The following is a 72,089-nucleotide window of genomic DNA, read 5'->3' as shown; positions in this document are numbered from 1 at the left end:
TCAATAGCTTTATTCATATTCCTGTATCCTCTGTCGTAAAAGGGGAATAACCACTGATTTAGCGATTGGAATTTACCCCAAATATTTTCACTTGGGTGATCAGGTAACAAGAAATCATTTTGACCATTGCTACTTGAATGGTTATTTTAACTGGTAGGCAGATACGCTGCATCTCAGGAACAGAGCAATTCTCTGTAAGGTGAGCTGACAAATATAAATGCTTAAGAAATTCAAATACCTCCAGCTTCCCTCCTTCTTTCTTTTGTCCTCCCATTTTCCCCTTATTCGTCAGTCAGAGCCCTAAAGAGTAGGGTCATTGATTCAAACATTCTGAATATTTTATATACTGTTTCTCCCCCTGAAACAATTATTCTTACAACTAAAATTACTTTGCTGTTGTTGAAAACAATTTAGTATTAATAATCAAGAGTCTTAAAATATCTATAGCCTTCGGCCAAGTAATTACATTCTTAGGTGTCTATCCTAAGGAATAATCTAAAATATAGATAGAAGAGATGTTATTTTTTAAAGTTTTCCTTGTAACATAATTTATTAAATCAGATAAAGAAATATATTGGAATGTAAAGTATTGAGTAAATAAATTATGGTATTTCCACCTAATGCTGTATTATGCAGTGATTAAAATTAAGTACAGTAAGTCCCCCACATATGAATGAGTTCCGTTCTGAGAGCACATTCGTAAGTCCAATTTGTTCCTAAGTCCAACAAAGTTCGCCTAGATGCCCAATTAACACAATCGGCTATATAGTACTCTACTGTAATAGGTTTATAATACTTTTCACACAAAAATATACATAAAAAATAAACACAAAAAATAAAGACAACTTTTTTTTCCACACAAAAAAATACATAAAAAACAAACACAAAAAATAAAGACAACGTTTTTAATCTTAAAGTACAGTACCTTGAAAAGTAAGTAGTACAGTACAACATCTGGCATACAGGGGCTGGCATTGAGTGAACAGGCAAGAAGAGTTACTGACTGGAGGAGGGAGAGGAGGTGGGAGATGGTAGAGCTGAAGGATCATCAGCAATAGGAGACGGAGGGCAAGCTGCAATGTCACTCACACCTGATGTTGATGGCACAGATTCTGGTTCCTTGCTGGATTCACGTTCGCATCTTTGAAAGTTCGCGACTTGAAAGTTCGTATGTAGGGGACTTATGGTATGTTTCAGAGCTTATATTGTGATAGTGATTGTAAAAATTAGGAAACAAAATTTTATAGTCTGTACCTGAAAAGCTGACAATAGAGGTTATAATCAGGTACTGGAATAAAGAATACTTTATTATCTTCCCTATAATTTTCTATTTTTATCCATTTTTACAATGATTATACATTACTATAAATATAAATTTATAAGTTTTTTCTTGAACCTTTACAATGCTAATATATCACACAATTTTACAATGATAATGTAACATATATATGTTATTATATTATTCTGTACCTAAGTACAGAAATGTGTAGATAAAATATACATTTCAGTCTCTCCAATTTTCAGTTTTCCTGTATGTTTAAGTGATTTTGAAATGAAGGATACATTTTCAAGTAAGTTTATAATTGGTTCTCCTGGCTAAGCTCTAAGCTTACTTGATGACACAACTCTTTTTCTTCTTTTCCTTTTGCTTCTTAGGTGAAATAAAGTTCCCGCATTGCTTATTTTGGTCATATAGACTGTATATTCCACAAGATTTTAAGTGTATATCTTTGAGGAGGGAGATACAAATGCATTTACTTAACCTCATGAGATCTGGAAAGGCAAAAGTGTCCACAAATATGCTGGCCCAATTTTGCAGTCTTGTGGGACAGTAGTGATCTTGCAGATAGAGAAAAGCCACAGTCAATCTTGTGACTTCATCTGAGTCATGTTCAAACTCAAAATCCTTTAAGTCGCTCTTAATGAAACTCCAGCTCTCTTGAATTTTCAATAGTAACTTACTGGTCTTTGAACATCATAGGTTCCTGCTGTGAAATTTTGAAAGCCATTATTATATATGCAGTATTTAAGGGGAAATGAAATCCCGCGTTGTTGATTATACCATAGAGAGCAATTGCAAAGACATGGCCTGACGAAGCACACATTCTTTGGAACTAGTATTTTATCCCTTTGCAGTTGGTACCTCAGATAATAGAATATTCCCTTGCGTTGTCACTGGGATATTTTCATTTCTCACTGGCTATTTCATGCCATCCTGAGCATTTAGCCTAACACCAATACCAGAGTGTCAGATGAGGGATGTCTTCCTATCACTGAACAAAACTATTTGAGATTTCTATGGGTTGAGGACATCAGTAGACAGCTGGGAAGTATTTTGGTCAAAGAGAAAAATGACATGTTTCTGAACCAGAATGATAGATTGGGAGCTTGCTGATCTTTGTTCATAACTCTTTTCTGGGAGGAAAAAAAAAAAAAAAGAAATCCCAACCAATTGCCACAACTAGCTAAAAATGAACCCAATGGGCTGCTCTCCCACATTGAATTTACAGGGTAATGATAATCTCAGTTAATTGTAAAAACACATTTAAAAATCCAATTTCTCTCTTCAAAAGGCTATAGAGGTTGCGTATCAAAAATTTTCTGATACATAAGTACCAAATATACGGTTGTAACAAAATTCTTGCACTAGGTTAACTACACAATTTGCTAATAACATTGGATGATACAATTCATGAACATCACTGGCAGGCTGGATTTTGGCATGTGTACAAAGGTTTTATTAACACATATTGCGAATGGAACATGCCTTGCTTACTCAGGACCAGGCAGCCATGTTTTATATTCCTCCCTTGACTTCGTGCATGCTTTCTGAAAATGATCTTATAGATCATGAAATCTTTCTCTCTCTCTCTCTCTCTCTCTCTGTCTTTTAGCCAGACTTCGTTTGGGTTCCCCTATGTGTCAAATAGAAACAACCACAAAATTTATTTTATTTTACTCTGTTAAAATATGTATTCATAGAACTTGTCAATTTCTCTGAATGCCTCTGTACTCTCTCACCATAGTTAAGTTGGAGTGATGACCAGATCAGAAACTGTGGTGTGATACAAGTTTGAATAGTGACTTCAAGGAGCAGCAGAAATGCATCTTGAACTTTCTTGAGTGATCGTCCCTCTGAGAGTAGGGCTCTCTAGAGCATGGCTGGTTCATCTCTGAGCATGCACAAGTGTGTAAGATGATCTTTTGCTGGATAAAATTCTTTTTCCTACTTATTTTTAGCCCATCCTTTTAAAATGTATATATTTATGTATGTTTTATAATATACATGTATATAATTTACAAATAAATACATATTATGGGTAATCTTTAAAAAAAATTTACTGATGGGATCTCAATAATAAAAGTTTAGATAATATAGTCTGTGATTTGAAATGGTTTCATTTTCCTATCTCAATCTATATTTATTGACTATCAATGTCAGGGAATTATATTTCTTAATTTAATTAACTGAATGTAAACTGAATATCTTTTAATTAACTGAGTGTAACTGAATGTTTTCAAATGAGCATTTCTTCTCCCTGTGTCAAGCTGAGAAACAGCATTGTAGCTGACACAAGCCAGTAGCCTCAGGTTGTCTTTTCTTAGAAGAAACATTGTTCGTACCTACTGTGGTCAGGATCCATTTTTCCAGGCAGGAGAGCTGATAGAACAGAGCACACCTGTGAGCAGCAACACTGTGCCAACTCAACTAATGTGCCAACAGTCTGCTTTAGAAAAACCCAGCAACGGCCAACATGTGGATGTCCAAGGGAGCAAATGGAGCTTGTTATCGCCAGAATTGGGAAGCAGAGCTCCTAAAGGTACAATGACAAGCATAGAATTTGGGCTGCAGATCCTGGGGATTCATCCATGCAACAGTACTTCTCCCAAAGTCAAGTTAGAAAGCCAATGTCTATTTTGGAAGGAGGGAGGATCCAGAACACTAAGGCAGAGGCTCTGGCCAAAAATGAAAACCCAACTGGAAGTGGAGAACAGGCAAAATATTAGCATTCTTACCTATATCCATCATTCCTACATGTTGAAATATGTTTAGTGCTTCCTTGTTCCAGGAATCTAGCTTGGTATGCATAGTGGTGTGGGGAGCAAAAATGAACACATTTCCTCCTATCTCAGAGTTTACTTCTTACAGGAAACTCAGGAATTAATAAACTATTTATACAAATAAACTGAGGATGAAGTGAACTAATTCTGTAAGGACATGTAATAAAGAAAACTGGCCCATAACTTTTTGTTGGGGAAGGGTGCTGGGACTTCATAACCCTACATCAGCATTTTAATATCACGCAATTTGTGAAATAGTATGACACCAGCTGCAAAAAAATGTGACTCTAAGTCATGGTACCATACATTCTGTGATTACATAATAATTGCGGTATGTGTGAAAGAGAGAGACAGAGAGAGAGAGAGAGAGAGAGAGGAAATATACAAAACAAATAAAGGCCACAAGAACTATTTAGAAGAACCCAACATTGATCATGTATTCAACAAATTAAATATATTTCAGCATTGAAAACAAAGATGCATTTCCTCTTCTAAGGAAGCTTACCTCATAGTGAGTTAAACAAGAAACAAACAAGCACTATGACTCTCAATTGTGATAAGTGCTCTGAAGAATATAAACAAGGTGATATTGGTGAATGGACCTGGAGAGTCAAAGCTGCTTGGAATCAGGAGATCAGGGAAGGTCTCTCTAAGGAAGTCACATTTGACCTGAGACCTAAGAGATAAGAAGGACTGAGGTGCCAAAGTGTTAGGGGGAGAAGGTTCCAAGCAGAGCAATTGCAATTGACTACAACATCCCTAAGATAGGAACAATCTTGGCTTGGAGAATAGATATCTAAGTGATCTATATCTCTTCTCTGTACCATTTGTTCCCTTCACATCTACCCTTTCTTTCCTAGGTTTGGAGGAAAGACAAAAGATGAGGGAGGCAGAGACACCAATGCTGGCGGGACAGCAGCCACCAGCCTGGGGCTCCATCAACTCCCAGGAACAAAGAATATGACTGGTCCATGAGTGAGGTCAAAATCAAACCTATAAGTGAGTGATCAACTGGCTTTATTTTCAGAGAGTCAGAGAGCCAAACAAGGCATCCCAAACTGAAAGCTGTTCTGACCAGTTGGAAAAGCCATTTCTGGAACAACATCATGTCTAGCCTGGATGTCATGTCTAGTTTGATCAGGAGGAAGTCACAACAAGAGTATTTAGAAACCATCACTTCCCAAGGAGAACAAATCCAATGAAAGCATACTGCCAACCAAGGGCAGAATTAAGCTAACTGACTGAAGGTGAATGTGCCAATGAAGGTTCTCTGAGGAATATAAGAGGAGAGGAGTAGAGGGAATTTCATGTCAGCAGCTTTTGAACCACATAAAATCAGGCATTCAATTTTTTTTTTAATATCTTTATTGGAGTATAATTGCTTTACAGTGGTGTGTTAGTTTCTGCTTTATAACAAAGTGAATCAGTTATACATATACATATGTTCCCATATCTCTTCCCTCTTGCGTCTCCCTCCCTCCCACCCTCCCTATCCCACCCCTCTAGGTGGTCACAAACCACCGAGCTGATCTCCCTGTGCTATGCGGCTAAGAGCCCCTAGTTTACCCCAGCGTTTGCTACATCCACTTGTGTAATTCCAAAGGATGCTACATCCATCACTAAGAGAAATGCTGGGTTTTTGATAACTGGAGAAGGATTGCTGGTTTCTTCAAAGTGCAAAGCTGTGAAACCCCAAAGGGGTTTATCCCTTTCAAGTCCCTGCTGACAAACAACATGGGGAGTATAGAAATAGTTTAAAGTGTGCATGTGACAAAACCTTATCTTGGAGTGATACACTTCACACACACAATTCAGTGGAAGTTTTTTCCCAAATTCCTCTTCTTCCCACAACCTCTTCATAATTTGCCATTAATATCTGATCTTTTCCTTTTTGCATTTCCTTTGATCCTCCCCTACTACTAATTTGTAGGGAGGGATAACATTATTAAGTTCTAAACAGTCCTGTTCTTGCTTCCTGTGTGTATGCGTGCATGAGTATGCCTGTGTGTGTGCGCACAGGAACTTAGATGTCAGAGAGACAGGTTCAAATCCAGGCTCAGCCACAAGATGAGTATTAGAATTTGGGTAAGGACTGAACTTTTATGACTGACAGTTTCCTCTCAAATAAAAGAGTGAAAATAATATTCTTTCCAAAGCTTTTTGGGAAGCAGAGAAATTATCAATTTAAAGGGACTAACATGGACCAAAACTCAAGAACAAGGCAAAATAATCTAAGGCTTTAGTTATATTGTTTAATTTGACAATTAAAGGAGATGTCTAATCTAAAATTTTACATAAATCTGGAGTTTTATCTTACTTTACTTTTTTGTTTTCTTTGGGATCAAACACCCACATAACTGTTGAGACATCAAAGCCTCCCAGTGCCACAAGACTGGAAAATTGTGTTCCTTAGGTATGCATTCCCAGAGCTTTGGATTTTGTAGACAAATAAGGCTTCCAAAGGTAAAATTAAATTTGGCATTCCAGGAATATACAAAAATAGGACATTCTAGTACTCTGTGTCATTCAAAAAATTTGCATCTTAATTATATGGTTTTCATACCCAATTATAATTGTTCTGGTTTAGAAGGCGCAATCATGACAGAGATGGATCCCAAAGGCAAATCTTATAACCCACAGGTCCCAGTATAAACATTCTTTGCTAGGGAGGAAGAGATTAGTGTTCATATTCAGGCAAGGAAATCTGTTCCAAATGTTCAAAACTTATCTTTGGAACCTCATTGACCCAGTACGAGAAGTTTGTGATGCAGGGATTCAGAAGGGGATTTAAAAAAAAAAAAAAAAAAAAAAGAACAAAGGGGATTCTCACTTTAACCAGTCATTTCTCTTCTTGTTCACAGGAACTTCCTGTTGTTTTCCACACAAACTAGATAGCCATCTACATATCTTTACCTGTTTCTATACATGTATACTGAAAACACTTTCCCTTTAGAAATGCATCTGCCACAGGCAAAACTATATAAATCCAGATCTGCTTCGGTTGGGAGGTTGGCTCTAGTAGGAAAGGTGAATAGGTTCCAATTTAATTCTGCTTACACTGAATGAGTATACCCAGGCCCCTGGTAAGGACTAAGGCATGTAGGACATGAAATGTAGGAAGTATATCCCAAGTTTGGAGACACAGTCCAGTGAAAACAATAGGGTATTGGAATTCTTAGTCCTGCATTTAGATCCTGATGGATTGCTCTGCCATTTGAAAGCTGACTAAGTTACAATGTGTCTCTATGCCTTAGTGGTCTTATCTTCAAAATGGAAGGATGACAATCCAACACTATTGAAGAGTGGCTCATAAGAAATGGCTGTAGGTCCCTGTCACCTGGCACGGGCCTTGTGACTGAAGCTCCTCCCCAAAAGGCACTTCTGTCTGGAATTGCCAGAAATCTTAGGACATGAGCAAGCCCAGTCCCTTAGAGATTATCAGGGGAAGCTGCAGCTGAGTAAAGCATACACAACTCATAAGCAGAGCTGGTAGGTTCTGCTGAAGATGGCACTTGGATGGTTTCCTCAGGGATCTCTCCCATGGCAATAACTTGACTAGGCTTCTGCTCCTTTTATTCCTTTCTGAGCTGAAGTTCATCAGACTTCCTTTCAAATTTTTGAGAGAACAATACCTTTTCAGTAGATTTAATTCTGCTTGAGTTAACTAAAGTAAATTTCTGTTATTTGAATTCAAGAACCCTGACTAGAAGTTACATAGCTACATAAATATTGGGGACTTACCATTTTCCAGACTCTGTTCCAAGTGCTTGACAAATATCATCTCAGATAACCTTCATGACAACCTTACAAGAAGGCATCATTATTGCTTCTTTGGCAGATGAGGAATTTAGACCTCAGCAATTCTGAGTAACTTGAATGGTCACCGAGATAGGAAATGGTAGAGAAAGCCTTCAAACCCAGGTATTTGACTCCAAAACCTGTGTGCTTGAACAGTACTGTGTTTCTTCCCCCAGCAGTGTCAGATGTGATTCTCTCTCAAAATCACATAATACAACAGTGAAACCTGGATTTGATGTCAGAATTACCCAACATCAAATCTCGTGGCTTCTTCTATAACAAAAGTCAACAAAGGAGCTCTTGGTCTCATGGAGTCATATAACACAAGTTGGCTCATAAATCCTTTTGATTAGAACTTACAGACATTACATATTTTGGAGTCATTCTGTAGATAAACATATACTTTACAGATCTACTTATTAATTCTGAGAGATCATAATCACAATGATTTGACTTGGTGGGAAAAAAGTAAAATCATAATGTGCTATATTCTCCAAGACATTATAAGAAATGCTAAGATGCTAATTAGTAGTAATCATCAATAAATAGAAATACCCTAACTGTTCATATGGATGAACCTGTTCATATGGAAACATTAGGGAACAAGGACCTCAATTCTACTATGAAGAGTTGGAATAAAATTACCTCTAGGTTCCCTTTCATCACTAATGTTTCATTAGTCTACATGCATATAATTGTCTTAGTTTCAACCTGACCTGGTCAATAGCAGCAATTTTCTCAATTTTAGGGGATGAATCTTCAACCTAAAGATGTGGTTATGTGAACCAGGAGAAAAGCAAGAGGCTGGAGGAAACAAATTAATTCAGAATTTGCATTCTGCAGTGTCCACTAATAATGTGCAAATGAGCACAGAGAGATTCTATTTTGTTCTCTTTGGTATCCTCAGTATCTATAACAACCTATTGTACAAAGTAGGTGATCAATGACTAAAATAAGCATCGGATGAATTAATAAAGCATTATTCCATCCTTTCCTCCTCAGTTTAATCCACTTGCTAAAATTTCTCTCTTTTAGTTCTTTCTTTCCTTGACCCCTAGGGATTATTGAAACAATCTATTGAAAGTATCCTCATGGATGAGAGAGTGAAAGGGTAGAACACCATACTCAGTTTAGGGTGAGAAATGTAGTAACCAAAATCACTAAACATTACTAATAGTAACAACGCCTTATATTTATATAGTACTTTGTAACACTTTTTCAAAACTTATTTGATTCTCATAATCACCCATGATTTTAAAGATGAGGAAATTAAGATGTAGCAGCCAAAGTGCCTCATCTAGTTAGGAAGTGGTGGGTGTCACAACTTCAAGTCCAATACCCTTTTCCAATGCATTCCTCTCTGAACTGGGGAAAGTTAGCAGAGCCTTCCTATTAAAATAGGAAAGAGATGTGTTCTAAAGCTGACACTTGAAAAACTATAGTGTTCAACAATGGTCTATAGGAGTCAACTAAAGAGACTTAAGTTAGATTCGGGAAATAAACCTCAACATGGAGTTGCTCTCTATCTCCTTGAGGAAGCTCTAAAACCATGACCTCCTTCATGTCCATTAAGATTTTTCAGGTTCAGTCTGGAGGATAACTTTGATAATTCAGTGACATATTCTAATTATTCATTCACTCATTGAATACACAGTTATTCAGCACTTATTGGAAGACAAGCATTCCTGGCATGGAGGTCTGTCACTATAAGATTATCTCCAAGTGTAAGAGACTGTTGGACTAGACAAAAAATGAGTGCAATCATGGTATTATTGAATCTTGTCATGTTGGATGAAGGGTCTGAGCTTACTATAGATTCCTATGATACACTGGGATCTTTTCCTGAAGTAATAACTATACCTTAGGCATAAAAATAAATGTAGTCAGTGAAGTATTGGTATATGTTCTCATGGTAGTCTTGCTCATTGCTGGCTTCCTGAGGGTATACAGCACACCGTTCACTTCTGGTAACCCATGGTCATGCTAAATGCTTAGCACCTAGTACATGCCCAAGTGATGCTTGTCAAATGTATGACAAAGAGCATTGCAACTCAGCTCTGCAGAAGAAAATGATGCTGGGCTTTAAGAGATATTGAGCATCTTTGTATGGACACCACCAGGGAGGAACCATGGGTGAATCTGATGTGGTTCTCTAACTTGGGGGACATTATACGTTCATGGATATGTATGAAAGCAGAAAAAAAAGTGCTAGATATATATATATGTGATAATCAACCTACTGTCAATAGTATATATAGATAGCAAGAATTATTTAGGCAATAATATTAGAATGTATTTTATAAACATATTATGTATGCAGAAAATAAAAACAGGAATATAGGAGTATGTGCTTTCAGATTCTAAGTGACTAAGCATCATACAGATATAGCCTAATATTTAAAAATTCATCTTTCCTTCATCATTCATGTATTCAACAGTATCTGTTGAGATTCTATTACAAGCCAGGACTGTGCTATATTCTAGAGGTTCATACAGAACTGAACCAGAACCACAGTGCCTGCCTTCTTCTTCCTTAAAGTTTAGTGATGACAATAAGTATTGAGCCAATAATATTACAAAAAATTGCATAATTACTAATTGCAATAGGGGCCATAAAACAAAAGAAAAGGATAGAATAGCAGATAAAGGATAAAAACTCATATAAGTGGGAGAGGAAGTTTCCCTGGGTGCATGTTGTCAGAGCTAGGGCCAGGAGAGTACGTTCAAGCTCTCCAGGGGTAGAAATATGGAGAGAAATAATTCCTGGAAAAAGCAGCAGAATGTGCAAAGGTCCTGAGTGGAAAAGAGCTAAGCAAATTTGAGGACCAGAAAGAAGAGCAGGAGGCAGGAATGTACAAAGAGATGAGGCAAGTGGTCCAGATTGTGTAAATGTGGACAGAAATAGGGGAGCTCAACGATTAAGTGGACTTGTTTCATTCATTCATTCACTCGTGAATGTACTTAATACCAGTAATTTTTCTAGTGTCAAATATCTGAAAACCATATAAGCCAGAGGGATATATTATTTATATTAGTAATCTTAGAGAAAAGGGAACTCTCTTACATATTTGTTGGGAATGTAAATTGGTACAGCCACTATGGAAAACAGTATGGAAGTTTCTCAAAATACTAAAAATAGACTTACCATATGAGCCAACAATCCCACTCCTGGGCATATATCCAGAAAAGACAAAAGCTCTAATTCAAAGAGATACATGCACCCCAATTTTCATAGTGACACAATTTACAATAGCCAAGACATGGAAGCAACCTAGGTGTCCATCAATAGATGAATACGTAAAGAAGATGTGGTATATATATATACAATGGAATATTACTCAGCCATAAAAAAGAGTGAAATAATGCCATTTGCAGCAACATGGATGCACCTAAATATTATCATACTAAGTGAAGTAAGTCAGACAGAGAAAGACAAATATTATATGACATCACTTATATGTGGAATCTGAAAAATAGTACAAATGAACTTATTTACGAAACAGAAACAGACTCACAGACATAGAAAACAAACTAATGGGTACTAAAGGGGAGGGGAGGAGGGATAAATTGGAAGTATAGGATTAACAGATGTAAACTACCATATAAAAAATAGATAAACAACAAGGATTTAGTGTATAGTACAGGGAACTATATTCAATATCTTGTAGTAAACTATAATGGAAAAGAATCAAAAAAAATATAGATATATACATATATATGTATATTTAAATCACTTTGCTGTACACCTGAAACTAACACAACACTGTAAATCAACTATACTTCAATTTAAAAAAAGAAGAAGAGAACAAGGTGGTGTCTTTCCAGTTCGGGGGTTTATGCTGAAATGAAGTTTGTAATTACAAACTGAAAAACAAAACAAAACTCTTTCCCTTTCTCAAAGCCTGGGCATGACCTAGGTCCCCACCTGAGGAGACTGGAACCACTGAACTTCCATCATGATGGTTTTGTGGTCTTCAGAGTGGCTGAGCTCCAAATACGGAGGGAGAAAAATGCTTCTCCCTTCTGCGTGTGACTAAATTCTCCACGTATCTCTGTCTGGCTTATAAATATTGCAGGCAGCCAGCGAGTTACTGCCTGGTTGAATGATCCCCTTTACAAGCCTCTTTCTAGGTTTTCGAGTAAAGGTTCCCCTTATTAATTTTACCAGCCAGCATTCACTTAGCATTTGCTTTGAGGCATAATTGACAAGCAGGGTGACACCCGCCTGAGAGAGAGCCATAAATCAGAAATAATTCCCAAAATTGGCTGAGGGGCTGAAGTGTTGAATAGGCAAATACAGGTAAAAATCTCTTTATTACGGCTGACAGGGACAGCAAATGTCAGCGAAGTGTTTCCTAATGTACCAGGCGAGATTAATTTGGGGGCCCTTCCTGAGCTGATGGTGTGTTGTGTGCTCTCTAACAAGACACCTCTCGGGGCTCTGAAGGAGGGGAGTGGTGGGGTTGTAACAGAAGAAGGAGCCAAGTCTTGGAAGGCAGGGAGCTCCAATTCTGCAGTATCACCCTCCTTCTGGAAAAATCACTCTTCTGCCTTACACTATATTTGCATTTTGCATCTTTAGTGGGAAAGAGCTGTAAGTCATGATCCAAAGAACTTGGCAGGATAATGAAACCAAACAACGTGTCCAAAAGGAAAGAAATAATCCACTGCATGATAACTGAAGAAACAGTTGCATGAAAAATGGGGACTTGGGAAGGTTGGACATGTATACAATTTCCTCCATTCAAAAATAATAGTATGAATTAAATTCACATCTTGGAAATGTGAATAACGCCTTGGGAAAAAAAGGATAATGCCGTTTTTTCCCCTTCTATTTCAGTTTCATGGGGATTCAAGCATAAGCCCCCCTCCAACCCAACTTCATGGACCTTCATTAAAAGGACAAAATTTGGTCATTTCGTAAACTGTCTACACAGATGCTTGTTCTGTAAATTAACAACAACAACAAAAAAAATTGCACTGCTTTTAGAAAAATTCCAGATATCTATTTAAAGATGTTTTCTAACTTATAGCTGACAGCAGCAAGATGAAAAAATAGAAAATAAGATGAAAATTATACACTGGGAAAAATTATATACCAGTTCATTCTGGGAAGTCTACACGTAGCAAAATTTTAATCCCATCCTGGAAGGTTCCCCTCCTAACAGTTCATAAAAGAGATCAGGCTAGTGAATTTAATCCGTAGATGTAGTTAAGAAGGCATATTTTTAGAAAATTAAGGAATGAAGATATTTACTAGCCAGCATCAGGAACATAACACTTCTGAGGGCCACTTTATTGGACAAGCAAAAATTATCCATATTAAAAAAATGCTGAGCAGCTCCTAAGATTAGACATCAATTCTATGCCAAACACTGTACTAGGCACCTTTCCTATTTAGTCTTCACAAACCCTGCAAGGCAGTAATTAGTATTAAATTCAGTGCAAGCAACAGAAGCTCAAAATAATAGTGATTTAAATAAGACAGGATGGTATTTCTTTGAAATAAAAATATGTAAAAGGCAAGCAGCTCAGTGTTGCCACTGAGACTCTGCTCCTCAAAATCCCACCAGATGAGCAGCCTTTCCACCCATGTGAACCTCACTCCCCTGAGGGTGTGGTCTTCTCTCCTTCACAGTCCAAGATGGCAGGTCTAGCATCTCATGTGCCTCCTGGGTGCCAAGATGAGCAAAAGATGAAGAAAGGCAAGGACGTGTGTCAGCTCTCTTCAGAAAGTTTCTGGCAAGTAGTTTCATGACATTTATATCTCATTCATCTGAAGTTAACTGCAAGAGAGTGTGGGAATTGTAGCTTTTATTCTGGGCAGGCATGCACCCAGCGAAAACCAGGGTCCCTCTGATTATAGAAGAAGACAAAAATGAATAGAGGGAGACAATGAACGATCTCTGGCATAATATTGTTTTTCCCTGTTTTACAGGTTAGAAAACAGAATCTAAGGAAGGTAAAATAACTTTCCCTAAATTAAAAAAAAAAAAAAAAAAAAGCTAGTAAGCAATTTTAGAGCCTGCATTCTTCTCATTTTGCCATAAGGCATAAAAAGGATAAAACCAACCCAATTAAATTTTTTACACTGCCAATTAAATTCAGTCCAATCCAACTAATTCTAAAAGCTCATATCTTGCTCTCACCATAAGTAAGAAACTATTTTAGGCATAAAGCACTGTGCTGGCTATGAGAGGATTTATGGAACAGAAATGTGAATGGAAATATAGACATGCTATATCTTTTTAGTATGTCTATAGATGGCAATGTGGATGAAAACATAGATACAGGCAAAATCAGAGGTTGATTCTTGGGGAAGCTGAGGAAGCTTAAGTCTCAGGACCTCTTACTTGCTTCAGCCTTCGAAAGCGCAAGGAGGGGTCCCAGCGCTGCATGACATGGTCATCTGATTTTGTGCAGAAGATATTTTAAACATAATGGGTTAAGATTTCTGTCTCTTTCTTTTTGGCTTCATCTTTTTCACATTTTTGGGTAGAACACTGCAGTGGCCCCAGTCTTTTTGGGGACCTACCTTAGAGGATGAATTGAGAATCTATTTAGTCTGGATTTATGAAGATCTATTTACATGGTTCACTGTTATTTCTATGCACAATTTATTATTAACAATTCTGGGGTAGGAATGCCTTCAAGTACACTCTGACAAGTACACTTTTACAAATAATCAAAAGTAATGAATAACATCAATACACTGGGGGAAAAAATCAGTATTAGGTGATTTGACATAAACCATTCATATTGAAAGAGCTACAAATATCACTTACCTAGAAGGAAGCAAACTGGTTAATGAGTGATGTTGAAGAGTATTTCACTTCTCAGGAAAAGTTGAAATGCCCTGAAATCTTAAAGCTCATATATAAAAAGACTTGAGAAGGATTTTCCCATGTTTGACAATAATTCTACATTTTACATGAAAATTGCCATTAATGAGAGTTGTGAATTTTTAAATATTTTTCCAAATGTTCAATAGTTTAAAACCTATAGTTTAATTTTCACCATGTTAAAAAGAAAAACTACATTTTTTCCAAAATTCTCTATAGAATGAGATATTATGAAATTAGTTATGTGAAGAGGCACTCAAAGAGTATGTAGAAAAAAATGTAAGGGAAAAGTATTACAGAGATGCCAGACTGTTAACTGGAAATTTTATTATGGTAATAATCTGGATTTTGTGATATTTGTGGCATTTGTTAAGCTTTTTAAATTTGCAATTTGTTGTGCTTCTTTTTTGTTTTAAATAAATGTTGCACTTAATACCTGATGCTGTATATTATTAATATTTTTTCTTAAAAAGGACAGTCAACATTGTGTAAGCTTCAAGGTTAATAAAACTGGTCCACTATGGGTATAATTACAAGTCACAATGTGACTCTCAGGGCCTTTGATAGCTACAGAGCAGGATGAGGATTTGCAAGTTTGGAGGATTTGGGGCAGTAATAAATTTCATTCTATGGAGATAAGAGATGGAAGAGAATATGTGGAGAAGAGAAGACCGAAACCTGTAAGACTGAGCTAAAGTGAGATGGGGAAGACCTGAGTTCTGAGAGCCTGAGAAAAAAAAAAAAATTCAGGAAGACATATTGTGAAGGGATCTAGAGACTACACTGCTGTGCCTTGCTCAGTATAAACCTCTTCTCCATCTTTCTTGCAATTCTTTTTCTAAAAATTAATTAATTAATTAATTAATTATTTAAATTTTTGGCTGTGTTGGGTCTTTGTTGCTGCGTGTGGGCTTTCTCTAGTTGTGGCGAGCAGGGGTTACTCTTCATTATGGTGCATGGGCTTCTCATTGCAGCGGCTTCTCTTGTTGCGGAGCATGGGTTCTAGGCACGCGGGCTTCAGTAGTTGTGACACACAGGCTCAGTAGTTGTGGCTTGCAGGCTCAGTAGTTGTGGCGCACGGGCTCAGTAGTTGTGGTGCACAGGCTTAGTTGCTCCACGGCATATGGGATCTTCCTGGACCAGGACTCCAACTGTGTCCTCTACATTGGCAGGCATATTCTTAACCACTGCACCACCAGAGAAGTCCCTGCAATTCTTCATTAAAATAAAAATAAATGTGGCTCACCAATGCTGTGGTGCGAGTGGACACTTTGATGAAATACAAGGGGACAAAAATAAGCAAAATCTTCAAGTTTGGTCCCTTGATAAAACTGAGAAAGAAGGAAGCCCTAGATAAAGCAGAATCAAAATCCATGTTATAGAAATGGAAAGGAAGGAAATTTGAGGGATGTGGAATAAGCTATATAGAGGAGATGATATTTCTTTCTGCCCTAAAACTTTCTTTGATAGAAATAAAGACTCAAACAAACCAAGGGAGTTTATATAAGAGGATGCAAGACATGTTTATTTCTACATGCTGCTTTCTGTTTTAGGAAAAATTAAACTCTATCATTTAGGTCTGTCAATCTGACCTCTTTACTTAGGTTTTAATCAATACTATAGTTTACTTTGACATTTTTGTACATAGCAGCATCTTAAAATTTATTTTCCTGTTATTCAGAAAATATTGCTATTATATAGAAATACCATTAATTTTTATATATTGACCTGGCATCCTGTAATATTCTGTAATTAATTCAAGGATTTGTGTTTTACTTTTTGTGGTGTCCTTAGGATTTTCTATGTAATAATTTTGTTTCCTATGAATAATGTTCTTTTAAATATGTATGCCATTTTTCCTTTTCATTGCACTTGCTCAACCTTTAGGAAAAATGAAATAAAATAGGACTTCTTACTGATGTCTTGATCTCAGTTGAAAATATTAAATGTACCACAATTAAATAAAAACTTTTCATAGATATCCCTTTATTAGATTGAGAATATTCCTAGTTTTCTGTGAGTTTTTATCATGAATGACTGTTGAATTTTGACAAGTGATTTTTTCTGCATTTATTAGATAATCATGTGATTTTTCTCCTTTGTGCTACTAATGAGGTGAATTTAACTTCTGAATGTTGAACCAACCTTGCCTTCCTGGGGCAAATCATGTTTAGACAGAATATATTTTTAAGTATTATTGTATGCTATTTCTCAATACTTTGGAGTCAGGGTTATGCTGAACTCATAAACCAAATTAAGATGGCTTCCTTCCTTCTTATTTTAAGAAAGACATTGTATTAATTGGTGACATTGTATTAATTGGTGACATTGGTATTAATTTTTCTTTAAATGTTTGAAAGAAGTTAAAATTGAAGGCATCTGGGTCTGGAGATATTTTTTGCTTGTTTCTTTGTTTTGGGGGTAGGGGAATGAGAAACTTTTAAATTTTATATTTAACATTTTAATAAATATAGAGTTTTATGGACTATTTTTGTTCTTTAAAATATATGTTGAAATCCTAACCCTTATTGTGTCTATATTTAAACATGGTGCCTCTAGGAAGTAATTAAGGTTAAATGAGGTCATAAAGATGGGGTCCTGATCTGATAGCATTAGTGCCTTTATGAGAGACACCCAAGTGCCTAATAAAGTCCATGTGATGCCATAGCAGGAAGACAGCCATATGCAAGCTAGGAAGGGAACCCTTACCAGAAACTAAGCTAGCTGACACTTTGGTTATGGACTTTTAGCCTCCAGAACTGTAAGAAAATAAATTTCTATTTTTTACTCCAGCCATCTGCAGTATTTTGTTATGGCAGCATGAGCTGGCTAACACATAGGAATATGCAAATTTTCATTTTCTTCCTGTTGACCATTTGGAAATTTGTATTTTTTAAAGTAAATTGTCAATTTTGCCTGGGCTATTAAATTTATTGGCAAAAAAATTTAAAATATCTTATTATTTTCCTTTTAATTTCTAGAAGGTCCATAGTGATGCCCTTCTTTATTTTTCTTGATATTGATAATTAGAATTGTCTCTCTTTTTACTTGATCAATCTAGCAAGCTGTTTATCTATTTTAGTCTTTTTGAAGAGCTACTTATAATTTTGATGATTTTCTTTATTGTTTCTGTTTTCTATTTCATTGATTTCTGATTTGATCTTTTATTGCTTTACTTCTACTCCCTTGGGATTTACTTTATTCTCTCTCTAGTTTCTTAAAGTGGAATTTTATTTTATTTTTTTAATAAATTTATTTATTTTATTTTTGGCTGTGTTGGTTCTTCGTTACTGCATGCAGGCTTTCCCCTAGTCGTGGCAAGCGGGGGCTACTCTTCGCTGTGGCGCACGGGCTTCTCATTGCGCTGGCTTCTCTTGTTGTGGAGCATGGTCTCTAGGTGTGCGGGCTTCAGTAGTGCAGGCTCCATAGTTGTGGCTTGTGGGCTCTAGAGCGGAGGCTCAGTAGTTGTGGCGTATGGGCTTAGTTGCTCCATGGCATGTGGGATTTTCCTGGACCAGGGCTCAAGTCTGTGTTCCCTGCATTGGCAGGCGGATTCTTAACCACTGCATCATCAGGAAAGCCCAAAGTGGAAGTTTAGATTATAAATATTTTTAATTTACTCTTCTTACTTTTAAGCATTTAAAAGTATAAATTTCCCCTAAGAGCTGCTTTAGCTACATCCCATAAATTTTGATATGTTATATTTTTATTTATCATTCAGTTAGAATAATTTCTAATTACACTTGCGGTATTTTACTTGACCCCTGAGTTATTTAGAAGTCTATTATTTAACTTCCATATGTTTTAGGTTTTCTTATCTATTTTATTGTTTCTGACTTCTAATGTAATTTCATTGATGTCAGAGAAAATAGTTTACAAGATTTCAACTTTTTTAATCTATTGAAATTTACTTTATAGCCCGGCATGTGATGTAACTTGTTGAACACTCTCTGTATAATCGAAAAAAATATCAACATGTATTTACAGTTACTGGTGTAATGTTCTATAAATGTCAATTAGGTCAAGTTTTTGATAGCATTGTTCAAATCTTGTATATATGTAATGATTTTTTGTTCAGTTTTTCTATCAATTACTGATAGAGATATATTGAAATCTCCAAATATGACTCTGAATTTATCTAGTTCTCCTTTTAGGTCTATTTTTTTTCTTCATTTATTTTGAAACTGTGATTACATGAGTATATGTTTCAGACATGAAACATGAGTGTATGTTTTACCTTTGTGAATACCTTTTTTTTTTTTAATTGGAGTATAATTGCTTTACAATGTTGTGTTAGTTTCTGCTGTACAGTAAAGTAACTCAGCTGTATGTATACATATATCGCCTCCCTCTTGGACCTCGTCTCCACCATCCCACCCATTCAGGTCATCACAGAGCACGAAGCTGAGCTCACTGTTCTATACAGCAGGTTCCCACTAGCTATCTATTTTACACATGGTAGTGTATTTATGTCAAACCTAATCTCCCAATTCATCCCACCCTCCCCTTCCCCCCATGTCCACATGTCCATTCTCTATGTTTGCATTTCTATTCCTACCTTGCAAATATGTTCATCTGTACCATTTTTCTAGATAAGCATTGATGCTTTTTTCATTATTAAATGACCCAATTTATTTCTGGTAATAATATTCCTTGTTTTCAATCTACTATGTTTGATATTAATAAAATTATACAAGCTTTCTCATAATTACTCTTCCCATGGCATATTTTTCCCCATTATTTTACTTTCAATCTATCTGTGATTTTATATGTAAAGTGCATCTCTTGTAGGGAGCATCTCATTGAGTCTTAGTTTGTATCCATTCTGAATTTAAAATTTTTTACATGGAATGCGTTACACCTATTTACATTTAATATACTTAACTATATGTCTAAATTTAAGTCAAACATTTTTCTTCTGTTTTCCTATTTGTTCCATTTTTTGTTGTTTCTTTGTTTCTCTGTTCTTGTTTTCACTTTAGATTAATATAGAAATTTAAAATATCCCATTCTATCTCTTCTATTGATTTTTTAGCTATACTTCTTTGTATTATTGTGTTTGTGGTTGCATTTGAGTTTTATGGTATGCTTTCTTAATTTATCACATTCAATCTTGAGTTAGCTTTGTACCATTCTGTGTATAATGAAGTAACCATATAACTGTGTAACTTTATTTATACTTTCTCCTACCTTTTGTGATATTTTTATCATACTGTAATTTTAAATATTGAAACCTCATAATACATTGTTATGATTTTTTTCGTTAACTAGTCTTTAAAAGAGTTTCTGACTTTTAAAGAATTTAAGAAAGTAAAGGAAGTAGTCTTTATATTTACCATTTCTCTAAGGTCCAGAGGACTGTGAGACCACAGACATGAGGCTACATGATGGTAAGACCCCAGTTAAATATCAGGAAACAGATCCTGACTAATGTGACACTGTGAGTTGGTGAAATCTTTCTGCTTTTACTCCCAGCCTCTGCTTAATTGTCTACATTCCCCTGTAAGGGAAAACTTGACTGAGAGGATTCTCTCTGCCTTTGGGCTTCTCCAGATCAGTCTGTCATGGCATCCCATAGGTTCATCAAAAAATCTGGTTGGTTTCTTCTTGTCTAAGTAAGTACTGTCCTTTCTGAAAGATTTGTTCCTCAGACCACCAGCCCAACACCTTCAGCAATTGACCCAAGGTTTGAGTTTGTCCTATATTTTTCATTTACTTAGAAAAGTTTTGTCTTTCCAGAGTTTAGTTCTTTTGGATTTCATTGTGTCCACAGATCTTTGATGATATTTATAAAAAGTATGTGTTGTTTGTTGTTGTCTTTTAATTGTTGTTCATTTGGTGATTTCTTGTTATTTTCTTGGGAGTTAAAGTCTTTCATTTCTTTCTATATCCTAAGCAAAAGTGGGAGATTCTAGATTGTCTCACTCGTTTCTTCCTTCATTCATTCTTTGATTCCTTCCTCCCTTCCTTCCTTTCCTTTTTAATATATAAAATAGATTTCTCTGCACCCCATGATTCACAATTCAAGATTAACCAATGCTTTAAAGCTCAGTTTAAGGTTCCCTTCTCCGTGAAAATCTTTTGCAAATATACACATACATGTCCACCTCTGACAGAATCTTATTTAGCAGCGTTATCATTCTTTTGGCATTTATGTAGACAGTTTTTCATGGTTAATTATTTTTTAAGAGTTTTTTAATTAAGAGTTCTTAGTCAAGAAGTGTTCCCATCCCAACAGAGTTCTACTTCCTTGAACGTAGGGGCCATGTTTTTTCTTTGTTCGTTTGTTGTTGTTGTTATTTTATTTTTTTAATTCATTGCAGCTCAAGAGCCAGCAGAGTAACCATGAATTTGTTTGAAGATAACAGTACCCATAATTATGACAACAATTCTCTTGTCCGAGATTGCAGGAAATAAGAGATACGAAGTTGTCTTTTCCACATAATAAATCTTCGTTGGCACAATAAAAGATGTAATGAAGCACTCTCCAAATACACATATGCTTACTGTGTATACATTATTATAACATAAACATGAGTATCTTTAAACATAAAGTCAGGATGTCTGACTCTGACAAATATAAATATACTCAAATGTGTAGATAACCTTATATGCTGTGACCATTTATTTTATTCTGGGTACAAGTGTTTAATATAGGCTTTAAGAATTTACAGATTATGATAAAAAACATAAAATTATGGTGAAAAATATATTTAGGAAATTAAATTTAGGAAATTTAGGAAATTAAATTAATTTAGGAAATTAAATCCTCATTATAAACATATTAAGAAAAATTTTAGTCATGAAAATATTGTTTAAAAATTCAGAACACAATTCAGTGTGTCTTTCTTTGAAAACAAATCTCTACTTCTCAGATGCCCCTCCTTTTGGTATCCAGCATACTTGTAATGATTCTTCTTCAAATTCAGAAGTATTATGAAAACATTGTTTATGAGAATGATGTTCATGAATGATGGCCATAAATTAGAACATTATGTTACATTCTTAATATATATAGTTACACAGGCATTACTTGAGAAATGTAGAGTAGAATTTTGAGTTAAGAGATAGTATTTTATATAGCAAAATTATCTACAGATGCTATATAAAAATTACTTAGTGCAATAGAGGGGGCAAAATACAGAGAAAATTACTTGAGTGGATCCATAATCAAAGGCCATTAACTGGGATTTGCATCCGGGCAAATTTTTGACAGTCAAGATTTATAATCCAAGTTTCTGGTGGTCATTTTCCATGTCATGATTAAAACTTTGAATAAGTCACCTTAAGGTGGGGTAGCTTCATGGCTTACTTTAACTTCAGAGATTCACCAGGCCCTACTTCTTGTTCATTTCCCTTGTACTCTAGAGTGTCCCTGGATCTGTTCCCCTGTAGAGAGTGTCCTCCTTCATCATTCTTTTTCTCTCCTGTCTCCCTATTTGGTTCTTTAAGGTAAAAAAGAACAGAAAGTTGTGAGACTTATAAAAGACTCAAAAAGGCAAATTTATTGGTTAAACATTGGGCTTAAAGAGTCTGCTCCTAAAGAAAGTTAAAGAATTTTAATTAGAGTTTGAAAAACAAACCCAAGAAATTCACTCACCACACTGAAAATAAGTAAAAGTAAAATCTTTCATTTATGTCTTTCACATTACATTGTGCAATGTTACTTAAGGACATGAGGAATATCTTACTCATTCTTGCATCTCCAGCAGCTCACCAAGGTCATGGCTAAATATTGGCTAAATTAACTAAAACAAAACAAAACAAAACAAAAAGGGAAGGAAGGAGGCAAAGTTAATTTAATTTAATGATAAATTAAACAACTTGGATTTTAAAATCATTTTAGTCTGAATCCTAGGACAAAACAATCATATATTTAATTTAAAATGTTTCTTGATTTTTTTTTCAATTTATCACTCACCCTTTTACAAACTCTTTCAGATCTTGGTTGAATCCCTCACTTATTTGACTTGTCTCATATGTGAATTTTCCTGTACTCTTTAGATACAAATCTGCAAACATTGTATGGATTGAATACTGACTGGCATTTGTTTCTCCTTAGAAGCTGCCAATCATTGCCTCCCCACATACTCCCTCCTCTCAGGGAGTCCATCTTTATCCAGGGACTCTCCCAGGTAGTTGGTCTTACTCATCCATGTTTATTCTAGGAAACAGACCTCATCCAAACTGGTTAAATGATAACAGAAATGTCCAAAAGTAGAGTAGGCTTTAAAGTTAGTTAGAAATCTCAGTGATGGCACTACAGAACCTCTTATCTGTTTGATCTGATTTATGTAGAATCAGCTTCCTCCGTGATTTCAAGATGGCAGTCAAGAACTCTTAGAGAAACATACTTTTTCTTCTACAGTGAGAGAGAGAGAGAGAGAAATCTGGATTTGAGTTGATTCAAAAACAAGAGAGAAGTTAGGAAGTTGAAAGAGTAAGTATGGACAAAACTTTTGAAGAGTTTTCTCTAAAGGGAACAGAGTAATAGAGTGATAATTGGAGGGAGATGTGGAGTAAAGGGGGAATAAGAGAGTGTGTGGGATATTAAAATTATGATGATGGTGGTGATGATTTTTCCAGAAGGTTGGGCCAAAAATAACTGTTTGAGCATGTTTTTCCATGTTTACTCACCATTTGTATCTCTTTTTCTGTGATGTACTTGTTCTTTGCCTATTTTATTAGGTTATATGTCTTCACATATTCTTGATTCTAAGTCTTTTTTTCTACATATATTGCAAATATTTCCCCAAAACTGTCACAATTTAAAACTGGTATGTTACTGCAGAAGAGGTTCAAGAATGAAATCAAATGGTTATCCTCTGAGAGGATTCAAACCTGGTCTAGAGTTTATAATATATTTTAAACATTATGATACTAAAACTTTGCAGAACACCATTCAAATATCTTAAATATTAGAACACTAAAATACTAGCCACTATTTGTTAAGGGTATCACTAACACCAGGCACTGTGCTTAAGAGTTGCATACGTGACCTTATGTAATTTTCATAATCCTATGAATTAAATATGGTAATTTGTATTTCACTGATGAAAGATTGAGCTTCAGAGTGTTTAAGTTCATCACCTAAGGTTACACATTATTGACAGGAAAGAGTCCAAATCTGAACCCTGGTCTGACTCCAAATCACTATTCTAAACCTTTTAAGGTAACTTCCAAAATCAATGATCATTAGAATTTAAATTGACCTTGAAGATCTCTTAACACAGCTACCTGAAGAGGCAGTATAGGGTGGATGTTAAAAGTGTGGAGCTGAATCTTGGCTATGCCTTTTAGTAGCAATTTTCTGGGGCTTCATTTTTCTTATCTGTATGAAAAGAAGAATATCATCAATCTCTTACTGTAGTTATTGGGATATATATGATGATAAAGAAGCATTGGCATACAGTAAGAACTCAGTAACTATCACCTATTATTATTATTACTATGATTATTATTACTTTTTCTCCCCACCTGACACCCAAATCTCTTTGTCAATAGGTCCAACAAATGATTACCCAGTCCTGAGAGATCAATCTCTCCTGCTAAAGTTAACTCATTACCTCTTATAGAGGTCTGTTCTATTTTTGGAAAGTTCTAGTTATTGGAATATTCTTTCTTATAATCAGATGAAAGTTGCCCTTCTTGAAATTGTTTTAACAAGACTTTCTAGAATTACATACAACAGAAAACTAAACTTTTGAAGATCATTATTATTATGTCTCTGTAAGTTGTCTACTAACCAAGAAAAAAGTCATCAGTGTTCCTCTTAAACTTCTGAACAGAACCCTCTTCTATAGGTGTGACTGAGACAGCCACAGGTAAACAGGATTATTTTCTTCCCTGCTTTGAGTCATCTATTATGTGGCCATGCCCACTTTGCTTACTTATGCAGCCATACTGTACAGCTGACACATATGCTACTTGGACTCATACTATCCTGATTTAACTGAGGTTTTAGACTCAAATGTAGAGTTTATATTTGACTGAAAAACTCAAGTACCTGGAGTAACTGGCTGTTTCCGAGATATTGTTTCCCTATTCTTATAGTATAATTAATTTCTCAAATATAATATAAATCAAATGTTTAAACTGGTGCTTAATAACAAAAACCATGGAACTATTCCTTAATAGCTTTTTAAAAAAGGATTTTCATTAATTCCATCTACTTCTTTAGAATTGTCACCTGTGCACACGCTACATATGAAACTGCAATATCATTTGATTATATCTACATACTGCCATGTTTCTAGAAACTGCTTGATTTCATTTCTTATTTCTTCCCATTAGCCTAATAAATAATCATGAACAGTCCTTCCTCCTCCTCCTCCTCCTCCTTCCTCATTCTCCCTATGCCTTACATGTGCCATAAAATTCATTCTCCTTGACCTTGCTATGTAAGGGGTTGCCTGATTCCTGTTTCTACTTCCTTCCCTTTCTCCCTTCCTTCCTTCTTTCCTTCCTTCTTTTCTTCCTTCCTTCCTTCCATCCTTTCTTTTTTTTTCTATAAATCTTGGTTTAAATGAGGTCAGAGATTTTTTTGTTATATGGGGCAATTAATATGTGAGAGAGGAAAACGTAGAGGAAGGTGTTGGCACATGACATGGTAGATAATTCAACCCAAGTCATCATCCCACAGCATGAATAATGAAAAACTCACCCTCCTGGCACTACTTAATAAACTGTATCTTCTAAGTATTTACAAGTCAATAGTCAGTCATGCATCCCTGTATCTTATTGTCATTGTTAGTTTTTTAGTATTCACATACCATTCCTCTTCTAACAAAAATACTTTTAGATGCTTGCACTAAAAGAATTATGCAATCTGACCGAACCATTGTCACAGAATCAATATAAAATCAAGTGATGGGGAAGGATGTTGTTCAAAGATACACGTACAATTGCATTAATAACCTCAATGGCTGCTTTTCCTTCTTCTTCAAACACTTCCACTTATCCTACGAGAATTCCCACTCTGTCCAGAAAATTTTCCTCTATCTCTGCTTGTCAGAAAATTTTCTCCTTCCTTGACTTTACTCAGTGGTTTTCAACTGAGAGTTCATGTTAAAATCATAGAGAGAGCTAGGGAAAACCCGACATCCTGTAATCCACCTCAATCCAATTGAATCAATTTGTAGAAAGGAACTGGTCCTTGAGGATACTGCTCCCTCTGCAGCCCCCAAAAGAAGAGGATGATTTATACTTATTTCCCAAATTCTTCAGGGTCAGAACTGTGGTCACTATTCTTGATCCCCATTATCTCTTTTGACAATAATTTCCTTGTGCTTTTATAAAAATTCTTACACTGATTCTGTATCCTCTCCTCTTTTATCTACAGATGTCTTTATCTTGTCCTCTAATTCATAAAGATTTTGGAATCTAATAGTTTTTCTTTCCAGCCCTAATTTTATTATCATTCTCAAAAATATAGTGTGATGAATATAATAACAGGTTCTGGAACCTGGGTTGGAGTCCCAGCTCTGCCATTACTAATCGTGTTGCCATGGGAAGATTATTTAAACTCTCTTTGCCATGAGATGGAGAAGGTACTAGGAGTGAGTGGTACCTCTCAGTGTTAGGATTCAGTGAGCCACCATGTTTGTTTCTCTGGGTTATCGCCCATATTATGCTTTGCTTGCATGATAGTTATAAACCTCTCATTGACACCCTATCAGAATTCTCACCCCTCCTCTAGTCAACTACCTTTCAGTTATCTTTCACAAATACAAATCTAATCATGTGACTTCCTTACTAAAATTCCCCTACCTTACTATTGCCTGTAACATACAATATAATTTTCTATAAGCAACATATAAACCATTCACTGAGCTGGTTTCCAACAAATCTTCCTATGGTGTCTTCCTTCACTTAATGTTTTCCCCCTTTTCCTTCTTTCTCACTCTGGTCATGTATATTATGGATTCCATAGATATAGCTTCATGTTTTTATCCAATATACACTGATCAAACTAGAAATACGTGGGCATGTTTCCTTGGATATGTTTTGCAAGCTTTCTAAGCTTTAATATCCTCAGCTATAAAATTAGAATAATAATAATACTTACCTTGAGAGATTCTGTAAGCATTAGATGTATTTACAGATCCATACACATTTACATACATACCTATATATTTACAGAAACATATCCAGATACGTTTACAGGAGACATATACCCATGATATGGGCTGAAAAAATATCAGTAGCTGCTTTGAATTTTGTCATCAATATTGTTGCTTTTATTCTCATTATTAGTAATGTCATTATTGTAGCGCCTCTGTAAAGCTTGTTCTGTGTCCCCTTCTACTTATTCTCTGGGTCCCCCAACCCTTCGTATCTATGGCTATGATAACTTTTTGTCCCCTGGGTTGTGACTGCTGTGTTTTATAACCACCATCCCACTAACATAGGATCATTTTGAGAGCACATCCCATCCAGGATCTGCTCCTTGGAAAGAAAATAGTCCCTTGATCAGATTCACCAAGCGCTCACTTCAAAGAATTGTATACACCTCAGGGTCATCAGGAAGAGTGTGAATTACCTGACACTGGAGAACCTGACACTGACAGGCTTTCTGCTGTGGCTCAGCTTTCTGTAAAAACAGGAAAACTGCCTCCTGAAAATGTCGATGCCCCTTCTCTGTGCAACCCTCCCTCTGCATGCAAACCTCCCTAATTTTGCCATATCCAAAGGATTCTTTCTTCTAAACTCTCCCAAACTGTGTTTATTTCTCATTGAAAACCTCTCTCCCTGCCCCTCTTTGTCTCTCTCTTTCTCTTCCTGCCTCTGTCTCTCTCCAGTTTTTCTCTCTTTTCGCCCTCCCCCCTCACTTCCGTCAGTTTTGACCTTTTCTATATCGTCATCTCAACACTCAGAGGGCCCCCGTCTCCTCCTCATCCTGCACTGGTAGTCAGACCACCTCTCTCTTCTCACTCATTCTCTGCCTGATAATAGTCCAGCAGTGAAGATCTGATTTAGAATCCATACATTAGAAAAGGCATGAAAAAATAAATGCATGGATTTTTATCCCTGGCGCATGACAATTACTGCAAGTCATTTCCACGAAGCATAGAGAAGAAAAACAAGAATGTTATAGCTTGGGAAAGCCAGTGTCCATACAGCCTTGAGAGGCCAGGGTTCCCGACCTGTCCTGAGAAGGTTTTATCAGGGGGCTCGGTCAGACCCACTAAAGGGCAATTTCTCTTTCTTAGTATTAACCCTCAGCTGGGAGTTAGTTCAGGCAAGGCCTTGCTCTTCACAAACACTCCAGGATAAGGTGATAAGAAGATTACAAGTAAAGCCTCTTTTTAGCTATTCTACATCTCCTGTCAGACAGAGCAAGTTAAATTACAGCGCAGGCCACAAATACATTGATCATCCACTCGGCTTGTACTACCCAGGGTTTTAAAGAACCATGCCGAGGATAAGTGAAGTCATCTCAGCCAGGTTTATTTTAGCAAGGAGGGTTAACCAAGTTCAAAGAGGTGAAGGACTGGGAGGGGTTCCTAACTCCCCAATGCTGAGTTCGATTTATGTGTGATCTTCATCAGTGAATATTTCCTTACGGCTCAGGAGAGGTGTTGAGAGAACACACGGATGATGCCATAGCCCCTCCGGTTAAATGGCTTACATGTGTCTCTATCAGTCCCCGGCCCCTCCCTCGGCTTGGAAAGCCAGGCTCAAAACACAGAGAACATTGCTAAAACTGGCATTTATCCTATTTAGAGTTTGTATATCAGTGTTCAAGATGCAACATCAGTTAAGTCTTATTACATTTTAGGGACCCTGTTCTGATTTATGCATAAGATATAAAGTTAGTTTTTGTCTGTTTGATTATTTGGACAAGATGCTCTCTTGTAAAAAGCTTCAATTACCTTCGTTCAGCTTATAAAACCTACCATGTAGTTTAACAAAGATATAAATTCTTTGAATGGCTTTGAGAGTTCAGTCTTCATAGAAATACCATAGGCCATTTTGAGGCTAAAACAGAAAAAAAGATAAATTATCAGAAACACTTAAAAATTCTATGCATGACACTCTTCTTTATTAAAAAGACCCATTGTAAATTGGAAAGTTCTGAAGTCTTTGTGGTGAGGGAGAATGAATTATAATGACATCACTGGGTCGTGAACTAGGCCCACTGGCTACTTTCCAGAATGAAATTGACTAGGAGAGATCAGATGAGCCCATTTGTAACCATCCGGGATGCAGCCAGGGAATCGAGGTTCCAGCCCCCTATTTAGGACACACTTCCTCTTCCTCTTCGTCATCAAATACCATTGCAATTTCCCAGGCAAGGTTTCTAGCTTAGCAGTGTATTTCCATCCATATTCTAAAGAACACCCCGAAAGTTCTTTGTACTCATTTTCAGTGAAAGGCCTCATGAAAAATATTAACATGTCAACATCTGGCTGACACCTTTGGTACATTTTCATCATGTTGCTGATGGGAAGCATTTTGCCTTCAAATAAGCATAATTTTCCAGTCTTTTCCATCTCCTTTTTTGTCTCTCTCCCAGCATAATAAATGGTGTCTGAAGCCTAAGAGAAACTCATTCCTGTTAACAGATCATTTGTAAACCTTTAAGGGCAGCTGGTGAGAAAGGGGCATTTTTTTCTTCTGTCTTAACTTTCCTGGTTGTCTCTCTAAATGCAAAATGACACCTCATTCAAAGCTTTCTGGTGTCATCTTAATCTCCCTTATTTTACACTTTCTACCATTTTGATATTGCTATAGACTGCATGGAGGCTTTTTACCTAATACTGTAATACCTATTATCTGAGGCATTTAGGTATATAGGCTCTTGCCAGCTAAGAATAATGCAGATCAATTGGATGTTAGCAGTCCAATAAAGTCAGATAGTATATATATTTTTTCAACATAGAAAAAAAGATGTCTACCTACCTGACCTTAAAGCCAGCACATTTCAATATTAATATATTTTATGCATGCACGTGATAATGTTTTACCATTCTTATGGATATGTAGGGAAGTCTCATTTTTCTCAGTGGAGGATTATTACCTACTCTGAGGGGGCTATGATTATAGATACTTGCTAAGACAAGAATAATTGACCATAAAAAACCTTTCATATTCCCACAATTATTTTTGCATTGACTAAAAGTGTCAAGAAAATCTGATTTTATTAGTTGGCCCCTAATCTGGACTCCACTTAATTTTTTATCTGGCTTTTTCCCCCAATATGTTTTTAGTCTGGGAGAGTTGGCAATTGTACAAAAGAACAATTTGTTACAGAACCTTTACTGAATGGAAGTTTTATAATCCAAGCATAACATCAAGTATCAAATAAAATAAAAATGTATGAGATCAGCAAAGGGGACATGCTCCAAGGTAAGGAACTGATCTAGGGCCTAGAAAAAAAGAAGTTTAAATCAGAATTTGACAGCTCAGCTATGAAGTAAGGCTGTGGAACAAAGGGTCAGATGCAGCTTTGACCCCTCATTCCCCTCCACCCACCAAGAGATCAGATCCCGTCAGCACTGAGCCTATTTCCAGTAAGAAGCAAGGAGCGGAATTGTGCTTGTTAAGAAGCAGTGTGGACATATCTAAAGGACACTGGAGGGGAAGAGGGAGGAAGTATATTGCCTCTTCAGGGGGCAGGGGATGCTGTGGACGGGAGGAGTAGCAGTGACATGGTACCCACTTGACTCTCAAAAACAAAATCCACCCTGGTTACCACAGTGCTTCTTTTCATGACTTTCTCTTCAAAATATTAGAGACAAGGACAAATCAGTGATTACAAGTGGACATCGTGGTCAAAAGCATGACTGCTTCTGAAAAGAACTCAGATGAAGAGGAGGACAAGTGTTACACTGTCACTGTTAATGGGTGGAGGACCTTGGCAACTCCTTTCTAGGACTAGCATTCTGATTTTGGAGATCCTAGAGGCATAGAGGCGTTGGCTTTTCAGGTAGTAGAGGATGCAGCGGACAGGAAAAGTGGAAGTGACATGGCATCCATTTTACCCTTGCAAATAAATCCTTCCTGGCTTTCATATACATATGGGTGGGTGTAGACTTTACTTTATGACTAATCTAACTCTATAAAACTTAAATTTTTATATTTTCCTGAAGTCAGTAAGCATGGTATACAACTGAAAATGAGACTCATGGGTACCCCACACTCTCAAGTCACCAGTGAGCCAACTACAGATGGGGCCAGACATTTCCCCCAGGTGATGTGAGTGGAATCTGCTACCATCAACCATACCTCATTCAACTCAACCTCACACCTCATTCCCAGTCTACTGATGGAGGAAATCATGGAGCAGAAAATCTCTCAGCTCTGTGAAGAGTGCAGGCTCATAGGGAGAGGCTATTTTCTCCCCATTCCTAAAATAACTGGTTGCAGGATGGGAGATTCAAGGGGATAACTTGTAGAACCTAGAGGTGCCTGTGAGAAAGGGAACTGACTTATTATGCTTTAGCTGGGTGTTTGCTGGAACCAAGAAACCATAGCATATCCTAATGCTGCCGTGACCAAGTGGAAGAATACGGTGAAGGAGATTCTGTGTGACCTAAACAAGTGCCTACTTGTGTTTTAGGGCAAAATGCCCATAGAGACTGGACTCAAAGTTGGTCAAAAGAGGTCTTCAAAGGGAGGAAGTCCACTAGGAAGGAGATTAAAGAGGCTAGGAGAGTGGGGCTTGCTGGAACTGTGATGTAGTGTGCCTGGGAAGAAGACAGAGCCACTGCCCCCACCCTAAGTGGCCTTCCTGCCCCCAGAGGGTGAAAAGGGGACTCAGTGGTTCCATCTCCAAGTGAGCAAGCACTGAAACTAAAGAGGGGTCAGGAGACTTAGGGCTGCCCAGGAGGCTAATTGGCCAATGGAGAAGCAGGCTAAGAACTTCTGGGGACATCAAGGGAACAGGTAAGTTCCTCAGAAAGATGCTTTGAGGTTAAACTACACACCTCAGGGAGAAAGAGTGCATCATGAGTGGTGGTTACTAGTTGCAAAGAGAATCACTGAAGCCAAGGACCATGCCCCAATCTGACTTTTCTACCAATTTAGATAAATCCTTCCTCCTTTAACTTCTTCCCCATTATCCTCCATCTAACACCAGAAAGTCAATCAAGGACAGGGGAAGTGAAATATGCATTTCATTCTTCTTGATCAGGTCAGATCAGGAAGGCCAGAAGAGCTTGACTAAGAAGAGGGAGAATAATGAGAGTGTCAAGGAAAACGCTTGCCTCCGTTTTCCAATCCAAGCAGCCATGATCAAGTCTGTCATGGGGTCAGCTGGGGGAAAGAGGAGAAGAAATTTGAATCCAATATGAGATTCTAGTTTTAAAATAGGCTAAACGGAGTTTTAATATCTGAGAAGGAAAGTTATAGAGGCCTGCCAAGTTATTTTTAAAGAATGGAAAAGGGAGGTTTTGGCATAGCATGGTTGAAGATCAGGATTAGAAAACAAAGTAAAACAACAACAAAAAGGACCCATTTTGTTTCTTACCCAATTTAAGGTTATTTGATAAACCAGTTTTACTGCTAAGGCGTTCATTGTACTCTCTGTCTATCTGACCAAAATAATCACCTTCTGACCTGCTTAATAATTTAACATAAGCAACAGGAACACCTAAAGAGATTGTTAAGGGGTTATCTGTCATATAAGTAGCTGTTGATGATTCCAAAGCAAACCATGACTGCTTTGTCAAATTTAATTACATACGTAGGAAGAAAGTTCCTTGCTTCCCTAGAACCTTATTTATTTGGGAGCATTCACTGCCATTTCTGGCAGCCACTTCCAATCGTAAGGTTTCATTTAAGAGAGACAATTGTAAGAACCATTTATAAATAAACACATACCACTGATTTCACCCTCAGAATAGATAAGAAATACCTTACTTTATGCATCCCACTGTCGCTTTTGGTACCTCAGGGAATGAAAAGACAACATAGTGATTTCATCTTATATTATTGAAGGAATAAACATGTAAAATAGATACTGCAGGTTAATTAGCAGAAGTTTCCTATGGTGATTCATCATTTCATTTTCAAGACTCCACAAATTTGGTGGGTATAAACACAGCAACTATAATGAAAGAACAAGGGGCTGTCCGTTTAATATTCCAGAACAATTGGTTATACTGGTAGCTATCAACCAACCACTTTTATTTTCCATCTATTTCTTACTGAACTCAACCCTGAGCTCACAGTCCAGAGCAGCTTTCATTTCCATTTCTGTGTAGAGGGCTCTACTTACTTTGGCTTGTGGGCTCAGGCACCTAGACCAGCCTGGATTCCTGAAATGAAGGCATCCGTGGCTTCCCTAGTCTTTGGCTTGTATTCATTTAGTATTTCGAAAGATGAACATGATTTTGATGTACTGTGCCCTGTATCTTATCCTTTGAGTCATCTTTTTCTCACTCTTTGACCTCGATGCTTGACTTCTTTTGTCCTAAATCACAGCCTCAAGACTGGACCATAACAAAACAGAGTAAAGTGACTGTAGTTTTCACTGCACAGCATAGCACGGTAAGTCATCTTCAACAGATCCTATAGGAAACACTCCTAATAGCTCAAATATCCTGAAGTTAATTCACTTGCAGAGTCATTCCATCCTCTTTCAGTTGACCTCAGTGACAACTAGACTAATGTCAGGAAGACACCTTGTTCACCTCTCCTTCCTCCTAGGAAGCCATCACCTGATAGAGCCCATAGGTTGGAGAAGATACCATGTAGTTATAACCAAAAGTGTTATTAACCTTGACCAAGAGTGAGAACCATAGAGTCCCAGACTCAGACTTTAGAGCTGGATAGACTGGGCTCCAAATCCTGGCTCTACCTTTTTCCAATGCGTAGACTTAGGCAAGTCACTTAAAGTCTCTGCACCTTCTTTGTAAAATGGAAAAAATAATATTTCCTCAATCAAGTGGATTAATGAGGTGACATAGATCATAAAAGCCCAGGTTAGATAGCAAACTGCTCTCGATTCATGTCCAGGGTCACCACTAATCAGGTGTGATCCACGGGCATTGAGTTCTCTATATTTCAGTTTCATCATCTATTTAATGAGGACGCTAACAGTAACCAAGTCATTGAAACGCTTTGGATATGAATTTAGTTACTATTGACAAAGTGTTTAGAAAGTGCCTGGCCATGGTTAATGCTCAATAAGTGTAAGCCATTATGAATGATATTATTGTAATATACTATTACTTGTGTCACTACCCATAATAATCAAAATAATGAGGTGATATTAAGAATCTTCTTAGCAGGCTTGACTTGGAGCCAACCAAAAGTCATTAGTTTACTGAAGGGGGTCTAAAACCAAAAGACTGAGAAACAAAATGTCCCTAAATTGTCCCCATAACCACTCAAGATCCCAGCCACTTTCCATCTCTGCTGGCAACTTAGCAAATCACATCTTATGGGGGTTTCTTGTCGGGCCCCAGCCTCTGCCTGAGGACCTCTAAGTTGGGTGAGTAGTAAAGAGGAGATACCTCTTTTTTTCTATTCTAGAAGAATCAGTGGTATTAGCAGAAATCCGCAGGTTTTGCAGGAGCAAAACCAGTTCAGTCAAGTTTCCTGGGTGATGGGGAAGGTATAGCACATCTATCAATGCTTACTATACATCAAGCTGTATAAGAAAAAAGGCAAGCCTCTTTTCCCCCATGTGAAGTCTGTAGATAAAATGACCAAGAACCCCAACATGATGAGAGAGTGAATGTGAAATACACTGGCTTTCATTCTTCAAAAAATAAAAAAAAAGAAAACATATATATATATAGTTTTAAGTTGAAGGCACTGTGGAGAATACCAGGCTAAAGCAGTCTCTGGTTTCTCTAGTGTGTAATGAAAGTAAAATAAGTACACAAACATCTCTAATGCAAAGCAGGAAGTAGTAAATGTCAAAGAAATCCACAGATGTGGCGCAATTAAAGTGCTAAGGCAGTAGAGAGGGCTTCCTGTATAAGGGACCGGACAGAGCTCTGCATCAGAAGTGACATTTGAATAATTTTAGGTTCTGTTAAGGACTCTTATGCCAACCACCAACCCCTACCCCACCACCAATGGACCAAGCATTAACCCATGCCCTGAATGTCCCTTTTCCTTTCTCTGCCTGGCAAGCATGTACTCATCTTATAAGACCCACCTCAAGGTTTATTCCTCTGATGCACCTCTCCAAATAGATTTGGCCCTCCCTTATTTGGGAACACACACAACTTTGTGTCCACTTCTCTTCCTTTGACATTTTAACTCATTACTCTGCTACACTTCCAGTCTTTCAATCCTCAGTGCCCAGGGATACAAAACTTTGTGGAATGATTGAACTTTAGTTTTTATAATGAAGAAACTTCCTGAAGAAAATGAAGATCCTGCCATCTATGAAAAGGAAAAGCATGGAAGAAAGGAGCTCCTGGTGTGTGATTGCCTGATGATACATGATTTGATTTAATCGTCATGATCCAAATATTCCCAGTTAACATCATTATCTCCTTTGGCTCTTGTGGAAACAGGTTCAGAGAAATTCAAGGACTTATCCAAAGTCACAGAGCTGTTAAACTGAGTAGCTGGGATTCGAACCCAGGTGGTTTTCTTCACTGTGTGATGTTCTCGAATGAGGAGATACATCAGCAGAGTGACATAGATGCACCACCTCTGAGGGTTACTCGATATGAAAAAGTCAATAGTCACTTTGACAAACTCTAAAATGGGTGCTTCCTACCACCCCCCAAAACCACCATGGAGTTTGCTCTTTAAAAAAAATTTGCCTACCTGGAATAAATGCATCTGTTCCTGAGAAAGGGAAATCAGGGTTTTTTTTTTCTTGCCCTCTTCCTCCATCTCTTCTTCAGTTTCTATATCTCTCTCTCCCTCTCTCTCTCTCTCTTCTTGATGTAGAGGAGGATTAACTCCCTCAGGTGAAGATGGTGGTGATGAGAATGATGATGATGATGATGATGATGATGGTGATTGGGTCAAGCTGATGCTAGGATATTGGTTTATTCCCTAAAGGGTCTGCCCTGGGCTTTGGTTGCTAGGATGGTACAAGATTGAAATTTAATTTCAATTTTTTGATATCATAGGAAATAAAACAAGCTGACTATTTTGTTTAAAAATTGTTTCTATAAGGAAAAATCAGAAATGAACAAAATGATTTACGTGCAAAATTAGACATCATTTATAATTTTTAAAACTAGAAAAACTAAAGAACTAGAAAAAATTCAATGTTCAATGATAAGAGTTTAATAAATTAATATAATCTATACATATGGAATATTCTATATTTATTCAAAATATGTTTACAAAGAGAACATGAGATAAAATGTTGTGATATGTTATTAATTCAGACATCAGATTACAAAAAATATCTAATTTTAATTAAACACTATATATATGTACATATTTGAAGAAAAGATAATTAGAAAAACATTAACAGTAGCTAGCTCTGTCTGATTGTATAACTGGTGATTCCTTTACAGTTTCCTAATTCTACCAGTAACATGGAATTCTTTTGTAATCAGGAAATAAATTCAGGTTTGATAAATGCTTGTCAAGCGCATGGAATTTCATCTTGCAATTCCTCCTAGAAAAAAAAAAAATTTAATATTTTTTTGGCATTTATTGCTTCATCCCAAACACTGTTTCCAGGAAGGAATCTCTGTCATCCTGTAGCTAGTGTTTATTCATACCTCTTCACTCGTGCACCCATCAGTCTGCCTTCCAAGAAACATCCTTGATACAGTTCAGTGCATTGAGAAGAAAGTAAGCTTCAGAACGAGGCAGATCTGAGTCTGAATCCATTTTCCCATATTTCTTAGCTGTGTAATCTTCAGAAAACTCTACTTTCTCTGAGTTTCAGCTCCAGGATTTGGTGAGAATTAAATAGGGTTGCATATACAGAGCAACCAACACAGGCCCTGGAATACAATACATTAGTCACTAACACAGGTCATTACTTCCTTCTGCCTCTCCTTCTCTCTGCACCTGTCCAAACTTACTGATTTTTCAAGTTCCATCTCCCATTCTAGTTCAAAATCCTTCATGACCCTCCCTGGGCAGCATGGTGTCAATTTCTAATTATGTTTTCTGGACAACTCACTTAGCACTTATACACAGATTCATGCACTTAGTGAGTACATGGCAGGTCTCACCACCCAAACAGAAGAAGCAACCCACTCATCGCATCTAAGGCTCTCATTTATTATAAGCTTTCAATCAGCAGCTTACGATGCAGAGCTGAATCTTATCAAGTTGAGTTTTGAATGCTAAAGTAAACTTATGAGTCATAATATGTGATAGAATAGTAAAAACTGCAGTCTGCAGTCATGTTTCTTCTTGTTTCACCTGGAACAGGCTGAAAAGCTATCAGTGGCCCATGGGTGGTACCTGGTGGCTGGATCTGAGTTGTCAAGATAGGATGTCACCATCCAGAGAGGCAAGAGGCCTCAGAAAGCCCAGGAATAGTTCTGATTCTTGTCAGACTGTGGAAAAGTGCTAAGAACATAAATTGGTGAGAGCATTTGATAAGGTAAAGTGAAGTACTTGGGTCCTACAGCCATAATTTCTTCTCTAACAAGTCCGCCAGTCAAGTAGATTACTTGGGAGCTTGGTTTCTATGGTAAGGAAGCAGAAAAAAGAGAGAGAAGAACAGAGGCAAACAGTAATATCTGTCTAAGGTGTGTTTCTATTAGTACTTTTCTGTCGAAAGTTATTGACATGCCAAATCTAATGATTAAATCCCAAGCTTTAGGTCCAAATGCCTGAAATGCCCTTATTTTACTTCTAAGAAGTTACTAGTTCTTTTATTCTCATACACTTACTTGTCTTCCAAGCAGTGAACAACATAAATAAAGCTATTTTTATATTTGATAATTTAAAGCCATCACTTAATAATATATCTTTAATATAAGATTCTTCTTAGAGATCCTTTCAAAGTCTTATTTTTCTTTCAAAGTCTTATTTTTTATATTCAGGAGAAAACAAACTATATTTACCTCTTCCTGGTGGTGTCTAGAATGTAAATAGGAATAAATATATAGGTAGGAATCATGTGTTGTGCTGTCAGTTGAGACTGATTTTTTTTCTTCAAAAATTGAAATAAAAATGCACTAAGCGGTGCATTGGAAGAATCCCTTTTTATTACATTGTCCCCATGAATGAAAGTTGAATTGTTTGGCCTCAGTTAATTTTTTAGGAAACTTGCAAATGAAGAGGAAGGCAAACTTTTAAGAAACCTTTGGTCATAAACATAAGATTTTGATGCCAGAGAGTAATTAGTGCTTTGTTCCTCTTTTGAATAGCAAGGGAGGGAAGGTTTTTTGGCTCTCTCTCATTCAATTCTATTGACCTGCCAAAATTTTATAGAATTTAGTAACATCTATTATTTCTTTTTACATATAGTTATCCCTGTCCCTTACTTGTATTATTGCCTGTTTCTTCTTTGCTTTTTTTATTTTGCATGTCATAAAAATGCTGAATTTGTACAACTTTCAGGTAATTATTTTTATGAGCTCACTGCAGGTTATCTTCAGTGCTATCACAAAGCCTTCCAGTGGTCAATGAATCATACAGAATATTTCATGATTCCTCATGCAGGATTGCTGCAGAAGCATAGATCAGTCCGTAGAAATACTTTTAAAAGTTGGGAGCAAAGAGCGTTCTTATAACATTGTTTTTCTAATTATAAAAGCAGTACACACATTGTGAAATATTTAGAAAGTAGAAAAAAAAGCGGAAAAAAGTAATTAACCTCATAAATATTTTTAATATTTTAATTTATATCTTTCTGTTATATATGCTAACATGCACGAATGTAGAGTTTTGTACTCTGATTTATTTTCACTTACGTCAGAAAGAGAATATTTTCCTTTGTCACCAAAGAGTTTTCAAAATTATTTAAGAATTATTTTTATATCATTGTCTGAATAAACTATAATTTAAATTGATATTGACTTTTAGACTATTTTGGGTTTTTACCTGAAAAAAAGCCTAACATAGGAAAACAGAGAGACATGATTTTATGCAGTTTAATTTGGTCTGGTTACACAAATTCTCCTTTCCCCACCCCATGCCTGAGTCACACATAATTAAGATTCTTTTCTAAATTCAATGAGTTTAAAAAGTTTAATGAGCCTTTTCTGAAATAACAAAAGATAAGATTCAAGTTAAAGAAAAGCACCTTATTCACAGGAGATGATAGTTAAATGGTAAACACCAGCTGTCACTAAACTGAGAGCAGCTAGGAAGGGTCTGTCTTTCTATAAGATGATTCACAAACTTGAACTAGAACTTCTGAACTCTAGAACAGGGGGTTCTGTGGCAAACTATGGCCCAAGGGCCAAATCCAGGCCCGTGGCTGCTTTTGTGTTACCCATAAGACAAGAATAGTTTTCACATTTGTAAATGGTTGAAAAAAATCTAAAGAAGAATGATATTTTGGGAGGCATGAAAATTATATGAAATTCATATTTTCATGTTCATAATAAAGTTTTATTGACATATAGTCAACACTCATTTGTTTAAATATTTCATTGGCTGTTTCACACTATTAACAGCAAAGATCAGTAGCTTCTGAACAAAGCACAAAACTATTTACTATCTGGTCTTTTACAGAAAAAGTTTTCAGAAAAAAGAGTCCTGCTCTAAATGATCATCAGGTTTTGAGTAAAGTAGCACTAGAAAAGTCTAGGTTCATTTTCTTTCCGTCCTCACTCTGAATCCCTGTCCTTTTACTTAGCAGTATTATTTGCTCCCATCAGGGAAATAAGGATTGTCAGTATTCATTTGCTATCAGAGTTGCCTTTGAACATCAGGAAAGCCGCCATCTTGTTTTTGTTCACTTCTCTAAAGCTTAGTGTCTGCCACATGAAACACAAGTAAGTTCTTTAAACTTCTTGTTATCTTGAGACAGGGCAAGACCTTTACCCAATTTATTTAGTTATGGAGGAGAAGAATGAAAGATTGGGTCCTAAGTGTTATTCAATGGCATGACATGGTTTTCCCTGGAAAGCAGCCAGAACTGATGCTTATGAGGTGTTTGTCTGATGAACTGTACCCCTGTGACACTAAGCAGAGCCTGGAGGAGGTGGCAGTCCATCTTTCTAACTCAGGTTTGACTTACAAATCAGAAGAATGTGCAAGGTCCATGGAAGCCAGACCCACCCCTGAGACAGTCTAACAAGGGGGCAATAACCCCTGCTTGTTGAATAACCGTTTGGAAGGTGGGATGATTTGGATTGTTGTTGAAGTGTATTATAAGACTTTCGCGAGAGCAAAATAGATCCTAGGTAACTGCTGGCTGTGATGTTTGCTTTAGTAACAGGAAGTATGGGAAATAATTATTAGCCAATGTCTATAGGTTACAGAGAAACTTTCTACATAAAGGAAGCCATATGTTGAATGTATGGAAACTTCCAGCACAGCTGACATAAACAGAAAAAAAAATAACAAAAATGTTGGGAGGTTGAGAGGAAGGGAACACTGTGTCAAAATGCCTCCAGGGTAAAATTCCACATTCAGAACAATAAGATGAGCCCAAATATTTGATAATTAAATTCTCTTATAATAGGATTTTATTATTTCAGAAATCTGGATGTACCATGAGTTACTTCCTGCTACCCCAACTGTCCTCAACTTCAGTTTTACAGTCAGATTGGAATTGTACATGCTCTGTACAAATTCATGAGGCTCTAAGAACTGATTTTCGTTCTGGCCATGAAAACAAATTCTACAAGAGTGTTTGACAGTGTTTACAATAAGTAAAATTCTGGGTATCTAAGGTCAGTATGAAATGTAATGACTTTGCAAAGACACAATTGCCTTGTATGTGTTACTACATTAAATTTAAGTGACATTTTAGTTTTTCCAATTAAAAAAGTAGTATATTTATTATAAAAAATTTTTTTTAAAAAAGAAATTTTAAATGAAACCTCCATCATCTCTCTACCCAAAGACAACGTTACTTAAGGAGTGCTTCCTTTCAGTCTTTTGCTGTGATATTTTTTCACTGTTCTAATTATACTCAAAGTTCAGTGTAGTCTCTTGCTTTTTCACTTAACTGCATAACATAATTTCCATATAAGACATTTACAGTTATCTTGAAAAAGCCTTAGGGATGGATAGGTAACCTATTAGAATGTTTGGATATTAAGAATAAAATTAAATTCAATACCCCAAATCACATTTTCTGTAATCACAGAAGAAGCAAAACTTTTGTAACTTTCTTTTTATCTCATGAATTCTTTTTTGGCCAAGATCTTACAGTCTGGGTGAAGACCAAAACAAAACAAAACAAAAGTGGGGGAGGAATAGGATGGGGAGAAACCAAAAAAAAGGCAAGAAAAAATGAGAAGGAAGAGCCAGAGAATTGAAAAGAAAATATGCCATTCCCGAAATACATCTGGTCCTGCTGAGAGTAATAGTGTTTGTGTAAATGTGTAGACAACTCCCTAAGCTGAATTTTTTAAAAGCCTACCTCTTTGATACTTATTGCATTAATCCCATGATCCACACAATTGACATTCAATAAAGAAAAGTGGACCCAGAACAGAATTCATTTTTTAAAATACTTAAGTCTTTTAAGTTAATTTTGTATTTCACGTTTTCCCTTCTTATTTCAATATAGGCAAATTAGATATGGAAACAAGGCCATGCCAGAGTGGCATGGCTGGTATTGACCTGGCGGGGAGCCGTCTCCTTGCAATGGGTCACACAGCGTGGCTGTGGCCAGTCTCAGGAGCAGCACAAAAGTCATAGGATCTGATGCCAGAAGGCAGAATTCCTTACACTCCAATTCCTTACACTCCAATTACTTACTTACTCTCCAATTCCTTACACTGCCCAAAACAAGTTTTTCCTTGAGGTCTTCTTTTTGTGAAATCTCTGTACTAGGGCTGTGTGTGTCCATGATACAAAACCCCAATGCCACTTGCCCTCTTCACGGGAACCAGGAGAGAAAGTAATCCGAGCTTTTCTTGGTCTACCTCATAACACTGAGACATCATAACACTGAAGTGTAGATTTATAGCATGCTTTATGTATATTTTCTTAGTCCCAGGGCCCCCCTTTTCACAGATACATACACAACATGTCATGTAGAAAATATAAATCGTTGATGGTATAGGCACTTTCTTCCTTTTTAAACCTTTCCAAAGGTCTTTTTGTTAAATACACCCAGATGCCGTTTGACAGATGAGGGGCTAATTGCTCTGTGAATTACCTCTATCGATTCCTGTTTCATGTTGAGCCAAACAAACAAAAGATATTAATGCTTTGAAAAAAATGAATGATGACCTTTCTCTGCAAACACAGCTTGCGGTCTCTGATTATTGGTGATTCCAGAGAGCAGCGGTCAATGGCAATAGCTGTAACGCTATGATCACTATAATAAGCTTGCCTGACCTTCTCTGCCATGTTAAGTGGTTTAAATTTATTTGCCCAACAACAGAAGAGCTTTCATTTAAAGTCACAGAACATTCAATTCAATTTAAAGACGTAGTGTCTTCTTTCCTCTCCTTCCTTTCCTGTCCACTTCCCCACTTCAAACACCTCCATCCCAAGTTTCTGAATTGTTTTGCCACTGCAGAATAACCACTTTACTTGTGAAACCCATTCCTTCAGCTCTTTTTGGAATCTGGATGCCATTTTCTCTTTTCATTTGTTCTTTAAGACGCTAGAACATTTTGTTTCTGTCTCTGTGTAAGTTCATTTTTGTGGATCAGGTTTGGTGTTCTAGATAATATGAGCTGTATAAGAAATCAAAAATGCATATTATCTAGAACATCAAACCTGTATACTGTATAGCACGGAACTCTACTCAGTATTCTGTAATAACCTATATGGGAAAAGAATCTGAAAAAGAATGGATATATGTATATGTATAAATGAATCACTTTGCTATACACTTGAAACTAAAACAACACTGTAAATCAACTATACTCCAGTAAAAATCTTTTAAAAAAATTCAAAGGTAGAGAATTGGTAAAGATGAATGCCTTTAATACACAAAATCTGAACTCTCATAGGTAAGGAAATTTTGGGCTGTGTTAAATGACAATAAGGATATAATCAAAGGAAAAAACAGAATGAATGGTGATGCTGGGTAATAATTCTAAGAAAACCAAGAAAATTGTTGCTCAAATAAATATTTAGAAACATTCTCATTTAAGAAAAAGAAGAAAAGGGGCTTCCCTGGTGGCGCAGTGGTTGAGAATCTGCCTGCCAATGCAGGGGACACGGGTTCGAGCCCTGGTCTGGGAGGATCCCACATGCCGCGGAGCAACTAGGCCCGTGAGCCACAATTGCTGAGCCTGCGCGTCTGGAGCCCATGCTCCGCAACAAGAGAGGCCACGATAGTGAGAGGCCCGCGCACCGTGGTGAAGAGTGGCCCCCACTTGCCGCAACTAGAGAAAGCCCTCACACAGAAATGAAGACCCAACACAACAATAAATAAATAAATAAATAATTTTAAAAAAAAAAAAAAAAGACCTGTCAAAAGCTGAAAACTTTAAAAAAAAAAAAAGAAAAAGAAAAAAAGAATGCAAGAGGGTGTAGTCCTAAGCTCACTAGCCTGGGAGCCAAGAGATCCAGTTCCATTTTTGTCCTTAATTAATGAGACTTTGAATCAGCCTTTTTTGTTTTTTACCCCCAGAGCATGCTCATCCAACTTGGTAAATGTGGAGGACAGGGCCCAGTGACCTCAGAGCTTCTTTTCAATTGAAACATACTAATTTTCAAGATATCTCTACTTAAAAAAAAAAAAAGAAAAAAACCAAAAAACTCTTTCATGTAAATAGCAAAGTTGTAACTTGGCAGTTAAGAAAACATGTTTGTGGCGCCTTTAAGGACTTCCTGAGCTTTTGTCAACAAAACTTCGTAATAGTGAACATGAGTAAACCACAAATGGCTAAAGCCTTGAATGGTTAGGAAGTGGATGCAACCCCCCTTGGTTTAGGTGGAAATCTCTTGAAAAGGGTACCCCTGACACTTCCACCACCAGTTTCCTGGTAAGAGACAAGCCAAAAATACCAAGGAAGTAGTTCTCCTTAGAATAGTTTGGTCCCTGTGCTATAAGATTAAAGCAGGAAGCAAAGAGAAAAACACCACAAATAATCAAAAGGCTTCCTGCCTAAGTTTGACATTCTCAAGAAGTGAGGTCTGAATTTAGATAGAGAACTGGGTGATTTTTAAGGTGACTTTCCTTAAACATTGTCTCCTCAAGACAGTGACCAATAAAATCACCGAGCCATTCTTGAGCTATACCTGAGTTTGCCATGTTAAGAACCTCATGGAGTATAAGAAAATGCGAGATATGGTTCCTGATCATGTCAGATTCCTTGCTCTGCCCTCGAAGCACCAGGATCTTTCTCAGCAATAGGATATTTGCAAATGCTGTGTGCTTTCTCAACATAGAATGCCTTTCCATACTTCTACCCTTCAAAATCCAAACCTAGGGGCTTCCTAATCCCTACTTACTCTTTAAAATTTTTCTAGGCTTATCTCTCCTCTGCCAGAATGCCTTCCATAACACACTATGGGATTCATCATAGCACCGAGAATATACTTCCATCTCAGCACTTTGCAAATCTATATGATTTGCTACTCCTTTTTCTCATTCCCCTAAAAGTTCACCCTTTGTGTCTCAGGCTGTTGTCACAGAAGTTGGGTCTTATTAGGTGTCCAACTGATGCTGGAGGATGGATAAGTGAGGGAACGAATGAGTCCTACTGTATCAGATAACTATTGCTGTAAAACAAACCACTCTAAAAGGCAGTGGCTTTAGACAGCCATTGTTTATTATCACTTGTGAAGCTGTAGGTCACCTGGCACTTGGTTGATCAAAGCCGAGCTTGGCTGGGATGACTCAGCTGGGATGACTCCATTATCTATGTTTTTCAGTTTCCTCCTGGAACCTGGTATGTGCTCCTCAAGGCCACAGCAGAAGCACAAGAAGGAAAGCAGAAACTCCCAAAGCCTGCTGAGGCATAATATCATTTCCACCTTGTTCTTTTGGCCACAGCAAGCCACATGGGGAACCTAAGTCAAAGGACAAGTCGATATACTCTTCTCCTTTAGTCACATGACAAAGTCACATATTAAAGGGTATGGGTACAAAGAGAGATGAAAAATCAGTCTCAGTCATGAATCCAAACCCATTAAGAAGGAAATACTGGCAACCATGTTGAGATAGGAGTAGAAAATTGGTTACTCATCGTTAAAACTATTTGGCCAAACTCCAGTGTCATCTCCTTTATTCTCATATCACCAGCCCATAGCCCAACCATTTAATGACCTATGTGGTCCATAAATGTTTACCAAATTAGATTGGATCATTGATAGTAAATAGAGTAATCAGAATTGGAAGAATCCTGATATCTTTATTTTTAATATATTTTTTTTAATTAAAGAAAATAGGTATGGTGGTCAGATGTGTTATGAATACAAAACAAAAAGCTTTAAACACAAAATGTCCTTTATGAGTGAAGACACTTTTACACCATATTTCACTATGGAAGTTGGTTTAAAAACGTTCAAGGCCCTAATAGTAGCTCACACAATAACCTTCTTTTCACTTTTAAACAAGCTTGGAGAAATATCCTGTAGGCATTGCTGAGGCTTCTTCTTTAGAGAGTTTCCGCTCAATTCACTGCGTTGGTGTTAAACCTTTAATGTCCAGGCGTTGATTTACTAGGAAGAGCATAGTTCACTTAAAAGCAGAAAAAGCCCTGGCAGTAATCAAGCCCTGTGAATTCCTGGCCCTTTTCCTTGAAGGCCCAGTGGGGCCCACTCAACTGGGCCAACCCCACACCATGCACACTGGATTGGTGGTCCTCTTATCATAGAAAATTCCACCAGAGCAGCCAAAAAATACAAAAGGAAGCACACAAGAAAAAAAAAAAAAAGTGAAAATAATATACAGGCCTGTGGATTGAGTTTTATGAAAAGAAAAAATAAGGAGGGGAATTTTTCTTAGCTCTTTTTCAAAGTTCATTGGACAAGAAATAATGGGACAAATGGCTTATCAAATATAATAGCTTTACTGTTTTTAATGACACTACGAGGACAGCTTTAAAATGTCTCTCCTCATTTTCCCTTATAATCAGATCATTTAAATGTGACTGTTTGAGAAATAGAATCATACATTTTCCCACGATTTTGCGTTTCATTTCCTATGCTGAAGAGTTTGTATTTATTAAAGGTATGCATATCCAAATATTCCCAACATTTCTTTCTTGCTTGACTTTAGTTTGTTAAAATGTATGGTATCAGAACCCTGCCCTATAGCTGAGAAACATGAAGTTCCTGGAGGAAACAGGATTCTTATGGTTGTTGTTTTTTAAACCCACCAACATTTCAGAATCTAGTCCTTCCAGTTTCAGAAAAGATGAATGAAAGAAGAGAATGTGCTTTCTTGCTTTGCCCTGCCCAGTCTCCTGGATTTGTCTGTGTGTTTCAGTATGTAGAGTCTTCTTTACATGGGAGCAGCTCCAGTGTTTTAATTTCTCCACATTTCTGCTTATAATTCCTCTCCATTTTCTGCTAAGAGAACTTTTAAGTAATCAGCTGAGAGAGAGGGTAAATGTCGAATCCTGATACCATTTGAGCAAAGGAACTGTGACAGAGTTCTCATGGCCATCAGTAAAATTCTGTCCAATGTGAGCCTGCACCTAGGAAATGCAAAAATCCCTAATAAATGTCAGACAGGGCTCAACTTCTTATCTGTTGTCTACGAAATGTTAGAAAAGAAATGAGTTTGTTGCTAGGAATTGATATGACACAACGTTCTCATTCATTCTTTTCTGTTCTATCATTTACTCTAATGCTGGGTAAGACACTCGTTGAAAATGTGGGCAGGGGACAGGGAATTGCCAGAAATGGGAAACCATGCTGCTTTACAAATATTCACAGCTGCAGCTTTCTGTAGCCACGCTCCATTTTCCAGTGGACTTTAAAAAGACAAATTCATGTTATTTTGCCATAAAAGGGAATCAGTTCTTAAGTCCAGCTTCCCAAAGACCTCAGACACGAAATTACCACAGCACTCCCTAAGGTCCAGAGTACAGAATTTTCCTCCCCTCCCACATGCCTATCCCTAAGAAAAGAGTTTTCCCACTAGATAAAATAATTAAAAGCATTCTCAGAATAGAAAACAAAACATGTATGGCTTGGACATGAGCCTATTTTCAGGCATAATCAATTTATTGCATATTTACAGTTTGGTATTCCAACAGCTGTGAAACTATTATATGTGGGATTTAATGGCTTAGAGGAATCAATAAATAAAGTGTACAAGAGTAGTTGTGTGTGTGTGTGTGTGTTTTGTTGTTCTGCCTACCTCTGATTTGTAAACCAACTTCACGGAGAATCCTTAAAAGGCACGATACGCCAGCCCATGTGAAGTCATGGGTTATCTCTGAGCTGGAAACTGGTTTTTTAAATCCTGTCTAGGTAAATTACCTTTCCAGTGCAGGGTATTTCCTTTTAGGAGATTCCTTGGGGAGGGCCTCCAGGGAACTGAGTAACTTTTTAATGGTTCACTCAGATTAAGAGGAAGGAAATGTGAACTCCTCTCGGGGGAGGCACCACACTCTAGGCTGTCTGCATCCTGTAATTCTTCCCAAGTCCGTGAATCATACTTTTAAGACGCCTTTTCAAGGGCATTTGCCTTCCTTTAAGAGAAGGCCAACACATAAAAGACAAGGTTTAAAATAGGTCTCAATCAAGCTTTAGCCATAAAAACAATTGCCTGATTCTCCCCGTGTCTGTCCAGAGAAGGTCTCTTTGCATCCTTTACCTGCATGCCGCCCCTCACCTTGCACAGTACTTGACTGGATTGCTTTTACACTTATTTTGCTTTCAGAATTAAGGTGATTTCTAATATCATCTAAGAGTCTTTGAGTTATAATTCTGGACCATGTTGTCCATTACAACCAGCCTCTGAGACTGATTTCACTTACGCTGTAAGAATTTGAAGAAATGAGCTATCATAAGAAGCTTTTTCCGAGTATTTTTAGATAGAAATCTGGCTTTTAAAACCATGTCTTTATTTAATAAAATATCTTGTATGTAGGCAAATATAGACTATGTTTGCACCTTTTCCCAAAAAGCATGAACACTTCTGAAAATAGTGTTGGCACTGGGTAGATTTGAACAGGGATTGAAGCATGAGATCATTCAAAATTTCTGTACAAGAATGAAGTAACAAGAGCATATTTCTAAAAGGCAATATCAATTGTATTGCAGTATCAATAGTATTGCAATATCAGTTACTAAGTGAATAAACTATATTTTATTGATCATATACTAAACAGCAACTTCTAATTTTTTAAGCTACTATAGAGAATGGAAAAGCCCTATAAAAATATGCAAAAGGACAAATGTGCAATGACAAGGTATACTCATGTGAACCCTAATGTAAACTATAGACTTTGGGTGATAATGATGTGTCAACATAGGTTCATCGATTGTGACTAATGTATCACTCTGGTGGGGATTTTGGTAATGAGGGAGGCTAGGCATGTGTGGAAAATCTCTGTACATCCCACTCAATGTTTCTGTAAACTTAAAACTACTCTAAAAATATTAAAATCTTTAAAAAAAAAATCCAAAATTAAATTCAAATTATATTAACAGAATGCTCTGTGTTGATTTGTATAGATCTCCTATACAATCCCCTGTTTGTGATTTCTTAATTTAAGAGTCTCTAGGAAATCAACATTTATTTATTTGTGTGTGTGTGTGTGTGTGTGTGTGTTTTGTTGGCTGCCTCTCTATGGGAGCCAACTGGTACTGACTTGAACTCATATGTTGCAAAATGTAACCTGGGCTGAATAAGGTCTATGTAGTCTTTATGTCCATTTAATGTGAATGTTCATATGTGTTTTTGCAGACATATTCATGTATGCCACTCCAGACCCCACTGGTGATGGGGGGTAATGTATGGATATATGCACCATGTTACTTCCAAAAATCCTAACAGTTCTGACTTATGAAACACATTTTACCCTAAGACTTTTGAACAGGAGATTGTGGACAAAATACATTGAAAGACAGAAAGTAGGAAAGGAAGAAAAGAGCAGAAAAGGGAACAGTTGAGTTCTATTTTATCCCTTCCCTGATTTTTTACGAGATTTGAGTCCTAGGTGTCCATGCAGATCTCCCTTATTATAATGGTCACTTTTTATTGAAATTTATTGTATGGTGCATTGCTTTAGAATAAAAGGACAACAAATATGTCTGAAAGCCAAGTGTACATTCAATTTTAGCAAACTTAGGCCCAAGGAAATAGCCCAACTAATCATGTCTTCTGGGTTTAAATTTTAAACATTAAACTTATGTTCCTATGCATGTACCTCAACATGTTAAGATCCCATTAAAATAAAGAAGCCAGACACTTAACTGTGTGTTGAAGGCTTCCAAGCCATACTGCCGGCCAATAGATGGAGGTCCAAGTAACATTACACCTTTAACTCTGAAAGAATGTCCTAGATAAGTAATCATTCAAACATGAAGTGTGACTTGTTAAGTTTAAGTTTTAGAAATATTTTCTTTTCTCTCCTTTTGGTTCCTTTGCCCCAGTCTTCAGTTTAAATATCTCCTGTTTTTCTTTGCCAACTATTGGATTCTTCCATATACTTGCATACACTCCATACACACTGAACAATGCTTGAGGGGTGAGGGAGTTTTCTTAATTATCCAATCTTATCCAATGCAAGACAAAGGGCTTTTTGCATTTAACAACGTGCTGAAAAAATATATAATATTTTTAAAGACACTAGATTTTTCTTACCAATCTAGATTTTTAAAGAAATTTAATTTTTTATTTACCTAATCATACTGAATAATGCAATTAGTACTTTTTTTGAACATAAGAAACAGCAATATGAGCAAAGATATTGAAAGATGAAGTGGTAGATTTTGTTTCTTTGAATCGGTCGTTGTTTGAGATGGCAAATCTGAGAGATAGCCTTCTCCATCCATGATAACTTCCGTGTGTTGTGGTTTTTGCCATAAACCCGAGTGTTTATGTGGTGGGAACATGATGGGAGAAAGAATTTAGACAAGTTCGCTCCCAGCCATCCTGAACCTCAGTGTCCTTCTCTGTAAGGTGGTAGTAACAATAGCTCCCTAACAGAACTAATGGGAAGATGATAGGAAATTTATCAGGCAAATTTCCTGGAGATCTCCATCTCTGGTAGCCTCTGCACAATAGAAATTGCAAGGTTAGCCGAGGGCAAAATTCTCCACCATCAGTTAATTTCATCAAATGTTACTATGTTAATTTTCTTTACAAACATTATTACTGACAGGTTAGTCCTTTCAGAGGGCCTAAATCAGGTGCTAGGGAGACAGTTCTGAATAAAGCAATGTTGAAGGCTTTGAAGTGTTTGGGTGTAGGAAAATTGTCTTCCTCATAAAATGTTGAATGCCTAATTCTGTGTGAAAGAGTAAAAAACGTGAGGCTTAGGACTGAAAGCATAAATTAGGAGTTTGTTGTTGAAAAGGAAGGAGGGAAGGAAGAAAGGAAGGAAGGAAGATCAAGGAAAGACATTCCAGTCTCCAAGATCCTCATTAAATTTTTTCCCGATGCTTGAGAATTGAAAAAAAGACATCACAGGCAGATTCTAATATTCTAAAACTGCAATCCAATTGCATAAAAGCATAAATTTAAATCTAAATCATTTGGGACAAAGTATTTAAATATTCTCTATTTTTGTTTAGCGCTGATATCTATAAAAATCAGTTCTGTTACACAGATCTATATAATAGAGATTATATATACAAATATTTTATTACTTATGCATAAAACATGATTTGTTGGGGGATATAAACTATGGCTTTCTCAGGTATCACTGCTACTTGATTGTTCTGAGTATTGGCTTTCTGACAGGGTTTGGAATGAAGCCATTTTTATTAATTTAGTTATTTTTGCTGATATAAAAGGCCGTCTATCATGTTAATGATGTATTGGTCTGCAGTCCCACCGAACAATAATTACAGAATGTTCCTAATAGTAAATCATTTGTCACAATCACAGCTCAGTACAACAACCTTTTGTTGAGCAGTGGAAGACATTATCCCAATAGCAATATACCTTTATGTGGACCCATTAGAGAAAGCTAACACCCAGTGCCCTGCAAATCCCTGAGTTTCAAGTCTGAAATGACCTCCCCAAAATCTCAGCTTGGGGATGTGCACATGCCCTGCTGAATTTCCTGCAGTGTCAGCCTATCTGATTAGATGGAACCAAAACATTCTGCTGAGGACGGAATAGGCTAGGTTCCAAAAGAATCTAAAAAAAAAAAAAAAAAAACTCTCCTCTGAAAAAGTGGCAAAGTGAAATGATCAGAAAGGGGAAAATGTTAAAGATTTTACTAAACTCTATTTTTAGGAAGAGCTGGACAAAGAAAGCTTCCAATATCCCACCCTGCCCCATCCACCCCCCCCAAAAAATTAGAATTAACAAGAAGGCATCAATATCTAAATTAAGTGAAAGTCACATCATAAAAATGATTAGGCTCTGTTTTGTAAAGAGTCACAACTTGATTTCAGTTATTGTTAAACAATATTTGTAAATAATAAAAGCAAATATTATTGAGTATTTCTACCTGCAGGAACTCTCGGTTTTGTTGCTGCTATTCCTTCTTCTCTCTCTCTTTTTTAAGAAGACTTGATTTTTTTACAGTAGTTTTAGGCTCCCAGCGAAATTGAGGGGAAGGTACAGAGAGTCCCCATACACCCGCACCTCACACGTGCACAACCTCTCCCCACTATCAATAGCCTCCACATTTGTTACAATTAATGAACCTACATTGACATATAATCATCACCCAGAGGACACCGCTTGCGTCAGGACTTCTTTTAAGCAAAAACTTTGAGATGAGCTCCATTTTAGAAACGAGGACACAGAGGCACAGAAGAGTAAAGTCAGCTGTAAACTGTGGAGGGAAAAAAGGGGGATTTCTGAGATTTTGCCAATTTCAAATCCTACCCCAAAATTGATTAACCACTGCTCATTATTGAGGTAACAGTGAAATAAATGGACATCATTTGTCCAGCACCCATACATTTATTGATTTTTGCCAAGGTGATGTCAACCACGCTTGTTGGGCAACAGTATCCGCCTTTCATAGACAAAGTAACCAAACCTCAGAGGAGAGGAAGCCAGGATTTCAATCAAGGTGCTTTGACATGAACCTGCACTACGTCATACTGCCTCTGTCCTCGGGATTCTGCAGGAAAAGCTGCCATGGAGCTGCTGACAAATAATTGAGTCATGGCTTGCTTTGCTGGAGTGACTGTGGTTTTTATAACATTGATACCCAAACCAGAAATCCACAGATTTTATTAAAAAAAAAACGAAAACTTTAAAGTAGATTTCTATTTTTAATTTTTCTAAATATGTGGATTTTTGGTTAGAAATTTTATTGAGGATGGAATGGAATGAGTGTATACATAGGAAGAGATTCTAAAATACTTATTCACTAAGCCTGGTGATTTGAAAATAGCCTAGCCTCAAAGTCAATTAAAACATAAAGGGTACGGTTTGGAGCAGGGGGAGCCATAGCTGTGAAATACCTCTAAAAGACCACATAACAGAATAAAGAGGTTTTCCTTAAGCATCAACAATGGAAATTGTTTTAGAAGTGTACACAGAGGAAGATGGTAAGGAGTGTAAAGCCCATGCTTTCCAATTCTCTTTGGGTTTTAAAAAACCTCTAATAGAGCTCTTTGCCCCAAAAGTGAATTTGTGAGGCTCAAATTAGCATTAAATGGAATAATTTGCATGTACCCTCTCCCTTCAGATGTTTATCATGTTTTTTAATATCTAGAATTCTGTTAAAGGTATCTGAGGATTCAGCAAGCATGTCTTGCTTTGGATTTTCAGTATCAAATTCCAAATAATGATTACTTAGTATAGTAAAATGCATATTCCTATAAATTTTTGACAGCCACTGGTAACAGTGAAGAAGTCCTTGGGTGAAGCTTGAAGGCCAGTATCAAAGGACACCAGGGGACCAGAAGGATGGGTTTTGCCAAGCCTTGAATCCCTTTTCCTCCTGTTCACTAGACAGCCTGCCTACAGAACTTAACAGCATCTTCTCTAAGGAACCCGGTTCAAACACACAGGCATCCTTGATATGGGTACCGTTTTTCCAAAGGGGAGAAGGTCCCTTAAAAAAATCAGAAGGCTTCCTCTTGCCCCAACCCCGATGTCCCCTACCCCTATGTTCTGTCCAGAAGAAAAATCCCTCAGCCGCAATGGTTGTTTTTATTAAATTCTCCTCAATAAAAAGCTCAGGCAGGATTTATTAGGTACTCAGGGCGGACGTTTAGTATTTCGCCAGTTATTAAGTGAAAATCAATAGAAAGCAAAGAAAATGGAACTCACTGCGCTGTTAGCGCACCGTTGTCGCCCAGATATTGTGTCGGCTGTCTCGTAGATTCATGACAGACGAAAGAGGCCGGGAGAGAACTTTCTGCTTACATTGCACGCGCCAAAGTGGGGTTATTCATTAGAGCAGGCAGCCGGCCAGATGGATTTCCAGTTCAGGTTTACCATTTATCTTTAAAACGCCTGTATCGAGTGAGAAAGAACACTGATATTATGTGATATCAATGGCAGGTTTATGTATCTAAATCAGGATTTATTGTTATTTTGTTCCAAAGACCTTTTTTTCTCAAGAAATACCATTTCACTGGAAGAAAATAATAGCTAAAACCTTGTCAAAGATAACCTTTCATGCTGTCCGCGCACCACTAGCTGTAAAACAAATAGAACCCGGTATATAAATAGTTTTAACCACATCCCTACAAATCATTTCTTCTGAATCTATTCCCCCCATTTCAATATGTGTGTATGTGTGTGTGTTTAAATACCGCAAACATGATTGTTGGTCATTTGATGTTTTCTTTGACAGGAGTTTAAATAATGCTAGCAATTGTTTGAGTCGTGTTTAAAAGGTTTAGCAGGTTTATGTCCTTTGGTGGAATGCTACTTTTTCAAAAAGCATGCTTCGGAAAAGCAAAGTGGGTCTGCTCTTATTCTTTTCTTCCCCCGCCTTAGAATAAGCTTTAGAGTCAAAAACACTGATCACTTTTTTTTTCAAACTATTTCAGGGTCTTCAAAAGCAGGGATGTGTTTTCCTTTCACTTGAATGGATTTTTTCGATAGCCTCTGGGTTTTCGATTCCTTCTCATTTAAAAGCCAGTTTATAGCCAACCTGATCAGGTTGGATCTTCTGTCAGTCTTGCTAAGTAACTAAGCTGGCCAAATGCCAGGGTGAACCACTGTACTCTCTTTATAAATTGCTCGGAAGAAAGAATATAATCCATGTATTTGTAAAGTGTCATTAGTGGCACGATGATGAGGAGGAAAAACTGATATCTGGGTTTTGATTGAAGCAGTTGCTAATAGGAACTTGTGAACATATTTTTAAGCCTCCTTAGTTTTACTCTTTTTTTTTTTTTCTTTATGTTTGGGAAAAGAGACTGCAAATTTAGCTCTATGTAGACCAATATTAGACAATAGCCAAATACAGATGGCTACTTAAAGATCAAAATGCACTTAAGTGACACCAACTTAGAATAATTCTCTAAACATCAACTAAAGCTTTCTGCTTCTGTTGAACAAAAGTGATGTTATATTACAGAGTAAAAAAAAAAAAAAAAAAAATAGAAGTATAAAAAAGATTAAGAGATATTTGTTTTTACTTATCTCCTTCTTTATCGAACCAGGTGAATTCATCAATTTTTACTAGAAATCCCTTCTTGTATTTTCCTATTTAGACATGGGCCCTGGTTTTTCTCTTTTTAAATGTGCCAACAAGCCAAACGGCATTTGCAACATAGATGCTATCCTCAAATAAAAACATGGGAGGATCTTTCTACTTTCCCTGTTTCTTTAGAAGGGTCATGCTTAACTTTTCCTGTGCATATAAATGTCTGTATGTATTTATGTGTATGTGTCTGGACCTGTTGATGGGGAGTCAATACAGAGCAATGTGGTTAAGAAGTGGGCTTGAGAACTACATTGCATAAGTTCAAATCCCATCTCTGTCATTCACTGGCCATATGATTTGGGCAAGTTGTTATAGACTTGTACCTCAATTTTCTCATCTGTATAATGAACATAATAATCTTATACATTTCTAACCAGGAATAAATGGGTCAATATATGCAAACTTCATAGGTATTACTTGCCTAATATTAAATCTTCTGAATGTACAAAATCCAGAACATAAAGTTTCCCATTTTAATACTTTAGTTTTTTAACAAAATAGAATGTAGTCTCACTGGGGACTCAATGAATCCTCCATTTTACTATTTACCCATGTATTTGGACTCTGCAGAAAGATACAAAGTCTTAAGTTTCAGTCATAATGAGAAGCCCACTTAACCAAAATTTTGTATTAAATACATTTACTTTAAAAGAAGCTTTTTTGGTGGTATCAACATTCAATCTGAAATAATAACAACGATAATGATAATAGTCAATGAGGATAAGTAAAATACTGATTTACTAGTAGCTGTAGTGATACAGTAATCATGAGGCTTAATGTCTGAGTGGGGACCTACTTATAGATACTGTCTTAATTTGTTGAAAACAATGTCTGGTTATTTCATTATCTAACAATTAACATCAGTAACACATGCAGCTATGAGAAAGAACTGATACCTCTAATTAATATGACTTGGGCAGTCAGAAAACGAAAACATTGGAGCCAAGAAAAATCAAAGTCAATGACTCGGATCCCTTGCTCCTGTTCATCATGTCACTTGAACACTTGCCAAGACTGCTTTACTTTGACTTTACAGAGTTAACCCACTAGCCTTTCATCTTGCTTCCCCTCTGAACTTTAGGTTTCTTAATTGTACAGCGGGTATACTCTGCCTTCTTTCTTCTCACTCCAGTGGAGAGCTGAAGGAAGAGAGCGGAAAGCACTTATTAAAAGAAAACAACACTTCCTATAGTCAGCCTGGTGGGAAAATTGGTACAATTTTAAAACACAGTGCTGAAAGAGTAACTATTGTCTACTTTCATGCCTGTCCCTGGGTACCCCACATTCTTTCAACAAAATTGTGGGGGCATTAACAACAGGAGGTGCACAGTGTAAGTTCTGCAATGAGGCTGCCTGGCCTAGCATCCACTCTTCTTCAAGATCTGCAAGACCTGAGCTAGTGATTTACCTCTCTGTGCCTCAGGCTCTTCATTTACCCTGTTGAGATAACAACTAGTCCCCACTTACGTACTGAGAAAAATAGTACTTACTCTTGTATTAAGTGAGATCATACATGTAGATTACATAGAGTGGCACCTAGTAAATACTCAATGAATACTTTTGTTACGATTTGTTCTCTAAGGGGGCAATAGGATGCTGGTCAATACTCTTATAAGTCCCTGACCTCACTGAGTTCATGGTTGATCAGGAAATTCAGATAAGCACCCAGGCAACTTCCATATGGTAGGATATTGGAGAGGACAACCTAACTGTTCTTTAAGGCTCTGGCTGGGGGTAGGAAAGACTTCCTTGTGGAGGTGATATCTAAGCTGAAAAGTTAATGAAGTCGTAAGGTAGTGATCTTCTGATCACTGTAGACCTGTGATGTCCAAGGGAGATCTCTGCAGGGATGGAATGATCAATAGTGGCACCATCCAAGATGGTGGCCACTAGCCACATAAAATGATTGAGTGCTAGAAATGTGCCGAGTGCACACTCCATTTTCACTGTCATTTAATTTTAATTTTTTTAAATTTCAATAGTCACTTGTGCCTAGTGGCTAAAGTACTGGGCAGCATAGCTCTAGACAGAGGGGAAAACATATGTGAAGGTCCAGAGGTGAGGGAGTTCTTAAACATTGAAGACCTGATGTTTTGAAGAGCAGATTCATGAAGGATGAGATCTTTGGAAATTAGCAGAGGCAATGCATGGCTTACTGAATAGTTCAAGCTTCCACTGAGGGCCATGGAAAGCCATTGAAATGACAGTAAGAAGGACAGAGATGTGATCAGATTGGCATTTTAGTAAAACCACTTCAGCTGCTGTTAGTATAATAGCTAGAACAATTAACATTTTATAGTTAAACTTTTCTGATAACCCGACCTCATTTAATCTTCCAATAAACTATATGAGATAGATCTATAACATCTCCTTTTATACATCTTTACTTACCTGTCTTCAGCTTAGCAACTTATGTTCATACCACGACTCCCTCCCAGAAGACAGACTTGATAAAAGTAAAACATTCACATGATATTTGTGCACAAATTCAGGCACGAGAATGTTTGATGCATCAATTTGGAAATGGCACCAGTTTACTTCCAAAGAAATATTTAAGAATCTTTTTCCTAAATGTGACCTGCTTTGGAGGTGCAAATCCATCATCTGCCCGTGGGCCCACGGGCTGCCCACCACTCCTGGAACATGAATTATCTCCTCCAGCTGTTGGTGGTGAGAGGGCTGAGCTTTCCCGTGCACACAGGAGCCGTGGTGATGATGGAGCGGCCTCGCCTTGCTTCACGAGCATTTCCTTTCACTCACACATCCATCTCCATCCTCTCCTCCCAGACAAGTTGAAAAGAGAACCCGGCCTAGACAAGGCTAGCCAAGGCCATATGCTGACAGCCCATGCTGACCTGACTCTCCATGTCAGGTCTGCGAAGATAAAAGATGGCACCCTTCCAAGTGGAAATGAGGAAGCAGCACAGCCTTCCCAGGCTGAAACCACCTTCTTCCCATCACACACACACACACACACACACACACACACACACACACACACACGAAACTTTCATTCAGCAATTCTTTCAGTTAAAACATTTCAAAAACACACTAACATCTAATTTTATTAGATCGAGTCATTTTCTCTCTCTCTCTTTTAAGGAGGATTATTCATAAAATCATCCTTCCTTAAAAAAAAAAAAAAGACAGGGAATGTAAATGCTGCACTAATTTAATTACACACTGGCTCTGTAAGACACTAATGTAAATATTCTGGTGAGGAGGCCTAAGACACTTGAAGTAATTACTTAAGGACTCCCTTTCAAAGAATCTCTCCCTTTTTTATTAAATGCCTTTTAACATTAGCACTTTCTTCCTGACAAATTAAATGAAATTTCATTACTCTCCCTGACTTAATGGCATGAGGCTCCTGCCGAGGTGTGAGTTAACCCTCCCTGGACAGCTGACAAGGGAGCCTCCATTCAGTCAAAACGCCAGTGTCCTAACACACAAGAGAAAGAAGGCCCCGAAGAATCCTTTGTGTTTTCAGCAGAGCATCCAGAATCCTTCATCTCTTCGATGTTTTTTCAGCTGTGAGCCTTACAAAAATCTAAAAAAACATAATATTGCTGTTTCCCAGTCTCCTCAAGTTCACAGCAAAAAAATTAAAAAATTAAAATAAAAATAATATCATCAACTGAGACCCCACGATGGCCATATCAAGGGCAATAACAATAGCAAACAGTTACAGATTATTTATTAAATACCTTCCAAGCAATTTACCTCTTTTAACTCATAAGCCCTCACAAAAATACTATAAGGTAAATACTGGTTTAACCCACTATCTGAAAGTAGAGCATTCCTATGAAAACTTTTGTAGACTGAAATAGTGTAAACTGAAGAGGCAATTACCTTAGGACACGACTTGCTAACGGATGTACAAAATACATCGAGATAAAGCCCAGATGCTCACAGACACAGTTCAAAGCTACGGAGCCTGGATGCTGAGATGCTGAGTGTAGTTCCTGGGGAAGGAGCTTGGGGGAGCTGTTCTCTATAACCAGGGTGTGGGCTGCCTCTAGAAGGGCTCTCTCTGCAAAACAAATGCTGAATACTAATTTCACTCTTTGTCTTTTTTTTCCTAAAAGCAAAAATTCTCTTCAAATTTCTTTCAGTTAGCGAAAACAGATAACTCGTGAAGTCTTTCATAAAAGTGAAATGGTGTAAAGCAAACTTTCAAAACTCGGGGAATACCAAAACTATTAATATTCCCACTCTAAATTGAGGAAATGAATGTCCAGAGCGGTTAAGCAACTGACCTGGGGTCACAGAGCTAACAAGCAGCAGAACTGAGATTCAACCCAATTGTGCAGCAGACATCACACACTTTTGCACATACAGCTATCAACCCTGGACAGACTCAGAATTATTCCCATATCTCTTTTTACTTTTGTGCAAACTGAGAATCATATGTTACACAACAGCCCCAAGATCCTGCATTGCATCTCTATCCAGGAGCTCATCCCAGCCGTGTCTTCAAAACAACTGAGCTTCAAAATTAAGTTTCCAAAAGGTGAGACCTGGAAAAATTTATTTCTAGACCTGCTTTATTGAACCTGTGAAGGAAAAAAGTATATACTAATTTAATCTTGAAAGAAAATAAAGGAACCATTACTTATAAGTTTGAATTTATTCTTAATAGCTTAGGAATCAAGTTATAAAAGTTTAAGAAAATACAGAATAACTACTCAGGAACTATGGGCTGAGGTCCTTATCCTACAGGTTTCCATATGAACCGAGCGTAAATCCATGTCCCTTTTTCTTAAAGTAGTCAAGAAAGCTTTTAAAAAACAAATCCTGCCAAAATTGTTCTGTTTTGAGAGATACAGTGTGGTTGAGAATATGCCAGAGAAAAAATATTGAGATAAGGTTGACACTCATGAGAATGGCTTGGGGATGGGCTGCCTAATGGGTATCCCCAGCATTTTTTTTTTTTTAATATATATTTATTTATTTTATTTTTGGCTGTGTTGGGTCTTCGTTTCTGTGCAAGGGCTTTCTCTAGTTGCGGCAAGCGGGGGCCACTCTTCATCGCGGTGCGCAGGCCTCTCACTATCGCGGCCTCTCTTGTTGCGGAGCACAGGCTCCAGACGCGCAGGCTCAGTAGTTGTGGCTCTCGGGCCCAGTTGCTCCGCGGCATGTGGGATCCTCCCAGACCAGGGCTCGAACCCGTGTCCCCTGCATTGGCAGGCGGATTCTCAACCACTGCACCACCAGGGAAGCCCTCCCAGCATTTTTTTTTTTTTTTTTTTTGTATCTTTTTCAGAAGAAATGGTCCTATTTTCTGTCCACCAAGTTTTGCACCTAATATTTTTGAAGACTACTTGTTACTCTTTGCTTAGACCTATCTTTCCTTCTCACTCTCATTTTGGGTTTAATTTTATCCTATCTTCCATAGTTTCAGAATGTTCTGGGTACTGCATAGGTTCATGATGAAAGAACATTCTATCTGGTCAACTTGCATTTCAAGAGACAGGGCCAACTTTTAATGAGAACACATTACGATTTTGCTTCCCTTTTCTCTATGTGACCCAGTGATATTTCTCTTTGGCTGAAACTGTTTTCTCGAAGCACAAGCCCTTTTCCTGTCCATGTTACCAGTAGCTCGAACTTCCCAATGTTATGTCCCATCTTCCCAAAAGGGTGTCCTTTCTAAGACCTCAGACCATGTGGAAGAAAAATAATCAGCTCCAAGTTCAGAAGACAAATGTTACAAGGGGGATTTTTTTTCCCTCCTCTTGGTTGTTCTTAAACATATGTAGTTTTAGGGATCAGTATGTCACTGTTTTGAAAGAAGCAAGGACTTGAATTTATTTTGGTGCAGTTATCAGATTTTGAGGAGCTGGATCATTTGTTTTCCTCTTGTGAGGTCCAGGTAAAACTTCATTCCCTCCATGGCCGGGTGCTTCTGACAAACAAAAATCAAGGACCCCAAATAAGTATTTTATCTAAAAAATGTGAGCTATCCCAAAACAAACATGAAAAAGCACAGCTGCCAAATTCCACAAGTAAAAAAGAGTTGAAGGTTGAGACAGCTCAGGATCTCGCTGGGGAGTAACGGGTGAAGTTTGGCCAGCTGCCCTTAAGGCCTTCAGGGACACTCAATCCAATTGCCATGTCTTAGCGGATGTGAATTTCAAGGTTACACCTGGGTGTTCAAGGGCAGGGCCAAGTGTAATCGGCACTTAGATCATAGATTAATCTTATTTGCCATCTATTAGGTTTGATTCCTCTTCCCTCTCTCCCTCCCTAAAGCCAGGATTATTGTGATAGTTTAAGATAATGGATTCTAACGGAAGAAAGGTCATGCAGGCATGGAGATTTGGAACCTTAAGATAATATGATTAATCTAAAAGCTTCTTTCTCAAAGGGGAGGGAGGGTGGCACTCTTCATATGTCTGATTGAGAGAGGAGAGCTGAAAGACCAAGAAAGAGCAACAGAAAAGGGAGTGCAAAGGAACTGAGTCCTTGTCAACAACTGCAATTAATTATCATTGTCAGGATGATCTTTCATTAGTTTTCACACTAATAAGATAGATTTGCCTCATGCCTGAAGCTGATAAAACCTTATTGGCAATGTTGATAAGACTATGTCAGTATGGAGAGGCATTCATGGGCATCTTCATCTTATTTTATTTTTCTAATTTTCCAAAACTAAATGACTCAGTGGATATTGCTAAACGTAACTAGATCTAGGTGCTGGGACCCTAAGGTGCTGGGACCCTAAGGTGCAGGAAAAGTCCTTAACACAGCGCTTGGCATAATCTAAGCAGTAAGTAAATGTTAACCATGGTTATAAATGCTACAAACACAGGCATGCATGTTATATATTTTAAAGTACTCAGTTTACTCCTATCCCTTTTAGTTATTTCCAGATAACCCTAGCCAACCAACATGGAGCGATCCATAGAAAGAAATTAAGGCTGATTATATTTATTTATTAACTATGATGAATCAAGATTCTAGGCTTCTAACCATTATTCTTGGTACATCTGAAAAAAAAAAATGAAACTTAAATGTGGATTCTCTACTGTTATGTTTTTCCATTCTTCTAGGAGAACCTGTTTTGTTTTACTCTTTAGTTATTGTAAGTGCTAAATAGTTTTCATCATTGTGGGTCACTGTTATTTTGGGGTTATTTAAATGTATAGAAACATTTGCATATCCTTTTCTTTATGTATATATATAAATGTGTATAAATATATATATATTTGCTTGATATACACATATTATAATGTTATATAACATTATATAACATTATAATATGTGTATATCAAGCAAATATGTATATTTATACACATTATATTATATACATATGTGTATATCAAGCAAATATATATATTTATATATATTATATGTATATATGACCTAAAATCATTTCCATTAAATTCAACTTACCCTTTTTTCCTCACTTCTTTTAACTAAATAAAAATGTGCTCTTGGATTTTTCAAGGCAAACAGCAGAAGAGAGGAATAGCCCTCCAGTATAGCTGACTCCCTCCCAAAGGCTCAGATTTGTAGCCTTAGGGGAAGAAATATGAGATTTTAATTTGTAATTTCATAAAGTTTCTTTCTTTTAAAAAATGGATCTCCCTTGATTCCTTCACAAGGAATAAAAGCAGGCCATGTGTTGTTTCCTTAACCAAGATGATGGGCAGAATAGAGAGGAGTCCATTCCTGGACATAGGGAACCCAATGCAAGGAAGGCATGCAGGGTGGCAACACAGTTAACATGTGAGCCACGGATGCTTCATACAACATGTGAGATAATAATAGATGTCCGTCAACATCTGTTGAGATTCTCAAGACTCCACAAAGTATTAAAGCTGTAGGAAATAATTACTTCTCAGTACAAATCCTGCAGCCTCACATGAGAACCAGCTGCAATATGAGTGAAAATGCTTGTGTTCAAATCGGATTCACCAGCAATCGCTTCAAGATGAAGTACAGAGAAGCTAGAATAAATTGATGTTGAACATACGGAAAAGTAAAACACATCCCTCTGGGTGAAACTTCCTTTTTCTGAAATTTTGAAACTTCTCAGTAGATAAAATGCTGTAATTCATGGACTTCCCGACTGGAAAATGTAGTAGTCACTAATTCATTCTGTAGCTAAGGGGGTGGAGAAAAACATACTTGTAATTTCTGGAACAACAACAAAAAATTACCTTCCATCCTCTAAAACTAAATTTTGATTTAAAAAAAAAATTGACTTTCAAAAATGTGTAAAATGGAGCATTGGGGAGTGTAAAAGGCAAAATGTGTGGATTCAAATGCTGACTCAGGGAAATTAGTCAATTCATGACCATTTGTTTAAACTGGCTAAGATTGAAATGTTCCAGGTTCGCCTGTGATATCAGTTCTTCAGTGTTTTGTTTCATTTCAGTGTGTAATAATTGGAAAGAGAAACAAACAATGTGAGCCCTAACCTGTTCCCTTTTTCTGAGGAACCACCACAAAATACACCAAAACAAAAGTGAAGCAAATACCGGCTTTGACTGCTCAGTTTATTCTGATCTAGAGGGTGTTCCAAGAGAACTGGCTGGGTTCTGGTCTGTAATACTCCTTCCTACCCTAATCTCACTCCCACGTTCTGATCTTCCTTATCCTCAGAAAGAGGTGTTGGCGTTCGGCAACCCCCATACCTCACAGCTTTAACTAATATATGATGTGTTTATTCTTCCCAGGCCACAGGCCATATCACTCTCAAATGACTGACAACAACTCTGAAATGAAGTGGGCCCAAAGTGGGCTCTAATAGGTATGGGAAGCCTCTCTAGTCAAACATAAAGCAAATTAATGTGCGCCCCTCCTGCACCTTCAGTCTGGAAATGTCATAAAGTAATAAGCAGGGAGCCCCTCTCAATGTGGAGGGCTGGATTTCAATCAATTTACATATTAAAGGGACAGGCCACATTTCATTCGCTCTAATATCAAAGGCGTAAGTTTCTAAATTCTAAGGTGTATTTTTTTCTAAAGTGGTCCTGACTGTAGACTGAATGCACGGATGAGTAATGACACAAATGCAATTATGTATCTATCTCATTCACTGTCTTTTAGTTGTAAAGAAGAAAATCGAGAAAAGATTTAAGAATAATTTGTATGGCTATGTGTTACCATTATTTATATGATGTCAGAATGTGTGTGTGTGTGTTAACAAAGTGGTGTAGAAAAATAGACTAAAGAAAATACAGAGAGCTACAATATAAATTGATAATACATTTTAAAATGTTCCTATAATTTCAATTTTACCCCTTTCCACCATTGCTGGGGAAAGTGGTCAAAAAAAAAAGGAAGTGATAGACTTAATGATTGATATGCTTGAGAAGATTGACAAAAGCAGACTCATAATTTTTATCAATCTTTGAATCTTTAATATCCTAAAATATCTGGTCTAAAATTGTATCACAAAGCCACCTACTCTGTGATTAGATGGCTGTAGATTGTAAGAGACTTCTTATGCCTGATTTCCAACTTGCTTTAGTAAATTCCTTTGTTCTTCATTTATGTTTGATATGACTTTCCTACGATGTTAGTCATCAGACTAACCAAATAAGTTATTAGTGTGTAAAGAGAAAACATGCATACATGCATTCTATCTCCCCTCTCTCAGACACACACACACACACACACACACACACACAATGTGATTTTTGGTTATCTCTTCTGAAAGAAAAAAAAAAAACCCTGAGCGGACAACTTAAAATTGCTAAAACAAATGAGCACACAACAACATTTGTTGTTATTTTGTTTTTCAGTTGCTGCTAGGATGTCCTAGAAGAATTATTTATTTCAAATGTTTTGAGTCAGTTTACAAATAAAGTGCAATGTAAGCTTTCTTCTGAGTGAAAATAAGCCAATTTATCTCTTATTAAAGAAACTGAGAAGGGTTTGCAAACGCTGATCATTTTAAGGAAGGAAAAAAAAGAGCTAGGAAACAGATTCCCTTAAAATTTTTTTAAAGTTTTGTAACTTATCCCTAGAAGTTTTCATTATTTAGGATTTTTTTTCCTTATTCTTTCTTTTCTTTCCTTTTTGTTTCCCCCAGTTTGTTCCAAGTGAACGGAATTAAAATGCAGCTTCTAAGAAAACCTATCTAAACCCAAAGCCAAAGAGTCGCATCAAAATATGAAAGCAAAACAAAACTGCACCTGGCATAGAACATATTTTATTAAAGGATTATGCATATTTTCTTAATTTTTCCTCTCTTTTAGATTATGAGATTTACAGGTAAACTTAAAAGTTATGTGATTACTGTTTGTAAAATTCAAAGCAAACTTCCTCTTCTTTCTGACGTTTTTGAAACTAAAAGATTTTACTATTGTGTGTTCATTTTATGTGCGTAAATGTGTGTGTATGTGTGCGTGTGTTTAGACCGGCAATAATTCTGATCCCTGGAACCTAGTGCATTCTTTCTTGTGTAGTAAGATAATTCAATATTCTGCTAATTACAGAGCCAAGATCAAAAATACACATTTAAAATAGTGTACTCTATAAAATAGATTGAGATTTTCTTTATAGAAATTAAAATAGAAATAGCTTGCTTCCACATGCCATAATAATGAAACTCTGCTGCTCTTTGGGTCACAATTTTTGTCTTTTCATTAATCTTATTAATTTTGTATTTATTTCATAAAGCATTTCTGCTTTTATATTTTATAAGAACGTTCCATGTTAAAAAAAAAAAGTGTTTATTTAAGATCTTAATAAAAACTTGGCCTGACAAAGGGAACATGTGTTAAATGTTTATGCCTTTAAAAAAAATTGTCTTGTTTGTGAAAATCTTAAAAATTTAGAACACCAAGAGGGTTAAACAAAACAAAATCTTTTCAGTACACCAAATTGTTTAATGCAGCATTACTGAAGCTTATCTACAAAAATATTTTATGATATGTATGGTCGCTTAACATCTTGCATTATATACATGTGGTTCCAAAAAGTTCTAATTAGATGAATCCTAGTATCGATATTTGAAAAGAAACTGGTAAGGCTTTGCCAATTAATAGAAATAAAAGCCTGAAGCCGGACACTCGGCAACCTTAAAAGTCAGAAGATCTTTCTACCTTCAAGCCCCACACAGAGGAAAAAGAGCAGAATCAAAGATGGCCTTTCAGAAGGGAGAAAAACCACATATGTTACAGAACATGTTATTTTTTAATGCATTTTAAACTGAAGTATATCCAAAAATGCAATCAGAAAGTGTGGATGACATACATTATGTGGGAGACAATCATGAGTATTTTGGGGGGTAAATTATACCTACCATTATTTCTGTGGACACACAAATGGAAGATTAGCTTTTAATAAAGAGATACAACATTTTAAGTGTATAGCTTTTTAAAATCAGTCTCTCTTTGCAAGTAAAGCTTTATTACTTTTGAGTTCTTGACAGGCACTTGAAGAAAGGTCACATAATAAACTGTGCTTATTTCTCATTGCAGAAAAACAATAAGTCATGTCTGCATCCATTATTTACCAAATTGTCTTCATTTTTCTTCACCTGCTGGGTTTTCAGGAAAAAAGACAAATAATATTATAAAGCTAGCCTAGATATTTTCACAATTATCCAGAAATATGATAGTGAGCGAGTCTTCCAGAGGTGAAGAGAGTAAAGGAAAGAATTTGTTATCCAAGTCATTTACTAGAAATATATTAAAGGCTATTTTCACAGAAAAGATACACCTGAAATCAGAAATATATGAATTGGGAAAAAAACGTTTTAATAGAAAGTGATACAAAAAATTTCATTATACTATTTTCTTTCAAAGAAATTATATTTTTTGTAGGTAAATGCTAAGTACCTTCTTTTTCAATTTTTTTGTCCCTTCCCTGCTCTGTCTTTGATAGTTACTGGCTTGATTAAAGTCCTCAATAGAGCAAAGAAATATTTTTAAATGTGTTAGCATAGAAAATAAGGTATTTTAATGTGTTTCCTTAACAATCAGAATATCTTAGTGGTTAAGAGCCTATCCTCAAGGGCCAGACTGCAAATCCGTGCTCTGATCCATGCATGCACTGAACTGGTCATTTAACTTCCCTGTGCCTCAGTGCTCCTGCACAAGTAAAATGGTGGTATTGTTGTTTATAGTCTCTGCTCTTAAGTAAATTGCCCAAGATTATATAATAAGAAGGCTGAAGCTGGGATTTGAACATAGACAATTTAGATTCAGCATCTATGCTCTTAACCAAAATCTAGCATGCCCTATATTTCTTCAACTACAGGAAGGAACTTCAGAAGACAATCTTGTGTCCTGTCCTGCCACCATAATGTTATTTTTTTCAGTGGGTCCAACCTAGCTTAGTCAAAGTGTCTTATCACAGACTGGATTCCACAGAACTCAAATTAAGAGGACATGCAAACTCAGTAATGTAGAGAATCCATACTCTGCCATAGTCAAGAAGACAATCTGTGGAGAAAGAGAACAGAACAGATGGAGAGATCTGCAAACATAGAGACACATAAGCCTCCTACGAATGGAACAAGAGTGTCTTGGCTTCCTGAGAGTCTTCCAGGCTTTATCATGCCCTTGGTCAGCAAGAACATTTGGCGGGTCTGTGTGTGTGTGTGTGTGTGTGTTTTGGGGAAGGTCATGAGATTTAAGCCAGTTTGAGAGAGTTTTTATTCTTCATACACATAAAATTCTTAAAGCATATTAGTAATGTACTTTGCTATTTTAATTGAATTTTGGTATTTATTATTTTTTTATGGTTTCCCAATGCACATGGCATTAGCTTAACATTTTCTAGCCTCTTCTTTCAGGTTCATTATTACGTGGCCCCAAAACAACCATGGCCCCACTTCCTGCCACTCTTCCTCTTTTTGGGGCTCCAGCACCTTTGCCTCTGCTCAGCTGTTTCTTCGACCTTCATTCCCTGTTCCTAGATTTTCTAGGCCATCTCCTACTCAACTCAAAATTCAACAAAATATCCCCTCCTCTGCAATGTCTTTCTAAACAATTTGGGAAGGATTAATCATTTCTTGTTCTTATTCTCACAATATTTTATTTGTATTTTAATATAATATATGACGTTATCATTAGAGGTTAAAGTGTTTCCCTTCCAAGGGCAGAGACATATCTTTTTAACTCTATCACTTAAGATGGTGTCTGGGGCAAAATAGGTGCTCAAAAGAAACAAAATCTGTTTTAGTGCAACTGAACTTGGCAAACATCATAGGACACTTATTTATGTATATATGAAATTTTGTGAATTCTACAAAGTACGTCATCCAGAAGTAGTATAAATACATATATGAAATCTATATAGCATATGGTACTTACAATAATCAGCAAATATAGTGGTTAATGAAAATGGAGAAATATATTAAAATGAAGTTTCTTAAAAACTAAAAGGCAGGGGGATAGCTTCAAGATGGTGGAGGAGTAAGACATGGAGATCACCTTCCTCCCCACAAATACATCAAAAATACATCTACATGAGGAACAGCTCCTACAGAATACCTACTGAATGCTGGCAGAAGACCTCAGACTTCCCAAAAGGCAAGAAACTCCCCACATACCTGGGCAGAGCAAAAGAAATAAGAAAAAACAGAGACAAAAGAATAGGGATGGGACCTGCACCTCTGGGAGGGAGCTGTGAAGGAGGAAAAGCTTCCACATACTAGGAAGCCCCTTCACTGGTGGAGATGGGGTGGCAGAGGGGGGAAGCTTCGGAGTCACAGAGGAGAGTGCAGCAACAGGGATGCAGAGGGCAAAGCAGAGAGATTCCTGCAGAGAGGATCGGTGCTGACCAGCACCCACCAGCCTGAGAGGCTTGTCTGCTCACCTGCTAGGGTGGGTGGGGGCTGGGAGCTGAGGCTCCGATCCCAGGGAGAGGAGTGGGGTTGGCTGCGTGAACACAGCCTGAAGGTGGCTAGTGCACCACAGCTAGCCAGGAGGGAGACCAGGAAAATGTCTAGAACTGCCTAAGAGGCAAAAGACCATTGTTTCAGGGTGCGCAAGGAGAGGGCATTCAGAGGACCACCTAAACGAGCTTCAGAGATGAGCATGAGCCGTGACTATCAGCACAGACACCAGAGACGGGCACGAGACGCTTAGGCTGCTACTGCAGTCCCCAAGAAGGCTGTGTGCAAGCACAGGTCACTATCCACACCTCCCCTCCAGGTAGCCTGTGCAGCCCGCCACTGCCAGGGTCCCGTGATCCAGGGACAAATTCCCCGGGAGAACACACAGCACACCTCAGGTTGTTGAAACGTCATGCTGGCTTCTGCTGCCGCAGACTCACCCCACATTCCGTACCCCTCCCTCCCCCCGGTCTGAGTCAGCCAGAGCCCCCTAAATCAGCTGCTACTTTAACTCCGTCCTGTCTGGGTGGGGAACAGATGCCCTCAGGCGACCTACCAGCAGAGGTGGGGTCAAAACCAAAGCTGAACCCCAGGAGCTGTGCGAACAAAGACGATAAAGGGAAATCTCTCCATGCAGCCTCAGAAGCAGCGGATTAAATCTCCACAATCAAACTGATGTACCCTGCAACTGTAGAATACCTGAATAGACAACGAATCATCCCAAAATTGAGGTGGTGGACTTTGGGATCAACTGTAGATTTGGGGTTTGCTTTCTGCATCTAATTTGTTTCTGGTTTTATGTTTATCTTAGTTTAGTATTTAGAGCTTATTATCATTGGTAGATTTGTTTACTGATTTGGTTGCTCTCTTCCTTTTTTTTTAATATATATTATTTTTTTCCTTTTTCTCTTTTTGTGAGTGTGTATGTGTATGCTTCTTTGTGTGATTTTATTTGTATAGCTTTGCTTTTGCCATTTGTACAAGGGTTCTGACTCTCTGTTTTATATTTGTTTTGTTTTGTTTTGTTTTGTATAGTTTTTAGCACTTATTATCATTGGTGGATTTGTATTTTGGATCGGTTGCTCTCTTCTTTCTCTCTTTTTTTTAATAAATTTTTATTTTTGATAATTTTTTTCTATTTTATTAACTTTATTTTATTTTATTTATTCAGTTTTTCTTTCTTTCTTTCCTTTTTTTCCCTCCCTTTTCTTCTGAGCCGTGTGGCTGACAGGATCTTGGTGCTCTGGCCGGGTGTCTGCCCTGAGCCTCTGAGGTGGGAGAGCTGAGTTCAAGACATTGATCCACCAAAGACCAACTGGACCCATGTAATATCAAACACCAAAAGGTCTCTCAGAGATCTCCATCTCAATGTTAAGACCAGCAAGCTACAGTGCTGGACACCCTATGCCAAACAACTAGCAAGACAGGAGCACAGCCCCACCCATTAACAGAGAGACTTCTTAAATCATAATAAGTTCACAGACACCCCAAAACACACGACCAGATGCAGTCCTAGCCACCAGAAAGACAAGATCCAGCCTCATCCACCAGAACACAGGCACCAGTCCCCTCCACCAGGAAGCCTACACAACCCACTGAACCAACCTTAGCCAATGCGGGAAAACACCAAAAACAATGGGAACTACGAACCTGCAGCCTGCAAAAAGGAGACCCCAAACACAGTAATTTAAGCAAAATGAGAAGACAGAGAAACACACAGCAGATGAAGGAGAAAGGTAAAAACCCACCAGACCAAACAAATGAAGAGGAAATAGGCAGTCTACCTGAAAAAGAATCCAGAGTAATGATAGTAAAGATGATCCAACATCTTGGAAATAGAATGGAGAAATTACAAGAAGCATTTAACGAGGACCTAGAAGAACTAAAGAGCAAACAAACAATGATGAATAACACAATAAATGAAATTAAAAATTCTCTAGAAGGAATCAATAGCAGAATAACTGAGGCAGAAGAATGGATAAGTGGCCAGGAAGATAAAATAGTGGAAATAACTACTGCAGAGCAGAATAAAGAAAAAAGAATGAAAAGAATTGAGGACAGTCTCAGAGACCACTGGGACAACGTTAAAAGTACCAACATTCAAATTATAGGGGTCCCAGAAGAAGAAGAGAAAAAGAAGGGAACTGAGAAAATATTTGAAGAGATTATAGTTGAAAACTTCCCTAATATGGGAAATGAAATAGTCAATCAAGTTCAGGAAGCACAGAGAGTCGCATACAGGATAAATCAAAGGAGAAACATGCCAAGACACATATTAATCAAACTATCAAATATTAAATACAAAGAAAAAATATTAAAAGCAGCAAGGGAAAAACAACAAATAACATACAAGGGAATCCCCATAAGGTTAAAAGCTGATCTTTCAGCAGAAACTCTACAAGCCAGAAGGGAGTGGCAGGACATACCTAAAGTGATCAAAGGGAAAAACCTACAACCAAGATTACTCTACCCAGTGAGGATCTCATTCAGATTCGATGGAGAAATTAAAACCTTTACAGACAAGCAAAAGCTAAGAGAATTCAGCACCACCAAAACAGCTTTACAACAAATGCTAAAGGAACTTCTCTAGGCAGAGAACACAAGAGAAGGAAAAGACCTACAATAACAAACCCAAAACAATTAAGAAAATGGTAATAGGAACATACATATTGACAACTACGTTAAATGTAAATGGATTAAATGTTCCAACCAAAAGACATAGGCTGCCTGAACGGTTACAAGAACAAGACCTATATATATATATGCTGTCTACAAGAGACCCACTTCAGACCTAGGGACACATACAGACTAAAAGTGAGGGAATGGAAAAAGATATTCCATTCAAATGGAAATCAAAAGAAAGCTGGAGTAGCAAGTCTCATGTCAGACAAAACAGACTTTAAAATAAAGGCTATTAAAAGAGACAAAGAAGGACACTACATAATGATCAAGGGGTCAATCCAAGAAGAAGATATAACAATTGTAAATATTTATGCATCCAACGTAGGAGCACCTCAAAACGTAAGGCAAATGCTAGCAGCCATAAAAGGGGAAATCGACAGTAACACAATCACTACTAAATAAACAAGAGATCACTGAAGAAATCAAAGAGGGGATCAAAAAATACCTAGAAACAAATGACAATGAAAACACGATGACCCAAAACCTATGGGATGCAGCAAAAGCAGTTGTAAGAGGGAAGTTTATAGCAATACAATCCTCCCTCAAGAAACAAGAAACATCTCAAATAACCTAACCTTACACCGAAAGCAATTAGAGAAAGAAGAACAAAAAATCCCCAAAGTTAGCAGAAGGAAAGAAATCATAAAGATCAGATAAGAAATAAATGAAAAAGAAATGAAGAAAACAATAACAAAGATCAATAAAACTAAAAGCTGGTTCTTTGAGAAGATAAACAAAATTGATAAACCATTGGCCAGGCTCATCAATAAAAAAAAAGGGAGAAGACTCAAATCAATAGAGTTAGAAATGGAAAAGGAGAAGTAACAAGTGACACTGCAGAAATACAAAGGATCATGAGAGACTACTACAAGCAACTATATGTCAATAAAATGGACAACCTGGAAGAAATGGACAAATTCTTAGAAAAGCACAACCTTCCAAGACTGAACCAGGAAGAAATAGAAAATATAAACAGACCAATCACAAGCAGTGAAATTGAAAATGTGATTAAAAATCTTCCAGCAAACAAAAGCCCAGGACCAGATGGCTTCACAGGTGAATTCTCACAAACATTTACAGAAGCACTGACACCTAGCCTTCTCAAACTCTTCCCAAATATAGCAGAGGGAGGAACACTCCCAAACTCATTCTACG

General features: G+C 37.1%; 1 long non-coding RNA gene across 2 annotated transcripts; it reads right to left on the bottom strand.

Annotated features, from left to right (window-relative positions):
* Positions 1 to 16,818: 16,818 nt before the first annotated feature.
* Positions 16,819 to 68,210, bottom strand: LOC309626426. 2 transcript variants are annotated; one of them, XR_014243181.1, is made up of 5 exons: positions 56,840 to 68,210; positions 53,059 to 53,244; positions 51,478 to 51,604; positions 36,359 to 37,163; positions 16,819 to 36,252 (listed from the first exon to the last, which is right to left on the bottom strand). It is a non-coding gene; the product is annotated as an uncharacterized lncRNA (long non-coding RNA). The 2 variants fall into 2 exon arrangements; XR_014243182.1 differs by having other exon boundaries at positions 36,359 to 36,586; positions 56,840 to 68,198.
* Between the last annotated feature and the right edge of the window lie 3,879 nt (positions 68,211 to 72,089).

Source organism: Balaenoptera borealis (assembly GCF_965194805.1).
Source record: "Balaenoptera borealis genome assembly, chromosome: 3".
Lineage (NCBI taxonomy): Eukaryota > Metazoa > Chordata > Mammalia > Artiodactyla > Balaenopteridae > Balaenoptera > Balaenoptera borealis.
The sequence above is the reverse complement of the archived record's forward strand: the minus strand, read 5'-3'. Positions and strand labels throughout refer to the sequence as shown.